The sequence below is a fragment of the Amblyomma americanum genome, chromosome 1 (assembly GCF_052857255.1).
Source record: "Amblyomma americanum isolate KBUSLIRL-KWMA chromosome 1, ASM5285725v1, whole genome shotgun sequence".
Lineage (NCBI taxonomy): Eukaryota > Metazoa > Arthropoda > Arachnida > Ixodida > Ixodidae > Amblyomma > Amblyomma americanum.
In genome coordinates, this window is record NC_135497.1 from 172,987,027 (window position 1) to 173,047,974 (window position 60,948).

At 47.3% G+C, this 60,948-nt stretch overlaps 2 protein-coding genes and 2 non-coding genes across 4 annotated transcripts; 2 read left to right on the forward strand and 2 right to left on the reverse strand.

The window, feature by feature from the left end:
• The first annotated feature begins 20,409 nt into the window (after positions 1–20,409).
• On the forward strand, positions 20,410–34,091 carry LOC144114856 (tubulin beta-4 chain-like). Its single transcript, XM_077648859.1, has 7 exons — positions 20,410–20,551; positions 21,300–21,408; positions 22,824–22,934; positions 31,183–31,427; positions 31,577–31,776; positions 33,276–33,712; positions 33,863–34,091. Exons 1-7 carry the CDS (start codon positions 20,495–20,497, stop codon positions 34,012–34,014), a joined length of 1,311 nt encoding a protein of 436 aa, XP_077504985.1. The 5' UTR covers positions 20,410–20,494; the 3' UTR covers positions 34,015–34,091.
• An 8,925-nt stretch (positions 34,092–43,016) lies between these two features.
• Positions 43,017–57,173, forward strand: LOC144093587 (tubulin beta-4 chain-like). The gene is made up of 7 exons (XM_077627136.1): positions 43,017–43,126; positions 43,875–43,983; positions 45,404–45,514; positions 54,340–54,584; positions 54,734–54,933; positions 56,436–56,872; positions 57,022–57,173. The coding sequence occupies exons 1-7, from the start codon at positions 43,070–43,072 to the stop codon at positions 57,171–57,173; spliced, it is 1,311 nt and encodes a 436-aa protein (XP_077483262.1). The 5' UTR covers positions 43,017–43,069.
• A 2,594-nt stretch (positions 57,174–59,767) lies between these two features.
• TRNAS-GGA (transfer RNA serine (anticodon GGA)) lies at positions 59,768–59,844 on the reverse strand. Its single transcript has one exon. It is a non-coding gene; the product is annotated as a tRNA-Ser (tRNA).
• A 408-nt stretch (positions 59,845–60,252) lies between these two features.
• TRNAL-CAA (transfer RNA leucine (anticodon CAA)) lies at positions 60,253–60,326 on the reverse strand. The gene has a single exon. It is a non-coding gene; the product is annotated as a tRNA-Leu (tRNA).
• Positions 60,327–60,948: the final 622 nt, after the last annotated feature.

Sequence of the window (60,948 nt, forward strand, 5' to 3'; positions counted from 1 at the left end):
CTCAGGTGTCCAACGATATATGAGACATATACTGCGCCATTTCCTTTCCCCATAAAAAAAACCAATTACTTAGCGCACACTAGCAAGAGGGGACTCTCTTTGACAGCTCGTGGCTATATTGTCGTTTTGTTGTTATTTTCGACATGCGTTCATTAATAAGATCAATTATTTAAAACCTATACGCAAGTTAAGTAAGCTCATGGTACCTGCGTGTAGTTGAGTCATTTTACGCGACTACACAGATGAATTTAGGGAAAGCTTAAGAACCGATCTAGCCTCTGAAAGGTTGTTCGAAATGAAGGCTTGAATTGCAAACAGTTTTAACAAACCGACTTTCGAACGGTATAAGGCTGCAATGGTAGCGTGTGGGCCAGATGGTCTTCCTGTGTTCTATTTACAATTCTGGCATATTGTAGCCCCATTTTCTCGCAAGTGTTAAAACTCTGTTTCACTCGGCATGTCTTTCACGATTCATTTAAAAGAGGCCTCATTGTCCTGGTTCCTAAAAAGTCCCTTTTCTCGACATGTCCAGTAGATTGGCGCTCTTTCACCTTACTAATTTCAGATTATAAAGTATTAGCAAAATTACTCGGCCGCCGTCTACGGTATCTTCTCCCGTCAATCATTTCCAGCCACCAGGTTTGCTCCATCCCGGGTCGTGAAATACATAGTAACGTATCACGACGCGTGCCAAACGACAGTAACGTATCACGACGCGTGCCAAACCTTTTATTGCCCACTTGTGTCAACCAGCCCAGAGTACGTTCCTATTTAATAACTTTATTCTTAATATAGTGTCGTCAGTCCAAACTTTATCATAAGTAACGCCTAGGAATTTAACCGACTCCACCTTCGGAATTGGAGTGGAGCGGTATACTAGCGAGATGTACAAAGGATTGTCGGGCAGAATACCACCACGCCACATTTGCTGATATTAAGTGATACATTAATTTGGTTCAACCAGACTTCAATAACATTCAGGTATGCCTGCAAACACTCGTATAGTGCATGAATATCCTTTGCTGATGCGAAAAAGCTACATCATCTGCGTATACATAAACTTTAATATTTGGATGAATGGGTATATCCCGAACCAATAGGTTGAAAAGCAGTGGAGACAAAACAGATCCTTGCGGCACACGTCTCGCTGCGTTTTTATGCTGCGTTTTTATGGAGGAAAAACGCTAAGGCGGCCGTGTGCTGTGCGATGTCAGTGCACGTTAAAGATCCCCAGGTGGTCGAAATTATTCCGGAGCCCTCCACTACGGCACCCCTCTCATAATTTCTTCTTTCACTCCCTCCTTTATCCCTCCCTTACGGCGCGGTTCAGGTGTCCAACGATATATGAGACAGATACTGCGCCATTTCCTCTCCCCCAAAACCAATTAATATTATTAATATGAATAGGTATATCCCTCCCCGCCGCGGTGGCTCAGTGGTTAGGGTGCTCGACTACTGATCCGGAGTTCCCGGGTTCGAACACGACCTCAGCGGCTGCGTTTTTATGGAGGAAAAACGCTAAGGCGCCCGTGTGCTGTGTGAGGTCAGTGCACGTTAAAGCTCCCCAGGTGGTCGAAATCATTCTGGAACCCTCAACTACGGCACCTCTTTCTTCCTTTCTTCTTTCACTCCCTCCTTTATCCCTTCCTTTACGGCGCGGTTCAGGTGTCCAACGATACATGAGACAGATACTGCGCCATTTCCTTTCCCCGAAAAACCAATTATGTATGGGTATATCCCGAACCAATATGTTGAAAAGCAGTGGAGCCAAAACAGATCCTTGCGGCACACGTCTTGATTGAACATTGGTATTAGAACAGAAAGATCCGTCTTTACAGAAGAAAAATCTATCTTTTAAAAATTCAAAAATCCAAGCAGAGATGTAGTGCGGTGGATGTAGCTGAGCAAGATTGTTAATAAGGACCGTGTATTCAACGCTGTCATAGGCTTTAGCAACATCAAGTTTCACCAAGGCCGCAACTTCTCTCTTGCGCATTGAGAGTCGTATTCGGCTCTCGAGATCCACATGCGCTGACCATATGGAACAACCGCGACGAAAGCCAATCTATGCGGAGCTGAGGCCGTTAACGTAATGAACATGCTCTGTGAGGCGACTGTGTACTACTCTTTCTATTAGCTTTACTAAATTTGTAGTTAAAGCAATCGGCCGAATATTGTCTAAACGAAATCCATTCTCTGAATTTTTCAAAAGTAAAATTATTTTCGCAATTTTCCAACTGTAAGGAATGCAGGAGTTTTCCAATGACGAATTTACAATATCCAGAAGGTGAGTTGGAAAGTCTTGTGCTAAAATCTTTAACATGCCCAAAGTAACCCCATCAGATCCCGGGGCAGCAGACTGCACCGAGGAAACAATTGGGAGGAGTTCCAACACGTCCACCTCGGGACTGTCCGAGCCTGGGGGGGACTGGCGTCGCTTCTGGGGCTCTCAGGAGCAGCTATGTTAGCGGCGTTTGCGGGGCTGGGCGGCGCGAACCGATCGCCAAACCGCTCTGCCAATTCTACAAAGCTGAGCCCGCTGGAGATTGCGAGGGCGGCCAGCGATTGACGGTTTGCCTGTGGTTCGGTGATGCGCCGCAGGGTGTCGAACAGTCTCCGCGAGCTGAAATCTTCCTCCATCCTTTGGCATAGTGAAGCCCACTGCCGGCGGTATAGCTTGTTGGCGTGGCGGCGCTGCTGCGTCCAAGCGGTTGTAGACAGTCCAGTCGGCGGCTCTGTCAGTCCGTCGCGCCCGTCGCTCTGCGCGATCTCTCTTCTTGCGCAGATTGAGCAGCTTCATATCAGGTGTGGGCTGCCCTGCCCTTACCTCTGCTTGTTGGGTGGCTGCGAGAGCGCTTCGGACTAGACTTGAAAAGAAATCTGCGCCAGTGGCCGCCGCCTCGTCGACCGCCCGCCTGAACGCACTCCAGTTGGTAATGGAGTAGGCACGTTTGGGGCGCGCCTCCATCGCAGTGGGTTCAATTAGGATGGAGTAATGATCCGAGCCCCAGAGAGATGGTGATCGGCGCCATGTCGCCTCGATGCCTCTGGATGCGAAGGCAACGTCGATGCAGGAGCCAGTTGTTCCGCGTCGTCGAAAGGTGGGCTCGCCGGTGTTCAAGGGGTTGAGTCCCAGCTGCGTTGCTGCGTCGTGCAGTTCGTCTCCCCGCGCGGAGTGGCGTGCACTGCCCCACGCACTATGGTGGGCGTTAAAATCACCACAGATGATTTGGCGCGGGGCACAGCACGAAGACACAGCACGAAAACACAGCGCGTTCCATGGGACAGCTGGACGCACATAAACACTGGCCACCGACGTGTCAACACCACCGACGCGCGCTGTCACCACCACGCACTCCTGGGCGTCAGATGTCGCCGCCGCCGAGCCGACGAGGGTGTGCTGGACGTCCTGCCGCACGTATATCGCGCACCTTGATTTCCCGGGGCGATGAGATGTGACACAACAGGGCACTGCAGCACAGGTGGGTTCCTCGCACGTGGTGGCTGAGTGGTAGCCAATGTAGCCAGGTAGCCGCATCTGGGGCTCCCCGTCATGTGAACGTACGTACGTCTCCTGCATCGCGATAACTTCCGGCGAATCCTGTGCGATGCGAACTCGCATTTCGGCGTACCGCGCCGCAAGTGAGCGCACGTTCCACTGCAGGATGGATGGTATGCGGGAGGGAGCCCGGCGGCTAGCCATCATGCTGGCTTATCTGTGCGGGAGCACCCGCTGCTTCTAAGCAAGCCCGGTGTCCATCGGTGCCCTCTGGGAAAAGTGCGCTGAGGGCGCGCAACGCCAGCTTTAGGCGCGCGATCTCCGCGTCCCGTGCGTCAGGGGGCTGGCCGTGAGAAGCGGCCGCAGGCTCGGGCCGCGCTGTACGGGACGCCGGGCAACCGGATCGCTGCTGCCGCTGCCAGCGCTGCCGTTGCTTCTGTGTCTGCTGCTGCTGCTGCTGGGGTGTTCCCCTGACGACCTGCGCATAAGAAAGAGCGCGCGGCGTCTGCTGATGTTGCTGGGCTGGGGCCGCTGTCTCAGCCTGGACGACGGCTCGGACAACCCGCCTGGACATCGGGGCCATAGATGTGGCCATTAAAGTGGCCACGTGACGCTCTCGCTGCCAGTGCGGGCACGCTGGGTCAATGGCTGCGTGCCGCCCCCTGCAGTTAATGCAGCGGGGCTTGCTCGCGCAGGTACCAGGCTCGTGTGGCCCGCCGCAGCGCGTGCATCGGGCAGGAGCACGACACACCTCAGTGGCATGCCCCGGGCTGGCGCACTTGGCACACTGGAGCGGCCGGTGACGGCAGGGGCGGACCGCGAGCCAGCGCTTGAATATGGTGATGAACGCCGGGGGTGTCGGCGCCGCAAAACGGAGAGCGAGTGTGCTGCCCGACAGAGACGCCGACACCATCGGTACCGTTGACTCCGCCGCCGCTAGCAGCTCCTCCGCCGTCCTGCGCCCGTCCACACCGAAGACCAGGCCGGAGCTTTGATTCCGAGGAGGAGGCTCCTTGGCGCAGACCGGCACGCCGCGGATGACGGCCGTGGCTAGCAGGGCCTGGAGAGCATCGCTGCTCCCCGCGTCCACTGCCACCACATTCCGCCGCATGTTTACCCGGACGGCGAGGACGCCCGGGCGGGATGCGATCTCCTCGGCCAACTCCCAGCCCTGTTCCCTGGTGAAGGCGGTGCCCCGGTTCGCCGGCTGAAACAGCACCGTCCCCACCAGGCTGGACGGGACCTCCACGGCAGCCGCGGCTCGCTCCACGGCAGCTCTCCGACGCCGCTGCGCCTTGGTAGTGATAATGCGCCACGGGACCAGGCTGGCCCCAGCATCAGCGTCGCCGCTGCCTGCGGGGCATTGCTGCGGCGCGCCGCGGAGTTGGGCGCGCTCGCTGCCAGCAGACGAAGCCCCAGCTGCAGCCTGGTCTCGTGCGGCGGGATTTGGTGAGGTCGCACCCGTTTTTCTTCCGGACGCCGTCGCCCCACCAGCAACATTATCAGCATCAGCAGCAGGCTGGAGGTGGGCTCCATGGGGCTCCTGCTGGGAAGGCCCTGCTCCTTCGAGTGTGGAGGGAGAGGGAACAGTGACGGTGGGGGCCTTCGAGCTTCCCGCTTGGCCACCGCGATGTCCCTTTTGGTTTCCGAGTCCCTCTCCTCCTCGGATCCCGTTGAGCGTCGCCGTTTCCGGAGAGCAGACTCCTCCATTGGGGTGCACATGCTCTCCTCGGCTGCAGGTGTCCGCGGTGAGCCCGCAGCAGCAGCATCAGGGGGAGAGGGCATCACAGCCGGCTCCCCAGGAGCAGCAATGGCGGCAGGAAGCGCAGGGGTGGCCAGAAATGGCGGGGAGGGAGCCGCCATGGAGTTCTGCGTCTGGTGAGCGAGCGCCATGGCGTCCCTCAAGGCTAGAACGCGTGGGTCCGCCGTCGACACGTCCAAGGTCCCGATAACGGACTCAAGGTTCTCCGAGGTGGTGATGAGCGCCGCCGTCAGGCACCTCACCGTGTCCCGCAGATCAGCGATCTCGGCCTGCATTCGCCGAATGGTGCTGGACGACCTTCCTCTGGACGGCGTTCGTCTCCGTGATCGTGAGCGTGAGCGGCCTGCCCTGCGTTGCTGATTGTCACCGCCGAACACAGGCCTTCGCTCGGTCACGGTGTCTGTGGCCTCCATGGGGAGACCCCGCAACGCCGCGAAGCCTTAGGCCCAGCGTCCGAAGGAGCAGAGAGCTAAAAAACACGTCCGCTCGCTTCGAACGCCCAGCGAAGAATCGGGAGAGTGTGCAAAGGTTCCGTTTTCTGCTCTTGGAAACGTAAAAACAGCCCCTGAGCGATTCGTTCAAGGTGTTGCTTAGCTTCCTGCGGAGACAATACCATTGACTTTATGCGGTTGGAGGCCGGAGAGTTGTTATTGTGTGCCATGAATCTATATAGAGCCTTCTTATTCTGAGGTTTATAGGGATACGTGTTTAAATTTTGTTATAATCCTCCTTTGCTTTTTTAACAGTTTTTTGAAAGATGCAGAGTAGAACTTATAATTTATCCAATTAGCTGTGCTCTGATAATAGGAAAGTCTTTTCCATGCTGCTTTTCTAAGGCGATAAGTTTTCTCACACTCCTCCGTCCACCAAGGAGACTGCTGTCTGGCAGGGACAGTAGCGCACACAGAGAATAGAGCTCTCAGTAGCATCTTGCAGAAAGGAAATTGCCCGCTGAACTCTTTCTGCTCGACCTGAGCTAACTATGAAGGGAAGCCAGGCAGATATCAATTTTTTATACGTAATGTGATTTACAAATTTCATGGTTGCACCACCTTTTCTAGTTAGGAGAGGACGTTATAGTAAATGTTATTGGAAAGTGGTCACTAGATGTACCTGAGTCTACTGTTGACCCTGAAGATACTTCAACGCCACGAGATGCTAATGTTAAATCTATAACTGAACGAGAAACTCCACGCATAAAGGTTACTGCTCCGAAATTGCAGCAGCGCACTGCATTTATAGACATCCATGGCAAGAGAAGCTGGCCGCAGGAGTCAGAGCTACTACCCCAGACACTGTGGTGCGAATTAAAATCCCCTGCGATGAATGTGTTGTTTGCTCCGCTCAGTAAGGTATCCAAACAGTCTGTCCTTTGAACACCTTCAGGAAAGTAGACGTTAGCAATAGTTACTTTGGCGCACTGTTGAAGGGAGAATTCAACCACCAACAACTCACCGTTAGGAGCATAACTTTCTGCGAGATTGATTCCCGGTGACATATTTTTGTAGAGATGATAGTTATTAACCGACCACCCCTGTCATTAATGCGATCTAGCCTGAAAACACGGAATTTTTTCATTGAAAATGATTTAACTGGATAGAGCCACGTTTCTTGCAAAATCACAATATCTGGATTATGTTTACGAAGAAGCATTTCAAGATCTGTGAGAGAAGAAAGTACGGAACGGCAATACCGTTGCAGAACTTTTAGACCCACCACGATTATTGACTGATGAGAGGTGGTGGTGGTGAAAAGCCTTTATTTAATGAAAGAAGTGAGGCTCTTTAAAGAGCCCCGAAATGGGTGGAGTCCTTATTCCGGGACCCCATTGGTCGAAGCCGCCAGCTTAGCCCTCTTGACCAAAGCCTTGTGGGACTGAAGGTCCGAACAGCCAAACAGGGCCGCCTCCCATTCCTCTCTGGTACGGTTGGGGTGGGGGGAGAGAGCTGAGTTGCGCTGGCAAGGCCAAACCATTTGGTAGGTGTCAGCCACCTCCCCACAGTGTTTGCACCTGCCTGTGAACGCGGGATCGAAGTGTTTTAGTACTGCCGGGCACAGCATTGTGCTGGTGAATAATCGGAGTAGAACGCGTTCGTTTGTTTTCCCTAGTCCCTTTGCAGGGGCCGGGTAGAGGCGATGCCTATCCTTATAATAGGATGTGATAGCTTTGAAGGAGAGTAAGTAGCTACCTTCAGGTTCCAGGTGCTCAGGAGCCAATGAGAACGCCCGGTGAATGAGGGCTCATGCCGCCGCGTCTGCAACTTCGTTTCCTGCTAGGCCCTGATGGCCCGGAGTCCAAACCAGGCAGCGAGGTGTAGGATCGGTATCCCGGCTGCAGTTCCTTAGTATTCGTTCAGCTAGTGGAGGTATCCAGCCAGCCTCATAATTGCAACATGCCGAACGCGAGTCTGTTATTATGTTTTGGATTTTGAATCAGAAGCAGCTAGGGCGATGGCAACCTCTTCAGCTTGTGTTGTGCCTGGGGCTCGAAAGGAAAGCCCATCCACCTGTATTTCTTGATGTATGACCGCGGCCGTGTACCACCCCCCGTGGGTAGGCCCAGCTACATCTACGTAAAAGACACCATGTTTGTTGCCATAGTGGTGCGCTAAGGCTTCCGCCCTAGCCTGACGACGACCGCTATGATCCTCCTTGTCCATCTTAGCGGGGAGGGGTTGAACTCTGACGGCGCGTCTCCAGAGTTCGGGCACTCGGACCCGCTCCTGAATTTGAAAATCATGTTGGATGTGAAGGCGGGCTAGCAAGCGCCGACCCGACTTCGTTTGGGCTAGCCTCGTGTATTGATTTGTGAGATGGGTTTCCTTGAGTTCCTGAAAAGTGTTCACCACTCCCAATGCAAGAAGTCTCGCATTGGAGGTGGACACAGGAAGGTCAAGTGCCCTCTTCATCATTTTGCGGAGTATTACCTCAACTTTGTCTTCGTCGTGTTTCCGCAAGTGTAGATAAGGGACCGAATAGAGGATTAGGCTGATTACGAAAGCATGGGCCAGCCGCACGGCATCCCTGCTTCGCAAACCCCATTTCTTGTTGGAGACGCGACGGACCATACGGCCTACTTGGTCTACAACTTTGCGGAGTTTGTGCAATGTTGTGTCTACTCTTCTTTGGTTATGGATGAAGAGCCCGGGTATTCGAATCTCTTTGGCCTCGTGTATGGGGCCACTTGTTAAGGAGAGATGTATTTGGGTAGTGTCCTTAGGGGATGCCCTAAGGTGCACAAATTCAGACTTGTTGGGTGCGCATTGGAGACCACAGTGCCCTGCGTAGCGATCCACTACGTGAGTGGCTGTTTGCAGGCATTCCTCCACGCGCCCTAAGTTTCCCTCTGTGGCCCATATTGTGATATCATCGGCATACAGCGCATGCCGTATGCCTTCGATACCATTCAACTTGTCTGGGAGATGCAGCATCGCCAAATTAAAGAGTAAGGGGATAGCACCGCGCCTTGTGGTGTTCCCCGCGTACCTATTTGATACGGACCAAATTCTTCCTCTTGGATTCAGATTAGTGCGGCTCGATCGGTCAGAAAGTCTTTGATATAGTTGAAAGTGTTGCGGCCACAGTTGGTTTCATTGAGGTGTCTCAGTATGACGCTGTGTTTGATGTTGTCGAAGGCTCCTTTCAAGTCCAAGGCCAGGACGACCTTGTCATTGTGTGGGTGTTCGACTGGTTGTATTATGTCTCTGTTGAGCTGGAGGAGTACGTCCTGTGCCGACTTATGTGGGCGAAAGCCGAACATGGTGTCTGGCAATGTGTTTCGTTGCTCCAAGTATTCGGAGAGCCTATCCCGCACCATGGTTTCCATCAGCTTACCCACACACGAGGTGAGCGAGATAGGCCTCAAGTTGTCTGTGTTGATTTCCTTTCCCGCCTTGGCGATGAAGGTTACTATGGCTGTTTTCCAATCAAGGGGGAGCGGGTTCTCGCACGTCCATAAAGTGTTGATGTATTTCAGAAGGGCCTCACACGCATGGTCAGAGAGATTGGCCAGCAGTTTAACTGCTGTGACCTTGTCCCATCCAGGCGCAGTGCCTGTCCTCATTTTGGTCAGGGCTGCCTTGAGGTCAAATAATTGGAACGGTTGGTCCAACTCAGGATTATCTTTGCCTGCGTAAAGATACTCCTGGCCGCGAGGGTCCTGTTTGCAGCAGAGATACTTGTCCCTGAGTGTCTCTGCAAGGGTTGTTTTGCTGCCCTTGAAATTTTGGAGTGCTCGTTGTAATTGGCGCTGTGTTTCGCCCCGGGTCTGCGCAGGGTCTATAATGCTGAGGAAAAGCCTCCAAGTGTTCTTGCCGGACATCTGTCTGGCAGCCGTATTTCAGCGATCTATCCAGTTGGCGTCAGCAAGCTGCGAGGCATACTGAGCTGCTTTGTGAGATCTAGGATGCGCTTCTTGAGTATTCTGTTATGTTTCTGCTTTTTCCAACGTTTGGTTAGGCTGCGGCGGGCTTCCCAGATATGTAATAGATGGTTGTCCACTGCCGGGCAGTCTTACGTGGTCTGTATCTGTGTTTCGTGTTGCTTGGGTGTTGTCATAAGTGTTTGGGCCCACTGATCGTATCCATCTTTAATCAGGTTGGCTGAGGGCAGGGACTTTCTGAAAGCCTTCCAGTCTGGGAGTCGAGCTTGTTTGAGGGGCTTTTGGAGGGGCCGCGTGTGAATAAGTGTGTTAATGATGCAGTGGTCACTGCCTAGTGACTCTTCCGTGTTTTTCCATTCCACGTGTTGGATGTGTTTGGAAAGTGTGAGATTAGGACACGTGTCCCGAGTCACAGAGTTTCCCATTCGTGTGGGATGCGCTGGGTTGGTCTGGAGGGTGATGCCTACCAGTTTTTGCGTTGTATTATTATATATTCTGCATATTTTCTTTTTTTTGCTTTCTGTTTACAGCTTTTCTGTTGTTGGCTTCACTTACTGCATTTTATGATTCAGTGCTGTAACAGTTTCCTTACCTCCTACTCCTACTGATAGTGTTTCTCATCTGAAAATAAAATACGACTTGTGAAAGTCCTCTGCGTTGTTCATTTTGAATAAAAAAAATATTACGAACGTATCTTCACACATGCGCGCTTTGATATAAAGTCAGTAAAAGTCTGCTAAAATGTAACTGCTAATACTTTCAAAGAAACAAGAACAAAAAAACATTCGGTTAGGGTGTGGGCAAGCAAAACACGATTTAAAAAAAGTAATTTTCTTTTCGAGAGACATAATCAGCACTTTGAAATGCGCGAAATGCGTGCGAGCGCGGGAGCCGAACCTACTGGGCCGTCGCAGTGCGGTGACGTCACGCAAACGTGGAGAGGCCTTAAAAAGCCTAGGTAGTGTTGGACTACCTCGCGTAAAAGGCATATGTCTTCATCTACGCGAAACCTTTTCCTAGGTTTGCGGTTGGATACGCCAATGCGTTCCGCGGAGGCCGAGGCACATTCGCTGTCAGCTGCAGAACAGGCGGCTGCCATGTTTACTCTGCGCCCGTGAGAGTGGGACCAGAAGGCCTAGCGTGAGCCGCGCTCGTCTCGCCGTTCCGCGCTCCGCTGGGACTCCGCGCGAACGGAACGGAAGGGCCGGTCCGCTCGCGCTCTCCCGTCTGACCGTTTGGCGCATACGCTCTGCTAAAACTGCCTAATAGTAAGAAACTCTATGCTCCGAGGGGAGATGCTCAAAACCGCTCAGGGAAATACGTTAGCCGTGAAGACATTCATGACCGGATCACGATTCCGGTCGGTAACGTTTTCTTCCCCCGTTTTAAAGCGAAAGCTTCACTGGCCTAGCAGGAGCGTGCAAACTCGGCTCCGATAAACGTGACGTCACACACGTGAAGTCACGTGACGTAGCGTCGCTGCCATAGCAACTCATCACGTGACTTCACCGCGCCGCCGAGCCATCGCCGTTTTACAACCGCGCAGCGGCTGGTGCCTGTCCACGTGATCTAGCTAAGCCTCAGTTGGACAAAAACAATTAGCTGCGGTTCAACTACTGCTGAACCTAAGCAGTGCAGTTGTACACTTTGAGGCATTGCTCCACTACTTTAGACGCTCCAAACGCCGGCCAAGAGACTCTACGAACTTGTGAAGCTTTCTCCACTTGCGTATAGCGCCTTCACATTCAAATCTGTCGTCGTCTTATTAGAGCCGTTACATGGCTACACAGCTTTTTGTCAGTAACCGTATACGTTTGTAAACGCGTCCAAGCACGGTCCAGCGACGGGTCAGCGGTACGTTCCCCGGTGTCATCACGCAGGCTAAGTAATCCAACGCACTCTGCCTTCTCGGTTTCAGCTGCGGTCATTTTTTCAGTCTTTTTGATCTGAAGCATTTGATTTAGGCGCTGCCCCTCCTGCTCTGGAACAACGAAAGAAAAGATCATAAAAGATGGAGCGTGTCTTCCGAGAAAACAACCACATATAAGGGTAAAAATGCAGACGCACAACCGAAAATGCGGAAGCGAAAGTTCTGTGCGTTTACCTTAAACGGAGTAATCGCTCAGCACTGCAGACAATGGTGTTCTATTGCAGACGGCAGATTTACTGCGCTGAGAAAAGTAGCGCGTTGGTCTGGTTTGCACTTACCTACAGATGTCTAATTGGATCTGGTGACTTTTGAAGGCAGGCGAACGCCATACCAAGTTGACACGCGAGCGTGGGTGCTAAGGTTAACTGGTGTTGCACTGGAAAGCTGATATTACACCGGGAGCTTCAAGTCTCCCCAACCCCCCCCCCCCCTTTATCTTTTCAACAAATGACCGTTGTAATTCACTTAAGCAGCATGTTGCGCTAGCTAGTTGGCGATTCGCGAATGGGGAAATATGGGTGAGCGATAGACACCGCAAATCATTCTGTCTTTTTTGTGTCCCGTCTATGACCCTGGTGAAAAGTTATGAAACAGACATTGCTCTGAAAATGAAGAAAAATATTTATCTCTCCCCTTAAATTCACACCCATAGTTTTAACTGTTCTAACTTTGTTTGTCGCCCGATGTAAACAGTTGATTCAGAATCCCTTAGCGTGGTGTCCACAGAAACGGAGGGTAGGTGCTTTGGAAGCCACGCGAGCTTTCGTGATCTGAAAGCCCTATGGTTGGAGGCGGGAGCGATATTTCCGGCGAGGGCCTGGGGTAAACAGCTCTTTATCTCTATAGCAGTTTAGCGTCAGCATCACCTGCTCTTAACGCGATAGCGGTAAAGGCCCCGTTCACCCGAAAATCTAGTGCCGATGTTCGTGTTTTCGGTGTTGTGAGTGAAAAATCGCAAGCTCTTGATTGTCCAGGTATTGAATGCCCAGGTATTTTTGGATGCAAAGTAGAGAACGACCGTATGCATATATGGTAATTAACCGATTGCGCTACCACGTTATAGCCTTAGGGTGGAGCTTAAGTGATCCTTCCAAGTTTTGCATGGCAGGTAGGAAAGCGCTTCCTGATGTCCCTGAGGGGCTCAAGTATGTCGCCGTAGTACGTTAGCATTACAGGATAGGTTCCCACTTCGTCGACTACCGCTTGGTTTTATGACCGCGAGCTGTGGCGTTCATGATTTGATTCCCGGTGTGTAGAGCCAATCTCATGGTAAGTGGTTCTCAGCTGGTACCCCCATGGCGGAATATCTGGGAAGCCTTCTGGGTGGGGCTACCGCTGGTGTAATTACGACTGACTGTCTGCGAGTCGAGGTTACTGTCAAGGATCTGTGCATCTGTTGCCGTCGGCGACTGCGAGGATTTTCGTGGTCAAATAGCATCCAGGTCGCGGCAGTGTAACGCGAAATTCGGCGACAACTCGTGCACTACAGGAGTGGAACTCGTTGCATTTTTATCGCCTTACCGTAATATCCGGCATACAGTCCGCACGCGGTGTATAGTCCGCAACGCACAATTTTGGCTGCATATGGATTGTAAAACTTTTATTTCCAACAGTTTGAGAGGCTTTAGGCCCCTCGCCTAAACGACAGCCAGAATGTCCTGGCTTGTGGCGGCGTCTTAGGCCAGTTGTACGACCTTTGTCTGAATCATCAGATCGGTGCTGAATAGGAGAGCCTCCCATTGGTCAAGAGAGAGAATTTTTTTCCCTCCAGGGGAAAAAGGGCATTTCCAATATATATGGTTCAGATCCGCGTTGAGCTTGCACACATTTGAATATTGTGACGGATAATAATGACTACACATAACTGTGTTCTGGAATGTATGAGTCTGGAGACGGCTGATAAGAAAAAAAATACTAGACTTTCCGCACTCGTTACATACACTATCAGAAGCAGGCGTGCGAACAGCACATAAAATAATATTTGGCGCAGTTCAAGTATCACAAAACGTGGCAATAGAGTAAGCTTCGCGAACTTTGTGCCACATTCAGCGATGCTGAAAAAGAAAAAAATGCTGTGCAGTGCATATATACAGATGGTCCGTAAAGCGCAAAATATAAATTTTTTAGCATGTATAACTCGCAGACTGTATACAAGAAACAATAGTATATGTTACAGAATTTCTGCCCCTCCCCCTAAAAAAGCCGCTTGCTATATATATGTATATATATATATATATATATATATATATATATATATATATATATATATATATATATATATATATATATATATATTAAAGAAGCCAACAGTCACCGAAACAAAGGTGCATACGGGAATTTTTCTATTTTTTTATTTTTTTAATATCTAGTACCAATCAATTAGTTTTAAAGAAAATATATATATATATATATATATATATATATATATATATATATATATATAAGATAAAGGAAATGAGGGGCCCGTTTGACAAATATATGAAGGGAGCCAACAGTCACCGAAACCAAGGTGCATAGGGGAACGTAAATTTTTTTTTAAATGTGTTATGTTTATCAGTGGGATAATAATACTTAGATAAATAAATCGCTTGAAGAAAATTACTTATAAAGCAGCAGAAAAAACAACCATGCCGCCGGTGGGATACGAACCCACGACCTCCGAATATCGCGTCCGGTGCTCTTACCAACTGAGCTACGGCGACGGCTGTCCAATCTGCTGCTCTCGTGGGTATTTATGTTTACTGGGTGTAAGCGAGCCTTGAGAGTGTTCACCAGCGCCACCCTCGACCATAGCGGCGGACGTAGCACGTCCGGTAATACCGCGAGCGTGACGTAGAACGTCATCTAACGGCGAGGGCGGAAACTGTGCGAGAGCCCTCTTATGCTACCTATGGCATCAAGACTGCCAGAACCGAGACCCTCGTTAAGCTATTCGCAGAAAAGGTAAAGGAAATGAGGGGCCCGTTTGACAAATATATGAAGGGAGCCAACAGTCACCGAAACCAAGGTGCATAGGGGAACGTTAATTTTTTTTTAAATGTGTTATGTTTATTAGTGGGATAATCATACTTAGATAAATAAATCGCTTGAAGAAAATTACTTATAAAGCAACAGAAAAAACAACCATGCCGCCGGTGGGATCCGAACCGACGACCTCCGAATATCGCGTCCGGTGCTCTTACCAACTGAGCTACGGCGACGGCTGTCCAATCTGCTGCTCTCGTGGGTATTTATGTTTACTGGGTGTAAGCGAGCCTTGAGAGTGTTCACCAGCGCCACCCTCGACCATAGCGGCGGACGTAGCACGTCCTGTAATATCGCGAGCGTGACGTAGAACGTCATCTAACGGCGAGGGCGGAAACTGTGCGAGAGCCCTCTTATGCTACCTATGGCATCAAGACTGCCAGAACCGAGACCCTCGTTAAGCTATTCGCAGACAAGTTAAAGGAAATGAGGGGCCCATTTGACAAATATATGAAGGGAGCCAACAGTCACCGAAACCAAGGTGCATAGGGGAACGTTAATTTTTTTAATAAATGTGTTATGTTTATCAGTGGGATAATAATACTTAGATAAATAAATCGCTTGAAGAAAATTGCTTATAAAGCAGCAGAAAAAACAACCATGCCGCCGGTGGGATCCGAACCCACGACCTCCGAATATCGCGTCCGGTGCTCTTACCAACTGAGCTACGGCGACGGCTGTCCAATCTGCTGCTCTCGTGGGTATTTATGTTTACTGGGTGTAAGCGAGCCTTGAGAGTTTTCACCAGTGCCACCCTCGACCATAGCGGCGGACGTAGCACGTCCTGTAATACCGCGAGCGTGACGTAGAACGTCATCTAACGGCGAGGGCGGAAACTGTGCGAGAGCCCTCTTATGCTACCTATGGCATCAAGACTGCCAGAACCGAGACCCTCGTTAAGCTATTCGCAGACAAGTTAAAGGAAATGAGGGGCCCGTTTGACAAATATATGAAGGGAGCCAACAGTCACCGAAACCAAGGTGCATAGGGGAACGTTAATTTTTTTTAAATGTGTTATGTTTATTAGTGGGATAATAATACTTAGATAAATAAATCGCTTGAAGAAAATTACTTATAAAGTAGCAGAAAAAACAACCATGCCGCCGGTGGGATCCGAACCGACGACCTCCGAATATCGCGTCCGGTGCTCTTAGCAACTGAGCTACGGCGACGGCTGTCCAATCTGCTGCTCTCGTGGGTATTTATGTTTACTGGGTGTAAGCGAGCCTTGAGAGTGTTCACCAGCGCCACCCTAGACCATAGCGGCGGACGTAGCACGTCCTGTAATATCGCGAGCGTGACGTAGAACGTCATCTAACGGCGAGGGCGGAAACTGTGCGAGAGCCCTCTTATGCTACCTATAGCATCAAGACTGCCAGAACCGAGACCCTCGTTAAGCTATTCGCAGACAAGTTAAAGGAAATGAGGGGCCCGTTTGACAAATATATGAAGGGAGCCAACAGTCACCGAAACCAAGGTGCATAGGGGAACGTTAATATTTTTTTTAAATGTGTTATGTTTATCAGTGGGATAATATTACTTAGATAAATAAATCGCTTGAAGAAAATTACTTATAAAGCAGCAGAAAAAACAACCATGCCGCCGGTGGGATCCGAACCCACGACCTCCGAATATCGCGTCCGGTGCTCTTACCAACTGAGTACGGCGACGGCTGTCCAATCTGCTGCTTTCGTGGGTATTTATGTTTTGCGTGTAAGCGAACCTTGAGAGTGTTCACCAGCGCCATCCTCGTTCATAGCGGTGGACGTAGCACGTCCTCTAATACCGCACGTGTGACGTAGAACGCCATCTAACGACGAGGGCGGAAACTGTGCGAGAGCCCTCTTATGCTACCTATGGCATCAAGACTGCCAGAACTGCGACCCCCGTTAAGCTATTAGCAGAGAAAGCATATGAAGTGATAGGCTCGTTTGACAAACATATTAAAGAAGCCAACAGTCACCGAAACGAAGGTGCATAGGAAAATTTTTCTATTTTTTTGTCTTTGTTTTTTTATATCTAGTGCCAATCGATGAGTTTTTAAAGGAAATTACTTATAAAGCAGCAGAAAAAACAACCACGCCGCCGGTGGGATCCGAACCCACGACCTCCGAATATCGCGTCCGGTGCTCTTACCAACTGAGCTACGGCGACGGCTGTCCAATCTGCTGCTTTCGTGGGTATTTATGTTTTGCGTGTAAGAGAACCTTGAGAGTGTTCACCGGCGCCATCCTCGTTCATAGCGGTGGACGTAGCACGTCCTGTAATACCGCAAGTGGGACGTAGAACGTCATCTAACGACGAGGGCGGAAACTGTGCGAGAGCTTGTTGGCTTCTTTAATATGTTTGTCAAACGAGCCTATCACTTCATTTGCCTTCCCTGCTAATATATATCTATATATATATATATATATATATATATATATCAAATTCTTTCTCAGTACACAGGAAATGCTAGGCATCTCATGGCAAGGAAATATGCTACAGATTAGAAATTACGACCTACACTGCGCTCATCATCCTCGTTCGTAGCGTTTTCCTCGTTCCATTCACTGACACGCGCAAGGCTCTCTGAGCGTATGGAAATTCTAAAGCTTTATTTGGGTAAGCACAACGAATGAATGAGTCAAATAACATTTATTTACTTACATTCAACCGCATAAACGAACAGTTCGATGAGTGTATATTTTTTAACGGCAGGCTCATGATTCACCCAAAGATGAGGAAGAACAGGTTTGCGACGTTCCGCGATGTGTTCATCTCTAAAAACTCAAATTTCCTTTAAATGATATAAGGTACACTTTTTACGCAATTCTTGGCCTTCGCCGGATTCTGAGCTGATCCCTCTTAATGGGAGTGAGTCATTAACCTTGCGAGACCAACGACAACCAAAGACGGTTGACCACAAATCACCTACTCCTTCAGTGCAGACGCCCGCCGCGGTGGCTCCGTGGTTAGGGCGCTCGACTACTGATCCGGAGTTCCCGGGTTCGAACCCGACTGCGGCGGCTGCGTTTTCATGGAGGAAAAACGCTAAGGCGCCCATGTGCTCTGCGATGTCAGTGCACGTTAAAGAAGCCCAGGTGGTCGAAATTATTCCGGAGCCCTCCACTACGGCACCTATTCATTTCTTCTTTCACTCCCTCCTTTATTCCTTCCCTTACGGCGCGGATCAGGTGTTCAACGATATATGAGACATACTGCGCCATTTCCTTTCCCCCAAAAACCAATTATTATTATTATTCAGCGCAGATCGGGTTTGGGGTAGATGTCGCATTTGTAAATATACCAGCGCAAAACGTAAGCCCATGTTACGGCAGAAGGGAAGACATTACGAAAAATCCATTGCTCTCCTCACTATAGTCGCGTCTCTTTTTGTGTACTCACTTCGTTTTTACAAAGCGTGAGTACCGTTACAACTGATCCTGGTTGGACGAGCGTAATGGAAACGCCTGCTCGATGCTGCGGGCATCTTGGAAGCCTTAACGCGGGAAGCAACGCGCAAGCTGTGCAACATACTCTGAATAGCTGTTAAAATTGTATGTACTGAATTTCGCGAGATAGGGGTCACAGTCATGTTCTCACAAAAAAATCCTCATCATATTTAATCCAGTTAATGAACAATTTCGAGCGTAAGGAGGCCCGTACCAAATCGTACTCAGCTTGCCACCGTTACAAATGCTGGTAAGGAATTGCCTGTTTTGCTGCTGGGGCCTGATGTTTAATTCACAGGAAGTTATTTTAAACACCTGTTTTGATGCACAGCACGGGGAAGGCGCAAATGCAACCATTTTTCGCTTAATTTTGTACACTAGGTATGCGGATATCCATGGCTATTGAGGAAGGCTCCAATTTTGTTCCTCTTACGTTATGTTAAGGTCTGTTTACACGATGAACCCCATATCGGAGACGCCGCAGTGCCTTTGGCGGTCGTCTGCTGATGCCAAGGTCCCCAGTTCAATTCCTGCCGCGGCGGCCATATTTCGATGGAGGCGTAATACAAAAATACCCGTGTTCTGCAGCGACAAGTGGCGCATGTTAAAGATCCCCATTTGTGCTAAATTATTCTGCAGCCCTTCACTACGGTGTTCCTCATACCCCATGTGTCGGTTCGAGACGTTAAACTCGACAATTACAAAAAAGAAAATCTGGAGACTAGTTTTTATGGAGGAAAAACGCTAAGGCGCCCGTGTGCTGTGCGATGTCAGTGCACGTTAAAGATCCCCAGGTGGTCGAAATTATTCCGGAGCCCTCCACTACGGCAACTATTTCTTCCTTTCTTCTTTCACTCCCTCCTTTATCCGTTCCCTTACGGCGCGGTTCAGGTGTCCAAAGATGCATGAGACAGATACTGCGCCATTTCCTTTCCCCCAAAACCAATTAAAAAAGATCAGTTTTTGTGTCGCGAAACAGGCTTCGCGTGACGTTCTACTTTCAGTTCGTTAAGTTCGCGCCTGGCCCGTATCTGGCCTGGCCCCGGTTGATGATGATGATGATGATGATTTTGGCCTCTGGTTGAATGGTACGTACCCACGGTGGGGGATTGGACAGGGTACATTGGCCCCGGTTATCTGCGCACCAGGGGTTCCAGCAGAAATTCCGATATCCTTTTTTCTGACGGCGGACCCCGGATCCTTGGCTGCCATGTTGGTGAACGTCGCACAGTGAAATGTGATGCGCATGTCTAATCCTGTTATCAGCACCTGTGATGCTGGAGGTCGGAGCAAGCGGCTGTAAGTGGATTAGGCATACGCACGGCCTGTCGCCGTGCTACGTTCACCAAACATCAGACAATATTCCGCGGGCAGTGTGCATACCTAACGCACCGAAAGCAGAACACCGCCCGGACCAAGGAACGGCAAGAGGCCCGTTTTGTGAATCCACATTTACTAAAGAATTCCATGATCCATCAAAAGTATCGATCATTATACCTAGTAAAATCACTGCAAGGATGAACAATTTCTGCGCAAATTGTCTGTGTTAATAGCTTGCTGTTCACCAGGAATATATTGGCACATAGCCACCCAATCTGAACCTGACAACGTTTGGCAGAAGGTTAGGCGGCCGGATGAGATTAAGAGGTTTGCAGGCATAAGGTGGGCGCAGCTGGCAAAGGACAGGAATAACTGGAGAGCCATGGGAGAAGCCTTTGCCCTGAAGTGAGCGTAGTCGGGCTGATGACGACGATGATGATAATGACCCACCCAAACCCCCAATCCAACCTCCCATACCCACACCCAACTTCTTCTTCCCAATGGGAAGCCACTGTTTCGAGAGCACAAACCAGGATGGCCAACGCAGACTGATCGAACAGGCAACCCCGATTGGAACAGATAATGAGGCCCTGGACTCAGGTCTCTAACCTCTTGGGGCTACAGTCAGGCTGCTGCTGCTGCAGATGATGATGAAATAAAGTTTTCCAATCGGTCGGTAACATTCAAACTTTAGAACCGACCGCACGCGCACAAATCGAAAGGTTAGAAAAGTGAAAAAATTATGCTGCAGAATGCACGTTAGTTCTTTCGAGCGAAACCAATTTCAAGCACCGAGAAAAGAAAGTAGAAGAGGCCGAGTTTGCCCCTGCAGCCAGTTGAGAGAACTCCGTTGTGCCGGAAGCTTTGCGAAACGAAAAATAGTTCGCGTTGTACGGCGCAAATCCTTTACACGGCATCCTGTACGTGAAATGAAGGCCTTATATATAAGCTCTGAAGCGCATTTACTATGGCAGGAACAGGCTGCGGCACTACTTTTTGCGCTATTGAGTCGACACACGTACACATAGGAACAAAGTTGAGGAAGAAGTGAGCGTTGATGCGGCGCAAGGCTACAAATACGTGGACCCTTGACCCGGGCAGGCAGTCGGCATCTTGACAGCTGAGTCTCGGAGTGGCATCGAACATGCGCGAGATAGTCCACATCCAGACAGGACAGTGTGGCAACCAGATTGGGGCGAAGGTAAGCCACCTCTACTACCTCGTGGGTTATTTCACGGCTCAGGGGATCGCGGTTTCCATTCGGTCCCAGTGCCGGTCCCGGCGCGTTTTACGTTGGTGATTACGTTGCGTCCTAAACGCCACGTACTAGAATCTCGTTTCAGGATACGGGCGAAAGCAATTGCCTGTGAAGCAGTCGCGGCTTTTACAAGACGTACTGCTTTCGTTCTAATTTGTGGCCTCTTTGCGTTGGACAATGTTGAGCCCTAGCTAATGCTCATCGAATCTCTTGTTCTTGACCACTCCTTTCGCTCTGACCTTTTATTTACTGCTCGCGATTTGAGAGCGTTGAGATATTGTTGTTGTTTTATGGCATATAGCTCAGATTTTATTCCCGGTTGAAAAAAATTATAGACAATCGGTCTTGGCGGAGAGGTGACATGGAACAGTTTTATGGCAAATGACTGCCGCAAAGCGATCGGCGAGGATTCTTTGCGGGAATATTTTTTCGCAGGACCTAGTTTTCGCGTATGATGCAATTCATAGGCCTCAAGTGATCTTAGGCCCTGCCGGGTTTCCGCCATCAGCAAGACACATGGCGGGTGAGAATCGATGGCAGTTGACGAGTTGACTACAAAAACCAGTTGACAAGGGGAACTGTAGCAGTTATGTTGCTTGCGCTGTGAATTACAGCCTCTAAATATGCTTTACCTGCCGCCACTGCGCGATGTGACGCCGCTCTGATTACTGAAATCTTTTCCCGTCTGCAGTTTTGGGAGGTGATTTCCGATGAGCATGGCATCGATCCAAGCGGGGCGTACCACGGCGATTCGGACCTCCAGTTGGAGCGCATCAATGTCTACTACAATGAGGCCTCCGGTACGCGTCTGGCTGTATTTCAGTTGATAATTTCACTTTGAAGCTTCCCCGTCGAGTTGATATTGCCTTGCGGCTTTTTCGCACTGCTAAGCATTACGGAAATTTGCCGGGCCGTTTGCCACATGACTTCAACAGAAACAGCAAGAGAAAGACAAAACCGAACGCTGTGTGTATGGTTGTCCCTTTTTCTCGGTCCTGCCTTAATAGAGCTGTTTGTGCTGTTAAGCTGATATCTGGCCTGTCAATGGAGCTTCTTCAACGGCAGGCCATTGCTCTTCAAGCTTCAAATTCTACAACCAATCGCGCAAATTTAGTTAGGTCAAAGTGCAACGTCTAGTGACCTCTTCTGCTTGCGGCATGTTATGTTAGGCCATTGCAGCTTTTCAGGTTGCGTTGCCACAAGTCCCGCAGGGATTAGCTTGAAGGTTCTTGACCAAAGGCTTTTTTTCTCATAGGCAATGAATGTTCACAACGCGAATGAGTTTTTAATAATAATAATTGGTTTTGGGGGAAGGAAATGGCGCAGTATCTGTCTCATTAATCGGCGGACACTTGAACCGCGCCGCAAGGGAAGGAATAAAGGTGGGAGTGAAAGAAGAAAGGAAGAGAGAGGTGCCGTAGTGGAGGGCTCCGGAATAATTTCGACCACCTGGGGATCTTTAACGTCCACTGACATCGCACAGCACACGGGCGCCTTAGCGTTTTTCCTCCATAAAAACGCAGCCGCCGCGGTCGGGTTCGAACCCGGTTTCTGAATTCCCTCGTCAGGGTTGACGAGGACATAGTACCTCTCCCCTCTACTACGTTTCCTCTTGCTGCAGTGAGTTTGTAAGGAGTTTTTAACTCTATGTTTGCTAATACCGCCGCTGTGCTTTCATTTGGAAGGGGCTCGATCATGACATCCATGATTCGGCGGACGCATTTCTATGGAGGCGAGATCATAAAGAGCCGTGTGTTCTGCGATCTTATTGCGCGTAAAGTAACCCGAGGTGGTGCAAATTTATCCAGAGGCCGGCACTACTGCGTTGATGACAGCCCATGTACAGTATTCGGAATGTTAATCCCATATAGGACACCGTAAGTTTAGTAATACGAAACAGAATCGAAACAGGAGTCGCAACAGGACGTTAATGTAGTGACACAATTTTGATCCATCTCAATTTATCTATAAACATTTCACCTTCTGTTTTTCTCTGAAAGATATTTAAATATTTTATTATTAAATATAACTGGATCTGCTGTTTAAAGGCCGGGAGGTGGCGCAAGGACCAAGTAGTGCCGCTTTTATTTGCTATGACACCTACAGTTGGCGCGCCCATTCTCATTTTTTTAACTGGCTTTGTTGTGACGCAGGTACTTGTATTAACTGCACGGTATCTTTGTTGCCGCTAAGTGATATTTGTTTTTTGTTTGAGGAGGTAAATACGTGCCTCGGGCCATCCTGGTTGACTTGGAGCCGGGAACCATGGACGCCGTCCGCTCGGGACGATTTGGACCACTCTTCCGGCCGGATAACTTTGTGTTCGGTAAGGGGCTTCTCGGCTTAAAACCTACTACATAAACACACCCACAAGAGCGCACAGTATAGACTAATCTTTAATGCGCACAACTGGCTAAATTTGTACCCACATCTCTGTACGCACAGCGAATCCTCGCTCAGTATGATCCAGTCCGAGTGGCATTCAGTTTAATACAGCCACGCAATCAAGAAATTCGAGTTTGATCTATGGACATTCTCATCAGTTCCTTGAGAAACCTAGGCCGCCAAGATTGAGACGCAAGCTTGGTGGTTCATCAAGAATGTAGTGCGCCGTGAAAAGAGCATATTACGAGAGAGGGAACACATGGGCCATTTCGAAAATAAAATGAATTGGAATCGAGGATATACAAGGCAAAAGCTGTCGGCGTTCAATGTGTTCATTGACGTGGACACCGTTCTAGACGCTTAAGGAAGTGCGTAAACTCGCTTACCGGGTCAGTGGACGCTTCACTCGCCCTTCGAGGTACGTGACGATGGTGAAGACATGTGGGCTGCATACATTAATAATAATTGGTTTTGGGGGAAAGGAAATGGCGCAGTATCTGTCTCATATATCTTTGGACACCTGAACCGCGCTGTAAGGGAAGGGATAAGGGTGGGAGTGAAGAAGAAAGGAAGAAAGAGGTGCCGTAGTGGAGGGCTCCGGAATAATTTCGACCACCTGGGGATCTTTAACGTGCACTGAAATCGCACAGCCTACGGGCGCCTTAGCGTTTTGCCTCAGTAAAAACGCAGCCGCCACGTTCGGGTTCGAACCCGGGAACTCCGGAGCAGTAGCTGAGCGCCCTAACCACTGAGTCATCGCGGCGGGTCTCTGCATACATTAGCACTGATAACTTCGTGGTAGACACGCGGAACTGCAGTAATAGGCCGCAGCGTTCATTGGGTGATCAACCTCTCGCGATCATCAACTGCAACCTGCCACAGAGGCAGGGTGAACGCGTTGCATATCCAAAGTGCGGAAGGCAATCAAATGGGGTTTTAAAGTGAAGGCTTTACTGGCCGCAAACTTGCGATTTCGCCGTGGCGGTGCTCCGAGGAAGCACGTAACGTCACAACGCGCGGCTCACCGCGCGTATTTCTCTCTTTCTCGCTCCCTAGTCACTACTGAGCATGCGCCACTAGTAGCATCGAGCCACAGGTGTCCGCCGCTGCGCAGCGCCACGCCTTTCCTCAAAATCCAACTTTCAATTTTCAGTTTTCTCTTTTTTTCTTCCCCTCCCTCCTTTATCGCTTCCTTTACGGCGCGGTTCGGGTGTCCATCGAGATATGTGAGACGGTTACTGTGTCATTTCCTTTCCTGCAAAACCAAACAAAACTAGTCAGCCGAGACTGTTCATAGTTCATTGGCGTTGACAACTTTGAAAGGGCCGTTCATTTTCACGAAAGGAAAGGCGTAATAATAAATGTAATAATTGGTTTTTGGGGAAAGGAAATTGCGCAGTATCTGTCCTGTATATCGTTGGACACCTGAACCGAGTCGTAAGGGAAGGGATAAACGAGGGAGTGAAAGAAGAAAGAGGTGCCGTAGTGGAGGGCTGCGGAATAATTTCGACCACTTGGGGATCTTTCACGTGCACTGACATGGCACAAGACGCGGGCGCCTTAGCGTTTTTCCACCACAAAAACGCAGCCGCCACGGTCGGGTTCGAACCCGGGAACTCCGGATCAGTAGCCGCGCGCGCTAACCACTGAGCCACCGCGGCGCACAACCGGCTCCGTGGGTCAGTGGAGACCTAAATCTCGCTTTCATGCACGTGGCGCTGGTTTCCAACTGCAAAAGACTGCTTTGATGGCGTTCCCCACACTGGATAGGCAGCGCGCCCTCCCTGCCACCCTGGGAGGTCGCACGCAGTTAACGGTTGATCGCGAGATCTTGATCAGCAAACGAACGCAGCAGCCTAGCTATTGCTGCAGTGCCGCATGTCAGCCACAACGCTGTCAGCGCTATTGCATTCAGGCCACTTCTCTCTCCCACCACTGCCACGTGCATCAAATCACGAATGAGGCGTCCGCATATCCAGGCAGCCAGTTATGCGCCCTTCCTTTGTACAACTTCATCGTCGTCTAGAACATTGTCAACGCAAAGAACACAGTGAACGCCGACATCTTTCGCTTTGTATACCCTAGATTAACTGAGCTAATCTACATTCATTTTTTGCAGTCGCATGCCAACGCCACGTTACAAGAAAGCGAAAGTGAGGTGTCCACTGACCCAGGGAGTCAGTTGTGCGCCTTTCCTTTCGTAAAAATGAACGGCCTCTACGTTGTCAACACCAATGCACCAAATGAGCGCCGGCGGCTCATTTTGTTTTGGTTTTGAGGAAAGTAAATGGAGCAGCAACTATCTCATATGTCTCGGTGGACACTAGATCGAATGGATAAAGGCGGGATGGAAACAAGAAAAAAAAACTTGAAAATCGAATTTAAGGAAAGGTGTGGCGCGACGCAGCGGCGGAACACCTATGGCTCGGTGCAACTAGTGGCTCATGCGCAGTAGTGACTAGACACGCTTACCCGAAATGGGCCGCTGGCTATAGCCTAGCGTAGCTCTCGCTACAAAAAATTCCATCCGCCTTTGACACAACACCACATCACTGGGCAAAACGCATAGGTGGCGCATTACACAAGGAAGGGAGGCGGCCGTCTGCGGGGACAATCCGGCATAAAACAAAATATTACAGACAGATATAACACAGGATATGAGCACAGCTGGCGGTTCTCCCTACCCTGTGTTCATGTCATTTGTCACCCGTTTTACATAGGGACTCGCTGGAGAGATTGTGTTCTGTAGCTGAGTACAATGCGAGCCATGACTTGTTGAACATATATTTTCAACTTCTTTCACTCGTCGCTTTATTGGGAACTTCCGCAAGCTGTTAACTTCAACTGTGTTGAGCGTTGTTTATCTCTCTTCTCGCTACCTCCACCACGCAGCATATGTATTGTTTTTTCCGCCCAGGGCATGGCTTTCTTTCATGCCCAGCTTTCTGGGACATCTACTACTTGTGCCATCTACCGGCAGTGGCGTCGACAGGGAGCGTAACTGAATGGGAAGGGGTACAAAAAAAATCGTAAAACGTGAACAAAATCACCTACAAAAATGCTTCGGGGATTTGTGTAATATACATTTAGCTGAGGAATGTGCCGAAGTTTCTGTCCTGTGCTATTAATACACGAGCTTCCCAGCGCGTTTGAATATTATACGATGCTGCCTACGGGAGGGGGCCAATGTTTTGGCATTTTTCCAGACTTTGAAACTGTATAGCACCTTAACACGAATAGATATCGAAAATGCTTGCCGGTTTTAGGTACCCAAATATATGGTGTTTAAAATGGTGTGCAACGATCTGGCATAGCTTTGATCAAGAAGCTTCCTGAGGCCTTTTAATTGGAACCTGATATTGCCTAAAATATGAAAGATGGCGCCCGGTAGCGAGCTACACTGCAGAACTGGTTCGGACTGCTGAAGTTGCGTCCATTTCGGCGCTTACCTTTTTATCGGGTGACTTTTGCGTTGCAGACAAGAACACATGTCAGAGCTCGAACCCAGTGTCTCGACCGGAGCTTTAAATAAAGAAGGTTGTTACGATGACCATGCATTAACGCAGCTACATAAAATATTCGCGGCTGTTCATATATGCTTGTCGTGGAGCAACTTTGCAAATTGTCAGCCCTTTGCTATTATCTAAAAAGTTTATTGGGGCGTGTGATCAGGATATATTAGGGTATGAGAGCTAGCTCGCCTGAATTTTAGCTATTCTTGTTACTTTTAAAGAGCGTAGCGGCATTCAAACGGCCGACATCAAAAAGTATTCGCGGATATAAATGTTGAAGTTTATTCTTTTAATACTTATTTAAAAAAATTTGATAAAGCTTTACTCAGAAACATTCTGAAGCTGTTCAGCTGTTGTTGGGCAGAACACAGAATTTGGAGTCTAGAAGCAAATAGCGTCTAGATAGACGTTCAGGTTGTTACTGTCACGTTCAGTGTAATGCTTTCAAATTAGTGACTCTAGCGTTGTCCGAATATGGTGACTCGAGTTTGCACTTAGAGTTCTAACCTGGGTTCAGAACCTTTTGTTTTGGTCAACTAATTTTAATAAATGTGCTCGTTTCTATAGAAAATATATTAGTATGAATGTATGAATGAAAAATTTCACGCATGATCACTATTCATACTTTTATTGCTGCAGCTATTGTCGACTTTTTTTGCTGTTCTTTCATTCTGACTTCTGTAATATGCATGCATGATGTATTGCCGGGATCCATCCTGTGTAACACAACTGAAAAAGTGAGGCTTCGCTTTTGAGGTACGAAACTTCGCTTTTAAAGACACCGCAAGATACCGCCAAATTTTTTCCATTTTTGCAAACAAATTGGTGAATTTATTTGTGTCCACTTCTGGGCTACGAAAAAGCGCTTTTACATGGACGTCATCAAGGAAGCATTTCATAACGGTATATATAAATGGCAAATATGGTAGCTGTCGCAATTCGCGACGCTGCCAGCCGCTACGCTGCTTCGTCGGCCGATTGTCATGATATCGCATTTAATTCTCCCGCACCTCTCAGAGTGACATCGCAAGGGGCCGCCAGGTGCAAGAGGGTTAACCACGGATTAACAGGGTTAGTCGCGATGTCATATCAATCGTCTGAAGCGACTGTCTTGACAGTCTCCTTTGAAGAACGTTTGCATCTGTCCTTTGAGGCTGGGCTGTAATCATTTTAAGCAATAAATTTTTCTTTTTCACCAGTATAATAGATGAGTTGCGTTATCGCAAGCAGCATGCTTTTAAGATTCGTCTTCTTTAAAATGCTATGAAAACGTGTAAAAAATTGACCGCCAATAGCAAGATGAAACGATGTCAAGGGGTATAAATTAGAGGGGGAAGAAAAATAAAAAACAACTAAGTGTCCTGCCCACGCCAGTACAAATACTACATGAAGACTGTTAAAAGAATGAAAACTAGAAGTGCCCCCCGTTAGAACGGCCAATAAAAAATCAAGAGAAACACCCCCACAAATACATTCAAAGAGAGAGAGAGGGGCGGGTGGGGGGTGGCAAAGTCTTGCACAGGGTGCCGGGTGATGTAAGGCCGGCTCAGGACCCAGCCGCTATGCCCACATTTCAGCGTACGCGAAATGCAACAACGCTCCGGCTGTTTACCCCCGGGGGGTCGAATTAGTTCGAAGCGCTCCAGTGCGCTGTCCCTTATAGCCTGTAATAGAACTAATTTGTATTATTTCATTGTATCTTTTCCCAGTTCCCAAGTTACTCTGCCTGCAGCAGCGTTGATTTCTGTGGTCAGGTGAAAAACTAATTGTACTGCACTGAACAATACTATGGCTTACTTTTGAAGCAGCAACCTTTGGTAAATCAAACCAAATACAATTGTAATAGAGAAGTAGAGCGCAACAAAAATAACCAGACGCTAAAAAGGAATGTATACCAATAAAAAAAGTCACGAATTGCATTCTATGTTACAAAGTTAATGAGAATATCAAATAGGCGGGGATGTCATTATAGCAGGCGGGGATGTGTTATAGCAGGCGGGAATGTCGTTATAGCACGTAGCGGAAAGCACAATGTCAGCAAATTACCATGAATGAAGGGGAAGCGTTCGTAACGATAACACTCATTGGAAGTGATCTGTTACGTTTACAGTAATATTCGAGGGACTGGAGGTTATATTTCTTTTCTCCTTTGCACCTTTGGGGAGGAAATCGAGCAAATGTAGTAGGTATATTTTAAAGGCGTCGCTGTCAATAAACTTGCACTTGTCACACTATCTGATAGCTGCTGCAAAAGGGGTTATAATTTTCCCGCAAAAAGGCAAGGACAAGGGCTATAGTGCCGACATAAAATATTTTATTATACACTTTTTATACAACATTTGGAAACAAAATGTGTACAGTCATAATCACATAGCGTCATTACCTTGTGTTCATGTTACATGTACAACCAGAACGTTGCACTCCAAACGTAACGAATATGAATATAACTAAACACACTTCACAGCAACATGACATACAAAAGAAGCAATACTTTGCGAAAAGAATAAAGAACAAGGCAAACTTTTAATCGGTTGCCAAACAAAATGAGTCAACAAAGAAGGACATACAAATGAACATAAACGATGGCATAGAATGTGCGTAGTACTGCTGTCGTCACTTTTCTCGAGCCTGTTTGTGCGCATTGTGCACTTGATGCCAGTATTATATGATCTACGCCCGATACGACCAATCAGTTTTCTTAAATTCGCTGCAAAATGTTTTCCTGCTGCCCCGCAGAACTTAAAGGCGTGTGTGCATGTTCATTTTCAAAGCACCCCCCCCCCCCAAGTACTTTTTCTAGCTGTACTGATTGCGCTATAAATCGGTTATCCATGGTTTGTTTACATAAAAGAATTTTCTTACGCAAAAGACAAGCCAAAAGATCATTTTAAAAGTGACAACGCCAATACTTACAAAACACACATATCACATTTATATTACACCAAAACATTGCTCAGGGCTTATATAGCAGGTAAACAGTCACATAATACAAATACACTATTTTAGTACACACCGAACACTCCTTTAGAAGCAGGTTACATAAGGCATCAGGAACAGTACTCTTCATCTTCAAGCAGTGATGCACTTTCTAAACTAGAGGTACAACACAGCACTATAAGTATAGGAGGAAACACGCAAAACTAAAAGGCACATCTCACCACATAAATGTTATCTCCTCCTATGTCTACAATCATTGCTTTTCTCTTTCTTTCCTTACAAGGTTGCGAAGTTTTTCTATTGATTTGACTTTCGTCGACATTGCCATAGCCCGAAGCTCCGTGCGCAATTCTCCTGCATCCATGTCGTCCACATTTTGCAGACAGTTTCTTTCACTCACTTTTTCATCTGCACAGAGTAGCCTCTTCGCCCGTGTCTCTTGAATAAGTCCATCAAACCAATACTCTTTGTCCCGCTTTTTATATGCACGGCTTAGTCTGATATTCTCACTCCAAGACTTTTCGCCAGCTTGAGAGCGTCAGCGGCTGCATTCCACATGTTAGACTTCATATGGTGTAGATGCTTCAGCACGTCGTTTTTTTTTCTAACCCTTGGCTTGAAATTCAACCAAGGCCCTTGAACCTTTCGTGCTTTGCGGAAGCGTGGTGCGCGAGAATATGAATGTACGGCGTAACTCTATCGCCACCATAGCCTTTGCAACCTTGGGCTCCTAATTCTAAGAACGTGTGAAAGAATTCTGAGGTTTCTCTTTCTATGCTGCGACCTTCAACATCATTTTCCAGGTGGTACAAAATTTTCCGCATAGGCTTCCAAAGGAGCAAAGTTTTTTTCCTCTGTTTGAGGGTGCAATTTCCCGGCCAGTTTTTCAGGCAAAGCCTTCAGCAGACGCTCACAATCGCCCCCCGATACCGACGTGAATGTTTTTCCCCTGTTTCCTTCATTGGTTTCCCGGACGTGAAATTTAATCCCACAGTCCTGAATCCCATGTCCTGAACGTGTATGGTCATACAACGTGCGTTGCGGACTTTTTCACAGTAATCTCTGTCTTCTGCTTCTGAAAGCAATCCATCTACAAGGCGGTTAACTATTCTTAACTTCATGTGCAATACATCGAATTATTAAATCAAAGTCGAAGTTGAACAATGGCACGTTATTCATCCCGTTCGCTTCTGCGCAGCAATCAGCTCTCATGTTCTCAAGAGTGCGGATCAAAGGAGGCTCATTAAAGCTCCTGTTGTCAGAACTGAGCACCTTGTCTGTGGGTTTGCTCGACAAAATGGACAAGGATAGTGTGATGCAGCAGACTGCAGACCCTGAACAACAAGCAAAAATTTCAAATCTGACCCTAGACAGATGTGAATCGGAATCTCATGGTCCCCTACAGATATGCTACCCCTTCGTGCGACAACATTAATTTCTTTCATCAAATCCCGAAAAGCATCTCTTATTTCAAAATAACCTTCCGAGATCTCCGCCACACCGAGAAGGCGATGAAGGTTATGGCTTTGTAGGTGCCGCGTTTTGCAAATGATGACGAATGATAATGTTGTCCAGATCGTGCGTCTACTCGCAACGCAGCCATCACCCTCTATTTTTACAAGGAGTGCCTCGGTGTAGATCTCTGTCTCTGAGTGGCTTTCCTTTATTGCATATTCCAGTACTGATTTTCTTCAGGATACAGTTTGTGCAAGTATACGCCTTTCACAACCCGCCCTTCAGGTCAGAGTGGCGCTGGCAACAATTGGGCCAAGGGCCACTACACCGAGGGTGCTGAACTGGTGGACTCGGTGCTCGACGTTGTGCGCAAGGAAGCGGAATCCTGTGACTGCCTGCAGGGATTCCAGCTGACCCACTCCCTGGGCGGTGGTACTGGATCTGGCATGGGCACACTGCTCATCTCGAAGATCCGTGAAGAGTACCCCGATCGCATCATGAACACCTACAGTGTAGTGCCCTCTCCAAAGGTGTGTGACATTATCTGCAGCACCCAATTTCAGCATCTTTGAAACAAATCAAACATGACATTTTGGCCTTGCTTTATAAGGCGTCTTCCTTGAATTTTGATTAGTCGTTATGCACAAAGTTCTCATTCTCTTCCTGCGGATACCTCTAGGTTTCGGACACTGTCGTCGAGCCCTACAATGCTACTTTGTCAGTGCATCAGCTTGTGGAGAACACCGACGAGACCTACTGCATCGACAACGAAGCACTCTACGACATCTGCTTCCGGACGCTTAAGCTCACGACTCCCACCTACGGAGACCTTAACCACTTGGTTTCTGCAACGATGTCGGGTGTGACCACATGCCTGAGGTAAGTATTTCGCAGCTTCGTTCAAGGGGTCACTTAAACGCCTCATGCATGTTCATAAAGAGCCCAAAGAGATCGACACCATCCGCCAAATTGCTAGTTCCGACAACAGTGATCGGTTCATTATGGAACAAGCACTGCAAAGACTGCGGTCGCCAAGGACTTTTACAAAATATTAAGAGTAATACACTACAGCTAATCTTCATGTATAAAGTGCATGTGGTGGCAATATTTTCAGAAAATACAATGACGAGCAAGAAAGCAAATAAAAGCGCCCACACCGTCCGCATAAAAACTAACAAACACCGCACCTGCTATAGCCAGGCAAGCAGCTGCTCAAGGAAGCTTTGAAAAGCACTTCAAGGAAAGTGAATTTGGCAACGGCAGCAATAACGAGAAGGCGGCTGTCGTCGGGAATAATGGAGCGGCGCCTAATCTACGGCATGCGATTGCGCACATTGGGCATAAAATGGCCGTGTTTAACTACTGTACCTCAGAAACTCATGAGGCGAAAAGGTAAATTAAGGCCTGGCGCTGTAAATGATGAAAAACTACTGTGTTCAAAAAGGAAACATCTCAAATCTCTTGGAAATAATTTAGGTGTGTGTCAGTGGAGAATGCTTTTTGAACTGTTTCTCCTTTATAAAGCGCACATTTATCTCGTTCAGCTCCTTAATCCTAGAGTACAGGACCTACATATAAAGCCTCACGTACAGCGAAATCAGTTATCCCCGTTTTCTCTTCGGGAAAAGGGAATACAAATTCCCACGTTTTGGTATGGAAGTTTTTCGATAAATAGTGGCACTTTCTCTGAGGAAGTTGGGAGCAGAGTACCACATTACATTGCTGAGCAGTCAGTATGGAATACTGGTTGCCATTGTTGGGGGATGGTATTTTAGGGCCTGGAGAACGATCACATAATTTTAAAGTGCCACGACAACCGGCAGACCGTTGAAGTTAATACTTGTCGATGTTCTCCTAATGTAGTAATTTGTATTAACTTTGAAGCTGGATACGAAGCAGTGACCATGTGAAGAATCCATTTTTATTTTTGTGATTTTGCCAATGAATCGAAACAGCAACAGAAGAAATCTTGTTATCTTACTAGAGCTGGTTTGTTTCTCCGCCGTTGTAATTTGGCTGAGGCAAATAACAGGCATGCAGTTTCAATGTTCTCTAGAACAGACTGGCAAAGTGTAAACTATGTCACTTCTGAAATTTCCACGAGTGCGTTCTTTCATTGCGCTTCGTTGTCTGCACTGGCGTGAAGAGAACTGAATTTCAAATTTGATGACCCGATATTCAAAAGCTTTGAATGAACAGCGGCAACAATCGCGACATTCTACAAGATGCCTCCACTGACCATTGTAGCTGCTCCATAATCTTACCACAATCTTGTTCTGACTGCTCCCAAACAAGAGCGCCCAACATACATCTGTAAATTCTCTCTCCCCTTGGGAATTAAGCGGGCTTCTAATCAAGCACCGTCTCATTCCTCACAGATTTCCTGGGCAGCTGAATGCTGATCTTCGCAAGCTGGCCGTTAATATGGTGCCCTTCCCTCGCCTCCACTTCTTCATGACTGGCTTTGCTCCACTCACGTCCCGCGACTGCCAGCAGTACCGGGCTCTGACTGTGCCGGAGCTGACGCAACAGATGTTTGATGCCAAAAACATGATGGCTGCTTGCGACCCCCGCCACGGTCGTTACCTGACAGTTGCTGCAGTCTTCAGAGGCCGAATGAGCATGCGGGAAGTCGATGACCAGATGCTCAACATCCAGAGCAAGGACTCGAGTTACTTCGTTGAATGGATCCCGAACAACGTAAAGACAGCTGTCTGTGACATACCGCCTCGAGGTCTGAAGATGTCTGCTACTTTCATTGGGAACAGCACAGCCATTCAAGAGCTTTTCAAGCGTATCTCCGAGCAGTTTACAGGTGACCATCGTGTTTGATTTGAAAGTGTTTCTTAAAAGCACATACTTTCATTGTAGGTGCCCATTACTGTCGATTTTCTGGAACAGCGCATTTTCGGGGGCAGTTCCAGGAGTGTGACCCCGCCTGTTTGATATATTATTTTTTTTGCAGCTATGTTCCGCCGCAAGGCCTTTCTGCACTGGTACACCGGAGAGGGCATGGACGAGTTGGAGTTCACCGAGGCAGAGTCCAGCTTGAACGAACTGGTGTCAGAATACCAACAGTACCAGGAGGCCACAGCTGAGGATGAAGGGGAATTCTAGGAGACCCAGGCAGAGGCCTAGTTTTTTGTGTGCAGTGCTTTTTTTCTTTCGCTTTACAATAAAGTGTTTGTCATGGATCCTTCTTTTTGAGCCAGGTGCTTGTGCACTTCAGTATGTCGTAGGCCCGGACTGCGTCACAAGGATGGTCACGCAAAGCAGCTAAACTTTACTGTATGGCAATGTGCGCACATCTGTAAATAGCCGTGTGACCGGCGTTTTCGGCATTTTGACGAAACTCTAAAATCTGTCAAAATCTTCTCATCGAACCACTTTTAGAGCGAACGCAAGGTGATCTTAAGGAAAATAAGTTTTGATGAGCTATTATTGGTATCGGATACTTCCTGTCTGATGATGTGGCAAATTCTCTGTGCTGTCGAAACTGATACGAGACGAGCCGGTTTTTAGAACATCGCTACGGAGAATACATTTTGCTTATTATTCTCAGTGTTACTTGACTGAGTTTTTTTGGCGTATTATCTAGCCATCATCTTTTGTCTCATTTTTACGATTTTTAACAAACATTTCAGTGACGGGATCTTCGTCAATACTAGGACGATCGAATCACTTTCCTTGAGAGGGTCTTCTACTTGAGGGAAGGAAAACAAGTTGAGAAGACGCCGACAGGACATCAAGTAGCATTTGAGGCTGCTTGACCAATTCATTGTTCAGCGATAGGCGAGCTCCTCGGGGCTGCTGAACCTCTAGCGATCGAACCACAAGGCGCATATATCGTCCTTCTGTGAGCGGCATAGCCCTAACCCGGGACGCAGCGCAGAAAGGTTCGTCGCCAAAGGCTTTGGCGAGTCGCCACTGTGAGGAGCCCTCAACCCTTAATACTCAACAAACATTGCCCGTGTTGCGCTATTGATTCAGAATCCCTTACCGTGGTGTCCACAGAAACGGAGGGTAGGTGCTTTGGAAGCCACGCGAGCTTTCGTGATCTGAAAGCCCTATGGTTGGAGCCGGGAGCGATATTACCGGCGAGGGCCTGGGGTAAACAGCTCTTTGTCTCTATAGCAGTTTAGCGTCAGCATCACCAGCTCTTTACGCGATAGCGGTAAAGGCCCCGTTCACCCGAAAATCCAGTGCCGATGTTCGTGTTTTCGGTGTTGTGAGTGAAAAATCGCAAGCTCTTGATTGCCCAGGTATTGAATGCCCAGGTATTTTTGGATGCAAAGTAGAGAACGACCGTTTGCATATATGGTAATTAACCGATTGCGCTACCGCGTTATACCCTTAGGGCGGAGCTTAAGTGATCCTTCCAAGTTTTGCATGACAGGTAGGAAAGCGCTTCCTGATGTCCCTGAGGGGCTCAAGTATGTCTCCGTAGTACGTTTGCATTACAAGATAAGTTCCCACTTCGTCGACTATCGCTTGGTTTTATGACCGCGAGCTGTGGCGTTCGTGATTTGATTTCCGGTGTGTAGAGCCCATGTCATGGTAAGTGGTTCTCAGCTGGTACCCCATGGCGGAATATTTGGGAAGCCTTCTCGATGGGGCTACCGCTGGTATAATTACGACTGATTGTCTGCGAGTCGAGGTTACTGTCAAGGATCTGTGCCATCTGTTGCCGTCGGCGACTGCGAGGATTTTCGTGGTCAAATAGCATCCAAGTCGCGGCAGTGTAACGCGAAATTCGGCGACAACTCGTGCACTACTGGATTGGAACTCGTTGCATTTTTATCGCCTTACCGTAATATCCGGTATACAGTCCGCACGCAGTGTGTAGTCCGCAATGCACAATTTTGGCTGCATATGGATTGTAAAACTTTTATTTCCAACAGTTTGAGAGGCTTTACGCCCTTCGCCTAAACGACAGCCAGAATGCCCTGGCTTGTGGCGGCGTCTTCGGCCAGTTGTACGACCTTTGTCTGAATCATCAGATCGGTGCTGAATAGGAGAGCCTCCCATTGGTCAAGCGAGAGAATTTTTTTCCCTCCAGGGGGGAAAAAGGGCATTTCTAATATATATGGTTGAGATCCGCGTTGAGCTTGTACAGATTTGAATATTGTGACGGATAATAATGACTACACATAACTGGGTTCTGGAATGTATGAGTCTGGAGACGGCTGATAAGAAAAAAAATACTAGACTTTCCGCACTCGTTACATACACTGTCAGAATCAGGCGTGCGAACAGCACATAAAATTATATTTGGCGCAGTTCAAGTATCACAAAACGTGGCAATAGAGTAAGCTTCGCGAACTTTGTGCCACATTCAGCGATGCTGAAAAAGAAAAAAATGCTGTGCAGTGCATATATACAGATGGTCCGTAAAGCGCAAAATATAAATTTTTTAGCATGTATAACTCGCAGACTGTATACAAGAAACAATAGTATATGTTACAGAATTTCTGCCCCTCCCCCTAAAAAAGCCGCTTGCTATATATATATATATATATATATATATATATATATATATATATATATATATATATATATATATATTAAAGAAGCCAACAGTCACCGAAACAAAGGTGCATACGAGAATTTTTCTATTTTTTTATTTTTTTAATATCTAGTACCAATCAAATAGTTTTAAAGAAAATATATATATATATATAAGATAAAGGAAATGAGGGGCCCGTTTGACAAATATATGAAGGGAGCCAACAGTCACCGAAACCAAGGTGCATAGGGGAACGTTAATTTTTTTTTAAATGTGTTATGTTTATCAGTGGGATAATAATACTTAGATAAATAAACCGCTTGAAGAAAATTACTTATAAAGCAGCAGAAAAAACAACCATGCCGCCGGTGGGATACGAACCCACGACCTCCGAATATCGCGTCCGGTGCTCTTACCAACTGAGCTACGGCGACGGCTGTCCAATCTGCTGCTCTCGTGGGTATTTATGTTTACTGGGTGTAAGCGAGCCTTGAGAGTGTTCACCAGCGCCACCCTCGACCATAGCGGCGGACGTAGCACGTCCGGTAATACCGCGAGCGTGACGTAGAACGTCATCTAACGGCGAGGGCGGAAACTGTGCGAGAGCCCTCTTATGCTACCTATGGCATCAAGACTGCCAGAACCGAGACCCTCGTTAAGCTATTCGCAGAAAAGGTAAAGGAAATGAGGGGCCCGTTTGACAAATATATGAAGGGAGCCAACAGTCACGGAAACCAAGGTGCATAGGGGAACGTTAATTTTTTTTTAAATGTGTTATGTTTATTAGTGGGATAATCATACTTAGATAAATAAATCGCTTGAAGAAAATTACTTAGAAAGCAACAGAAAAAACAACCATGCCGCCGGTGGGATCCGAACCGACGACCTCCGAATATCGCGTCCGGTGCTCTTACCAACTGAGCTACGGCGACGGCTGTCCAATCTGCTGCTCTCGTGGGTATTTATGTTTACTGGGTGTAAGCGAGCCTTGAGAGTGTTCACCAGCGCCACCCTCGACCATAGCGGTGGACGTAGCACGTCCTGTAATATCGCGAGCGTGACGTAGAACGTCATCTAACGGCGAGGGCGGAAACTGTGCGAGAGCCCTCTTATGCTACCTATGGCATCAAGACTGCCAGAACCGAGACCCTCGTTAAGCTATTCGCAGACAAGTTAAAGGAAATGAGGGGGCCATTTGACAAATATATGAAGGGAGCCAACAGTCACCGAAACCAAGGTGCATAGGGGAACGTTAATTTTTTTATTAAATGTGTTATGTTTATCAGTGGGATAATAATACTTAGATAAATAAATCGCTTGAAGAAAATTGCTTATAAAGCAGCAGAAAAAACAACCATGCCGCCGGTGGGATCCGAACCCACGACCTCCGAATATCGCGTCCGGTGCTCTTACCAACTGAGCTACGGCGACGGCTGTCCAATCTGCTGCTCTCGTGGGTATTTATGTTTACTGGGTGTAAGCGAGCCTTGAGAGTTTTCACCAGTGCCACCCTCGACCATAGCGGCGGACGTAGCACGTCCTGTAATACCGCGAGCGTGACGTAGAACGTCATCTAACGGCGAGGGCGGAAACTGTGCGAGAGCCCTCTTATGCTACCTATGGCATCAAGACTGCCAGAACCGAGACCCTCGTTAAGCTATTCGCAGACAAGTTAAAGGAAATGAGGGGCCCGTTTGACAAATATATGAAGGGAGCCAACAGTCACCGAAACCATGGTGCATAGGGGAACGTTAATTTTTTTTAAATGTGTTATGTTTATTAGTGGGATAATAATACTTAGATAAATAAATCGCTTGAAGAAAATTACTTATAAAGTAGCAGAAAAAACAACCATGCCGCCGGTGGGATCCGAACCGACGACCTCCGAATATCGCGTCCGGTGCTCTTAGCAACTGAGCTACGGCGACGGCTGTCCAATCTGCTGCTCTCGTGGGTATTTATGTTTACTGGGTGTAAGCGAGCCTTGAGAGTGTTCACCAGCGCCACCCTAGACCATAGCGGCGGACGTAGCACGTCCTGTAATATCGCGAGCGTGACGTAGAACGTCATCTAACGGCGAGGGCGGAAACTGTGCGAGAGCCCTCTTATGCTACCTATAGCATCAAGACTGCCAGAACCGAGACCCTCGTTAAGCTATTCGCAGACAAGTTAAAGGAAATGAGGGGCCCGTTTGACAAATATATGAAGGGAGCCAACAGTCACCGAAACCAAGGTGCATAGTGGAACGTTAATATTTTTTTTAAATGTGTTATGTTTATCAGTGGGATAATATTACTTAGATAAATAAATCGCTTGAAGAAAATTACTTATAAAGCAGCAGAAAAAACAACCATGCCGCCGGTGGGATCCGAACCCACGACCTCCGAATATCGCGTCCAGTGCTCTTACCAACTGAGTACGGCGACGGCTGTCCAATCTGCTGCTTTCGTGGGTATTTATGTTTTGCGTGTAAGCGAACCTTGAGAGTGTTCACCAGCGCCATCCTCGTTCATAGCGGTGGACGTAGCACGTCCTCTAATACCGCACGTGTGACGTAGAACGCCATCTAACGACGAGGGCGGAAACTGTGCGAGAGCCCTCTTATGCTACCTATGGCATCAAGACTGCCAGAACTGCGACCCCCGTTAAGCTATTAGCAGAGAAAGCATATGAAGTGATAGGCTCGTTTGACAAACATATTAAAGAAGCCAACAGTCACCGAAACGAAGATGCATAGGAAAATTTTTCTATTTTTTTGTCTTTGTTTTTTTATATCTAGTGCCAATCGATGAGTTTTTAAAGGAAATTACTTATAAAGCAGCAGAAAAAACAACCACGCCGCCGGTGGGATCCGAACCCACGACCTCCGAATATCGCGTCCGGTGCTATTACCAACTGAGCTACGGCGACGGCTGTCCAATCTGCTGCTTTCGTGGGTATTTATGTTTTGCGTGTAAGAGAACCTTGAGAGTGTTCACCGGCGCCATCCTCGTTCATAGCAGTGGACGTAGCACGTCCTGTAATACCGCAAGTGGGACGTAGAACGTCATCTAACGACGAGGGCGGAAACTGTGCGAGAGCTTGTTGGCTTCTTTAATATGTTTGTCAAACGAGCCTATCACTTCATTTGCCTTCCCTGCTAATATATATCTATATATATATATATATATATATATATATATATATATATATATATATATATCAAATTCTTTCTCAGTACACAGGAAATGCTAGGCATCTCATGGCAAGGAAATATGCTACAGATTAGAAATTACGACCTACACTGCGCTCATCATCCTCGTTCGTAGCGTTTTCCTCGTTCCATTCACTGACACGCGCAAGGCTCTACGAGCGTATGGAAATTCTAAAGCTTTATTTGGGTAAGCACAACGAATGAATGAGTCAAATAACATTTATTTACTTACATTCAACCGCATAAACGAACAGTTCGATGAGTGTTTATATTTTTTAACGGCAGGCTCATGATTCACCCAAAGATGAGGAAGACAAGGTTTGCGACGTTCCGCGATGTGTTCATCTCTAAAAACTCAAATTTCCTTTAAATAATATATAGTACACTTTTTACGCACTTTTTGGCCTTCGCCGGATTCTGAGCTGATCCCTCTTAATGGGAGTGAGTCATTAACCTTGCGAGACCAACGACAACCAAAGACGGTTGACCACAAATCACCTACTCCTTCAGTGCAGACGCCCGCCGCGGTGGATCCGTGGTTAGGGCGCTCGACTACTGATCCGGAGTTCCCGGGTTCGAACACGACTGCGGCGGCTGCGTTTTCATGGAGGAAAAACGCTAAGGCGCCCATGTGCTCTGCGATGTCAGTGCACGTTAAAGAACCCCAGGTGGTCGAAATTATTCCGGAGCCCTCCACTACGGCACCTATTCATTTCTTCTTTCACTCCCTCCTTTATTCCTTCCCTTACGGCGCGGATCAGGTGTTCAACGATATATGAGACATACTGCGCCATTTCTTTCCCCCAAAAAACCATTTATTATTATTATTCAGCGCAGATCGGGTTTGGGGTAGATGTCGCATTTGTAAATATACCAGCGCAAAACGTAAGCCCATGTTACGGCAGAAGGGAAGACATCCATTGCTCTCCTCACTGTAGTCGCGTCTCTTTTTGTGTACTCACTTCGTTTTTACAATGCGTGAGTACCGTTACAACTGATCCTGGTTGGACGAGCGTAATGGAAACGCCTGCTCGATGCTGCGGGCATCTTGGAAGCCTTAACGCGGGAAGCAACGCGCAAGCTGTGCAACATACTCTGAATAGCTGTTAAAATTGTATGTACTGAATTTCGCGAGATAGGGGTCACAGTCATGTTCTCACAAAAAAATCCTCAGCATATTTAATCCAGTTAATGAACAATTTCGAGCGTAAGGAGGCCCGTACCAAATCGTACTCAGCTTGCCACCGTTACAAATGCTGGTAAGGAATTGTATGTTTTGCTGCTGGGGCCTGATGTTTAATTCACAGGAAGAGTTTTTAAACACCTGTTTTGATGCACAGCACGGGGAAGGCGCAAATGCAACCATTTTTCGCTTAATTTTGTACACTAGGTATGCGGATATCCATGGCTATTGAGGAAGGCTCCAATTTTGTTCCTCTTACGTTATGTTAAGGTATGTTTACACGATGAACCCCATATCGGAGACGCCGCAGTGCCTTTGGCGGTCGTCTGCTGATGCCAAGGTCCCCAGTTTAATTCCTGCCGCGGCGGCCATATTTCGATGGAGGCGTAATACAAAAATACCCGTGTTCTGCAGCGACAAGTGGCGCATGTTAAAGATCCCCATTTGTGCTAAATTATTCTGCAGCCCTTCACTACGGTGTTCCTCATACCCCATGTGTCGGTTCGAGACGTTAAACTCGACAATTACAAAAAAGAAAATCTGGAGACTAGTTTTTATGGAGGAAAAACGCTAAGGCGCCCGTGTGCTGTGCGATGTCAGTGCATGTTAAAGATCCCCAGGTGGTCAAAATTATTCCGGAGCCCTCCACTACGGCAACTCTTTCTTCCTTTCTTCTTTCACTCCCTCCTTTATTCGTTCCCTTACGGCGCGGTTCAGGTGTCCAACGATGTATGAGACAGATACTGCTCCATTTCCTTTCCCCCAAAACCAATTAAAAAGGATCAGTTTTTGTGTCGCGAAACAGGCTTCGCGTGACGTTCTACTTTCAGTTCGTTAAGTTCGCGCCTGGCCCGTATCTGGCCTGGCCCCGGTTGATGATGATGATGATGATGATTTTGGCCTCTGGTTGAATGGTACGTACCCACGGTGGGGGATTGGACAGGGTACATTGGCCCCGGTTTTCTGCGCACCAGGGGTTCCAGCAGAAATTCCGATATCCTTTTTTCTGACGGCGGACCCCGGATCCTTGGCTGCCATGTTGGTGAACGTCGCACAGTGAAATGTGATGCGCATGTCTAATCCTGTTATCAGCATCTGTGATGCTGGAGGTCGGAGCAAGCGGCTGTAAGTGGATTAGGCATACGCACGGCCTGTCGCCGTGCTACGTTCACCAAACATCAGACAATTGTCGGCGGGCAGTGTGCATACCTAACGCACCGAAAGCAGAACACCGCCCGGACCAAGGAACGGCAAGAGGCCCGTTTTGTGAATCACATTTACTAAAGAATTCCATGATCCATCAAAAGTATCGATCATTATACCTAGTAAAATCACTGCAAGGATGAACAATTTCTGCGCAAATTGTCTGTGTTAATAGCTTGCTGTTCACCAGGAATATATTGGCACAGCCACCCAATCTGAACCTGAAAACGTTTGGCAGAAGGTTAGGCGGGCGGATGAGATTAAGAGGTTTGCAGGCATAAGGTGGGCGCAGCTGGCAAAGGACAGGAATAACTGGAGAGCCATGGGAGAAGCCTTTGCCCTGAAGTGAGCGTAGTCGGGCTGATGACGACGATGATGATAATGACCCACCCAAACCCTCAATCCAACCTCCCATACCCACACCCAACCCCTTCCTCCCAATGGGAAGCCACTGTTTCGAGAGCACAAACCAGGATGACCAACGCAGACTGATCGAACAGGCAACCCCGATTGGAACAGATAATGAGGCCCTGGACTCAGGTCTCTAACCTCTTGGGGCTACAGTCAGGCTGCTGCTGCTGCTGCAGATGAGGATGAAATAAAGTTTTCCAATCGGTCGGTAACATTCAAACTTTAGGACCGACCGCACGCGCACAAATCGAAACTGTAGAAAAGTGAAAAAATTATGCTGCAGAATGCACGTTAGTTCTTTCGAGCGAAACCAATTTCGAACACCGAGAAAAGAAAGTAGAAGAGGCCGAGTTTGCCCCTGCAGCCAGTTGAGAGAACCCCGTTGTGCCGGAAGCTTTGCGAAACGAAAAATAGTTCGCGTTGTACGGCGCAAATCCTTTACACGGCATCCTTTACGGGAAATCAAGGCCTTATATATAAGCTCTGAAGCGCATTTACTATGGCAGGAACAGGCTGCGGCACTACTTTTTGCGCTATTGAGTCGACACACGTACACATAGGAACAGAGTTGAGGAAGAAGTGAGCGTTGATGCGGCGCAAGGCTACAAATACGCGGACCCTTGACCCGGGCAGGCAGTCGGCATCTTGACAGCTGAGTCTCGGAGTGGCATCGAACATGCGCGAGATAGTCCACATCCAGACAGGCCAGTGTGGCAACCAGATCGGGGCGAAGGTAAGCCACCTCTGCTACCTCGTGGGTTATTTCACGGCTCAGGGGATCGCGGTTGCCATTCGGTCCCAGTGCCGGTCCCGGCGCGTTTTACGTTGGTGATTACGTTGCGTCCTAAACGCCACGTACTAGAATCTCGTTTCAGGATACGGGCGAAAGCAACTGCCTGTGAAGCAGTCGCGGCTTTTACCGGACGTACTGCTTTCGTTCTAAGTTGTGGCCTCTTTGCGTTGGACAATGTTGAGCCCTAGCTAATGCTCATCGAATCTCTTGTTCTTGACCACTCCTTTCGCTCTGACCTTTTAATTACTGCTCGCGATTTGAGAGCGTTGAGATATTATTGTTATTTTATGGCATATAGCTCAGATTTTATTCCCGGTTTTAAAAAATTATAGACAATCGGTCTTGGCGGAGAGGTGACATGGAACAGTTTTATGGCAAATGACTGCCGAAATGCGATCGGCGAGGATTCTTTGCCGGAATTTTTTTTCGCAGCACCTAGTTTTCGCGTATGATGTAATTCAAAGGCCTCAAGTGATCTTAGGCTCTGCCGGGTTTCCGCCATCAGCAAGACACATGGCGGGTGAGAATCGATGGCAGTTGACGAGTTGACTACAAAAACCAGTTGACAAGGGGAACTGTAGCAGTTATGTTGCTTTCGCTGTGAATTACAGCCTCTAAATATGCTTTGACTGTCGCCACTGCGCGATGTGACGCCGCTCTGATTACTGAAATCTTTTCCCGTCTGCAGTTTTGGGAGGTGATTTCCGATGAGCATGGCATCGATCCAAGCGGGGCGTACCATGGCGATTCGGACCTCCAGTTGGAGCGCATCAATGTCTACTACAATGAGGCCTCCGGTACGCGTCTGGCTGTATTTCGGTTGATAATTTCACTTTGAAGCTTCCCCGTCGAGTTGATCTTGCCTTGCGGCTTTTTCGCACTGCTAAGCATTACTGAAATTTGCCGGGCCGTTTGCCACATGACTTCTACAGAAACAGCAAGAGGAAGACAAAACCGAACGCTGTGTGTATGGTTGTCCCTTTTTCTCGGTCTTGCCTTAATAGAGCTGTTTGTGCTGTTAAGCTGATATCTGGCCTGTCAATGGAGCTTCTTCAACGGCAGGCCATTGCTCTTCAAGCTGCAAATTCTACAACCGATCGCGCAAATCTAGTTAGGTCAAAGTGCAACGTCTAGTGACCTCTTCTGCTTGCGGCATGTTATGTTAGGCCATTGCAGCTTTTCAAGTTGCATTGCCACAAGTACCGCAGGGATTAGCTTGAAGGTTCTTGACCAAAGGCTTTTTTCTCATAGGCAATGAATGTTCACAACGCGAATGAGTTTTTAATAATAATAATAATAATTGGTTTTGGGGGAAGGAAATGGCGCAGTATCTGTCTCATATATCGGCGGACACTTGAACCGCGCCGCAAGGGAAGGAATAATGGTGGGAGTGAAAGAAGAAAGGAAGAGAGAGGTGCCGTAGTGGAGGGCTCCGGAATAATTTCGACCACCTGGGGATCTTTAACGTGCACTGACATCGCACAGCACACGGGCGCCTTAGCGTTTTTCCTCCATAAAAACGCAGCCGCCGCGGTCGGGTTCGAACCCGGTTTCTGAATTCCCTCGTCAGGGTTGACGAGGACATAGTACGTCTCCCCTCTACTACGTTTCCTCTTGCTGCAGTGAGTTTGTAAGGAGTTTTTAACTCTATGTTTGCTAATACCGCCGCTGTGCTTCATTTGGAAGGGGCTCGATCATGACATCCATGATTCGGCGGACGCATTTCTATGGAGGCGAGATCATAAAGAGCCGTGTGTTCTGCGATCTTATTGCGCGTAAAGTAACCCGAGGTGGTGCAAATTTATCCAGAGGCCGGCACTACTGCGTTGATGACAGCCCATGTACAGTATTCGGAATTTTAATCCCATATAGGACACCGTAAGTTTAGTAATACGAAACAGAATCGAAACAGGAGTCGCAACAGGACGTTAATGTAGTGACATCATTTTGATCCATCTCAATTTATCTATCAACATTTCACCTTCTGTTTTTCTCTGAAAGATATTTAAATATTTTATTATTAAATATAACTGGATCTGCTGTTTAAAGGCCGGGAGGTGGCGCAAGGACCAAGTAGTGCCGCTTTTATTTGCTATGACACCTACAGTTGGCGCGCTCCATTCTCATTTCTTTAACTGGCTTTGTTGTGACGCAGGTACTTGTAATAACTGCACGGTATCTTTGTTACCGCTAAGTGATATTTGTTTTTTGTTTGAGGAGGTAAATACGTGCCTCGGGCCATCCTGGTTGACTTGGAGCCGGGAACCATGGACGCCGTCCGCTCGGGACGGTTTGGACCACTCTTCCGGCCGGATAACTTTGTGTTCGGTAAGGGGCTTCTCGGCTTAAAACCTACTACATAAACACACCCACAAGAGCGCACAGTATAGACTAATCTTTAAAGCGCACAACTGGCTGAATTTGTACCCACATCTCTGTACGCACAGCGAATCCTCGCTCAGTATGATCCAGTCCGAGTGGCATTCAGTTTAATACAGCCACGCAATCAAGAAATTCGAGTTTGATCTATGGACATTCTCATCAGTTCCTTGCGAAACCTAGGCCGCCAAGATTGAGACGCAAGCTTGGTGGTTCATCAAGAATGTAGTGCGCCGTGAAAAGAGCATATTACGAGAGAGGGAACACATGGGCCATTTCGAAAATAAAATGAATTGGAATCGAGGATATACAAGGCAAAAGCTGTCGGCGTTCAATGTGTTCATTGACGTGGACACCGTTCTAGACGCTTAAGGAAGTGCGTAAACTCGCTCCCCGGGTCAGTGGACGCTTCACTCGCCCTTCGAGGTACGTGACGATGGTGAAGACATGTGGGCTGCATACATTAATAATAATTGGTTTTTAGGGAAAGGAAATGGCGCAGTATCTGTCTCATATATCGTTGGACACCTGAACCGCGCTGTAAGGGAAGGGATAAGGGTGGGAGTGAAGAAGAAAGGAAGAAAGAGGTGCCGTAGTGGAGGGCTCCGGAATAATTTCGACCACCTGCGGATCTTTAACGTGCACTGATATCGCACAGCCTACGGGCGCCTTAGCGTTTTGCCTCAGTAAAAACGCAGCCGCCACGTTCGGGTTCGAACCCGGGAACTCCGGAGCAGTAGCTGAGCGCCCTAACCACTGAGTCATCGCGGCGGGTCTCTGCATACATTAGCACTGATAACTTCGTGGTAGACACGCGGAACTGCAGTAATAGGCCGCAGCGTTCATTGGGTGATCAACCTCTCGCGATCATCAACTGCAACCTGCCACAGAGGCAGGGTGAACGCGCTGCATATCCAAAGTGCGGAAGGCAATCAAATGGGGTTTTAAAGTGAAGGCTTTACTGGCCGCAAACTTGCGATTTCGCCGTGGCGGTGCTCCGAGGAAGCACGTAACGTCACAACGCGCGGCTCACCGCGCGTATTTCTCTCTTTCTCGCTCCCTAGTCACTACTGAGCATGCGCCACTAGTAGCATCGAGCCACAGGTGTCCGCCGCTGCGCAGCGCCACGCCTTTCCTCAAAATCCAACTTTCAATTTCCAGTTTTCTCTTTTTTTCTTTCCCTCCCTCCTTTATCGCTTCCTTTACGGCGCGGTTCGGGTGTTCACCGAGATATGTGAGACGGTTACTGTGTCATTTCCTTTCCTCCAAAACCAAACAAAACTAGTCAGCCGAGGCTGTTCATAGTTCATTGGCGTTGACAACTTTGAAAGGGCCGTTCATTTTCACGAAAGGAAAGGCGTAATAATAAATGTAATAATTGGTTTTTGCGGAAAGGAAATTGCGCAGTATCTGTCCTGTATATCGTTGGACACCTGAACCGAGTCGTAAGGGAAGGGATAAACGAGGGAGTGAAAGAAGAAAGAGGTGCCGTAGTGGAGGGCTCCGGAATAATTTCGACCACTTGGGGATCTTTCACGTGCACTGACATGGCACAAGACGCGGGCGCCTTAGCGTTTTTCCACCATAAAAACGCAGCCGCCACGGTCGGGTTCGATCCCGGGAACTCCGGATCAGTAGCCGCGCGCGCTAACCACTGAGCCACCGCGGCGCACAACCGGCTCCGTGGGTCAGTGGAGACCTAAATCTCGCTTTCATGCACGTGGCGCTGGTTTCCAACTGCAAAAGACTGCTTTGATGGCGTTCCCCACACTGGATAGGCAGCGCGCCCTCCCTGCCACCCTGGGAGGTGGCACGCAGTTAATTGTTGATCGCGAGATCTTGATCAGCAAACGAACCCAGCAGCCTAGCTATTGCTGCAGTGCCGCATGTCAGCCACAACGAAGTCAGCGCTATTGCATTCAGGCCACATCTCTCTCCCATCACTGCCACGTGCATCAAATCACGAATGAGGCGCCCACATATCCAGGCAGTCAGTTATGCGCCCTTCCTTTGTACAACTCCATCGTCGTCTAGAACATTGTCAACGCAAAGAACACAGTGAACGCCGACACCTTTCGCTTTGTATACCCTAGATTAACTGAGCTAATAATAATTGGTTTTTGGGGAAAGGAAATGGCGCAGTATCTGTCTCATATATCGTTGGACACCTGAACCGCGCAGTAAGGGAAGGGACAAGGGAGGGAGTGAAAGAAGAAGGGAAGAAGGAGGTGCCGTAGTGGAGGGCTCCGGAATAATTTCGACCACCTGGGGATCTTTAGCGTGCACTGACATCGCACAGCACACGGGCGCCTTAGCGTTTTTCCTCCATAAAAACGCAGCCGCCGCGGTCGGGTTCGAACCCGGGAACTCCGGATCAGTAGTCGAGCGCCCTAACCACTGAGCCACCGCGGCGGGGCTAATCCACATTCATTTTTTGCAGTCGCATGCCAACGCCACGTTACATGAAAGCGAAAGTGAGGTGTCCACTGACCCAGGGAGCCAGTTTTGCGCCTTCCTTTCGTAAAAATGAACGGCCTCTACGTTGTCAACACCAATGCACCAAATGAGTGCCGGCGGCTCATTTTGTTTTGGTTTTGAGGAAAGTAAATGGAGCAGCAACTGTCTCATATGTCTCGGTGGACACTAGATCGAATGGATAAAGGCGGGATGAAAACAAGAAAAAAAAACTTGAAAATCGAATTTAAGGAAAGGTGAGGCGCGACGCAGCGGCGGAACACCTATGGCTCGGTGGAACTAGTGGCTCATGCGCAGTAGTGACTAGACACGCTTACCCGAAATGGGCCGCTGGCTATAGCCTAGCGTAGCTCTCGCTACAAAAAATTCCATCCGCCTTTGACACAACACCACATCACTCGGCAAAACGCATAGGTGGCGCATTACACAAGGAAGGGAGGCGGCCGTCTGCGGGGACAATCCGGCATAAAACAAAATATTACAGACAGGTATAACACAGGATATGAGCACAGCTGGCGGTTCTCCCTCCCCTGTGTTCATGTCATTTGTCACCCGTTTTACATAGGGACTCGCTGGAGAGATTGTGTTCTGTAGCTGAGTACAATGCGAGCCATGACTTGTTGAACATATATTTTCAACTTCTTTCACTCGTCGCTTTATTGGGAACTTCCGCAAGCTGTTAACTTCAACTGTGTTGAGCGTTGTTCATCTCTCTTCTCGCTACCTCCACCACGCAGCATATGTATTGTTTTTTCCGCCCAGGGCATGGCTTTCTTTCATGCCCAGCTTTCTGGGACATCTACTACTTGTGCCATCTACCGGCAGTGGCGTCGACAGGGAGCGTAACTGAATGGGAAGGGGTACAAAAAAAAATCGTAAAACGTGAACAAAATCACCTACAAAAATGCCTCGGGTGTTTGTGTAACCCGGGTTCGAACCCGACCGCGGCGGCTACGTTTTTATGGAGGAAAAACGCTAAGGCGCCCGTGTGCTGTGCGATGTCAGTGCACGTTAAAGATCCCCAGGTGGTCGAAATTATTCCGGAGCCCTCCACTACGGACCTATTTGTTCCTCTCTTCTTTCACTCCCTCCTTTATCCCTTCCCTTACGGCGCGGTTCAGGTGTCCAACGATATATGAGACAGATACTGCGCCATTTCCTTTCCACCAAAAACCAATTATAATTATAATAATTTGTGTAATATACACTTAGCTGAGGAATGTGCCGAAGTTTCTGTCCTGTGCTAATAATACACGAGCTTCCCAGCGCGTTTGAATATTATACGATGCTGCCTGCGGGAGGGGGCCAAAGTTTTGGCATTTTTACAGACTTTGAAACTGTATAGCACCTTAACACGAATAGATATCGAAAATGCTTCCCGGTTTTAGGTACCCAAATATATGGTGTTTAAAATGGTGTGCAACGATCTGGCATAGCTTTGATCAAGAAGCTTCCTGAGGCCTTTTAATTGGAACCTGATATTGCCTAAAATATGAAAGATGGCGCCCGGTAGCGAGCTACACTGCAGAACTGGTTCGGACTGCTGAAGTTGCGTCCATTTCGACGCTTACCTTTTTATCGGGTGACTTTTGCCTTGCAGACAAGAACACATGTCAGAGCTCGAACCCAGTGTCTCGACCGGAGCTTTAAATAAAGAAGGTTGTTACGATGACCTTGCATTAACGCAGCTACATAAAATATTCGCGGCTGTTCATATATGCTTGTCGTGGAGCAACTTTGCAAATTGTCAGCCCTTTGCTATTATCTAAAAAGTTTATTGGGGCGTGTGATCATGATATATTAGGGTATGAGCTAGCTCGCCTGAATTTTAGCTATTCTTGTTACAATTAAAGAGCGTAGCGGCATTCAAACGGCCGACATCAAAAAGTATTCGCGGATATAAATGTTTAAGTTTATTCTTTTAATACTTATTTAGGAAAATTTGATATAGCTTTACTCAGAAACATTCTGAAGCTGTTCAGCTGTTGTCGGGCAGAACACAGAATTTGGAGTCTAGAAGCAAATAGCGTCTAGATAGACGTTCAGGTTGTTACTGTCACGTTCACCTGTAATGCTTTCAAATTAGTGACTCTAGCGTTGTCCGAATATGGTGACTCGAGTTTGCACTTAGAGTTTTAACCTGGGTTCAGAACCTTTTGTTTTGGTCAACTAATTTTAATAAATGTGCTCGTTTCTATAGAAAATATATTAGTATGAATGTATGAATGAAAAATTTCACGCATGATCACTATTCATACTTTTATTGCTGCAGCTATTGTCGACTTTTTTTGCTGTTCTTTCATTCTGACTTCTGTAATATGCATGCATGATGTATTGCCGGGATCCATCCTGTGTAACACAACTGAAAAAATGAGGCTTCGCTTTTGAGGTACGAAACTTCGCTTTTAATGACACCGCAAGATACCGCCAACATTTTCCATTTTTGCAAACAAATTGGTGAATTTAATTGTGTCCACTTCTGAGCTACGAAAAAGCGCTTTTACATGGACGTCATCAAGGAAGCATTTCATAACGGTATATATAAATGGCAAATATGGTGGCTGTCGTAATTTGCGACGCTGCCAGCCGCTACGCTGCTTCGTCGGTCGATTGTCATGATATCGCATTTAATTCTCCCGCACCTCTCAGAGTGACTTCGCAAGGGGCCGCCAGGTGCAAGAGGGTTAACCACGGATTAACAGGGTTAGTCGCGATGTCATATCAATCGTCTGAAGCGACTGTCTTGACAGTCTCCTTTGAAGAACGTTTGCATCTGTCCTTTGAGGCTGGGCTGTAATCATTTTAAGCAATAAATTTTTCTTTTTCACCAGTATAATAGATGAGTTGCGTTATCGCAAGCAGCATGCTTTTAAGATTCATCTTCTTTAAAATGCTATGAAAACGTGTAAAAAATTGACCGCCAATAGCAAGATCAAAGGATGTCAAGGGGTATAAATTAGAGGGGGAAGAAAAATAAAAAACAACTAAGTGTCCTGCCCACGCCAGTACAAATACTACATGAAGACTGTTAAAAGAATGAAAACTAGAAGTGCCCCCCGTTAGAACGGCCAATAAAAATCAAGAGAAACACCCCCACCAATACATTCAAAGAGAGAGAGAGGGGCGGGTGGGGGGTGGCAAAGTCTTGCACAGGGTGCGGGTGATGTAAGGCCGGCTCAGGACCCAGCCGCTATGCCCACATTTCAGTGTACGCGAAATGCAACAACGCTCCGGCTGTTTACCCCCGGGGGGTCGAATTAGTTCGAAGCGCTCCAGTGCGCTGTCCCTTATAGCCTGTAATAGAACTAATTTCTATTATTTCATTGTATCTTTTCCCAGTTCCCAAGTTACTCTGCCTGCAGCAGCTTTGATTTCTGTGGTCAGGTGAAAAACTAATTATACTGCACTGAACAATACTATCGCTTACTTTTGAAGCAGCAACCTTTGGTAAATCAAACCAAATACAATTGTAATAGAGAAGTAGAGCGCAACAAAAATAACCAGACGCTAAAAAGGAATGTATACCAATAAAAAAGTCACGAATTGCATTCTATGTTACAAAGTTAATGAGAATATCAAATAGGCGGGGATGTCATTATAGCAGGCGGGGATGTCATTATAGCACGTAGCGGAAAGCACAATGTCAGCAAATTACCATGAATGAAGGGGAAGCCTTCGTAACGATAACACTCATGGGAAGTGATCTGTTACGTTTACAGTAATATTCGAAGGACTGGAGGTTATATTTCTTTTCTCCTTTGCACCTTTGGGGAGGAAATCGAGCAAATGTAGTAGGTATAATTTCATGGCGTCGCTGTCAATAAACTTGCACTTGTCACACTATCTGATAGCTGGTGCGGAAGGGGTTATAACTTCCCCGCAAAAAGGCAAGGACAAGGGCTATAGTGCCGACATAAAATATTTTATTATACACTTTTTATACAACATTTGGAAACAAAATGTGTACAATCAGAATCACATAGCGTCATTACCTTGTGTTCATGTTACATGTACAACCAGAACGATGCACTCCAAACGTAACGAATATGAATATAACTAAACACACTTCACAGCAACATGGCATACAAAAGAAGCAATACTTTGCGAAAAGAATAAAGAACAAGGCAAACTTTTAATCGGTTGCCAAACAAAATGAGTCAGCAAAGAAGGACATACAAATGAACATAAACGATGGCATAGAATGTGCGCAGTACTGCTGTCGTCACTTTTCTCGAGCCTGTTTGTGCGCATTGTGCACTTGATGCCAGTATTATATGATCTACGCCCGATACGACCAATCAGTTTTCTTAAATTCGCTGCAAAATTTTTTCCTGCAGCCCCGCAGAACTTAAAGGCGTGTGTGCATGTTCATTTTCAAAGCACCCCCCCCCCAATTACTTTTTCTAGCTGTACTGATTGCGCTATAAATCGGTTTTCCATGGTTTGTTTACATAAAAGAATTTTCTTACGCAAAAGACAAGCCAAAAGATCATTTTAAAAGTGACAACGCCAATACTTACAAAACACACATATCACATTTATATTACACCAAAAAATTGCTCAGGGCTTATATGGCAGGTAAACAGTCACATAATACAAATACACTATTTTAGTACACACCGAACACTCCTTTAGAAGCAGGTTACATAAGGCATCAGGAAGAGTACTCTTCATCTTCAAGCAGTGATGCACTTTCTAAACTAGAGGTACAACACAGCACTATAAATATAGGAGGAAACACGCAAAACTAAAAGGCACATCTCACCACATAACTGTTATCTCCTCCTATGGCTACAATCATTGCTTTTCTCTTTCTTTCCTTACAAGGTTGCGAAGTTTTTCTATTGATTTGACTTTCGTCGACATTCCCATAGCCCGAAGCTCCGTGCGCAATTCTCCTGCATCCATGTCGTCCACATTTTGCAGACAGTTTCTTTCACTCACTTTTTCATCTGCACAGAGTAGCCTCTTCACCCGTGTCTCTTGAATAAGTCCCTCAAACCAATATTCTTGGTCCCGCTTTTTATATGCACGGCTTAGTCTGATATTCTCACTCCAAGCCTTTTCGCCAGCTTGAGAGCGTCAGCGGCTGCATTCCACATGTTAGACTTCCCATGGTGTAGATGCTTTAGCACGTCGTTTTTTTTTCTCTAACCCTTGGCTTGAAAGTCAACCAAGGCCCTTGAACCTTTCGTGCTTTGCGGAAGCGTGGTGCGCGAGAATATGAATGTACGGCGTAACTCTATCGCCACCATAGCCTTTGCAACCTTGGGCTCATAATTCTAAGAACGTGTGAAAGAATTCTGAGGTTTCTCTTTCTATGCTGCGACCTTCAACATCATTTTCCAGGTGGTACAAAATTTTCCGCATAGGCTTCCAAAGGAGCAAAGTTTTTTTCCTCTGTTTGAAGGTGCAATTTCCCGGCCAGTTTTTCAGGCAAAGCCTTCAGCAGACGCTCACAATCGCCCCCCGATACCGACGTGAATGTTTTTCCCTTGTTTCCTTCATTGGTTTCCCAGACGTGAAATTTAATCCCACAGTTATTTATGGCGTCAACGATGTCCTGAACGTGTATGGTCATACCACGTGGGTTGCGGACTTTTTCACAGTAATCTCTGTCTTCTGCTTCTGAAAGCAATCCATCTACAAGGCGGTTAACTATTCTTAACTTCATGTGCAATACATCAGGAATTATTAAATCAAAGTCGAAGTTGAACAATGGCACGTTATTCATCCCGTTCGCTTCTGCGCAGCAATCAGCTCTCATGTTCTCAAGAGTGCGGATCAAAGGAGGCTCATTAAAGCTCCTGTTACTTGTGAGGACTGAGCACCTTGTCTGTGGGTTTGCTCGACAAAATGGACAAGGATAGTGTGATGCAGCAGACTGCAGACCCTGAACAACAAGCAAACATTTCAAATCTGACCCTAGACAGATGTGAATCGGAATCTCATGGTCCCCTACAGATATGCTACCCCTTCGTGCGACAACATTAATTTCTTTCATCAAATCCCGAAAAGCATCTCTTATTTCAAAATAACCTACCGAGATCTCCGCCACACCGAGAAGGCGATGAAGGTTATGGCTTTGTAGGTGCCGCGTTTTGCAAATGATGACGAATGATAATGTTGTCCAGGTCGTGCGTCTACTCGCAACGCAGCCATCACCCTCTATTTTTACAAGGAGTGCCTCGGTGGAGATCTCTGTCTCTGACTGGCTTTCCTTTATTGCATATTCCAGTACTGATTTTCTTCAGGATACAGTTTGTGCAAGTATACGCCTTTCACAACCCGCCCTTCAGGTCAGAGTGGCGCTGGCAACAATTGGGCCAAGGGCCACTACACCGAGGGTGCTGAACTGGTGGACTCGGTGCTCGACGTTGTGCGCAAGGAAGCGGAATCCTGTGACTGCCTGCAGGGATTCCAGCTGACCCACTCCCTGGGCGGTGGTACTGGATCTGGCATGGGCACACTGCTCATCTCGAAGATCCGTGAAGAGTACCCCGATCGCATCATGAACACCTACAGTGTAGTGCCCTCTCCAAAGGTGTGTGGCATTATCTGCAGGACCCAATTTCAGCATCTTTGAAACAAATCAAACATGACATTTTGGCCTTGCTTTATAAGGCGTCTTCCTTGAATTTTGATTAGTCGTTATGCACAAAGTTCTCATTCTCTTCCTGCGGCTACCTCTAGGTTTCGGACACTGTCGTCGAGCCCTACAATGCTACTTTGTCAGTGCATCAGCTTGTGGAGAACACCGACGAGACCTACTGCATCGACAACGAAGCACTCTACGACATCTGCTTCCGGACGCTTAAGCTCACGACTCCCACCTACGGAGACCTTAACCACTTGGTTTCTGCAACGATGTCGGGTGTGACCACATGCCTGAGGTAAGTATTTCGCAGCTTCGTTCAAGGGGTCAATTAAGCGCCTCATGCATGTTCATAAAGAGCCCAAAGAGATCGACACTATCCGCCGAATTGCTAGGTCCGACAACAGTGATCGGTTCAGTATGGAACAAGCACTGCAAAGACTGCGGTCGCCAAGGAGTTTTACAAAATATTAAGAGTAATACACTACAGCTAATCTTCATGTATAAAGTGCATGTGGTGGCAATATTTTCAGAAAATACAATGACGAACAAGAAAGCAAATAAAAGCGCCCACACGGTCCGCATAAAAACTAACAAACACCGCACCTGCTATAGCCAGGCAAGCAGCTGCTCAAGGAAGCTTTGAAAAGCACTTCAAGGAAAGTGAATTTGGCAACGGCAGCAATAACGAGAAGGCGGCTGTCGTCGGGAATAATGGAGCGGCGCCTAATCTACGGCATGCGATTGCGCACATTGGGAATAAAATGGCCGTGTTTAACTACTGTACCTCAGAAACTCATGAGTCGAAAAGGTAAATTAAGGCCTGGCGCTGTAAATGATGAAAAACTACTGTGTTCAAAAAGGAAACATCTCAAATCTCTTGGAAATAATTTAGGTGTGTGTCAGTGGAGAATGCTTTTTGAACTGTTTCTCCTTTATAAAGCGCACATTTATCTCGTTCAGCTCGTTAATCCTAGCGTACAGGACCTACATATAAAGCCTCACGTACAGCGAAATCAGTTATCCCCGTTTTCTCTTCGGGAAAAGAGAATACAAATTCTCACGTTTTGGTATGGAAGTTTTTCGATAAATAGTGGCACTTTCTCTGAGGAAGTTGGGAGCAGAGTACCACATTAGATTGCTGAGCAGTCAGTATGGAATACTAGTTGCCATTGTTGGGGGATGGTGTTTTAGGGCCTGGAGAACGATCACATAATTTTAAAGTGCCACGACAACCGGCAGACCGTTGAAGTTAATACTTGTCGATGTTCTCCTAATGTAGTAATTTGTATTAACTTTGAAGCTGGATACACAGCAGTGACCATGTGAAGAATCCATTTTTATTTTTGTGATTTTGCCAATGAATCGAAACAGCAACAGAAGAAATCTTGTTATCTTACTAGAGCTGGTTTGTTTCTCCGCCGCCGTTGTAATTTGGCTGAGGCAAATAACAGGCATGCAGTTTCAATGTTCTCTTGAACAGACTGGCAAAGTGTAAACTATGTCACTTCTGAAATTTCCACGAGTGCGTTCTTTCATTGGGCTTCGTTGTCTGCACTGGCGTGAAGAGAACTGAATTTCAAATTTGATGACCCGATATTCAAAAGCTTTGAATGAACAGCGGCAACAATCGCGACATTCTACAAGATGCCTCCACTGACCATTGTAGCTGCTCCATAATCTTACCACAATCTTGTTCTGACTGCTCCCAAACAAGAGCGCCCAACATACCTCTGTAAATTCTCTCTCCCCTTGTGAATTAGGCGGGCTTCTAATCAAGCACCGTCTCATTCCTCACAGATTTCCTGGGCAGCTGAATGCTGATCTTCGCAAGCTGGCCGTTAATATGGTGCCCTTCCCTCGCCTCCACTTCTTCATGACTGGCTTTGCTCCACTCACGTCCCGCGACTGCCAGCAGTACCGGGCTCTGACTGTGCCGGAGCTGACGCAACAGATGTTCGATGCCAAAAACATGATGGCTGCTTGCGACCCCCGCCACGGTCGTTACCTGACAGTTGCTGCAGTCTTCAGAGGCCGAATGAGCATGCGGGAAGTCGATGACCAGATGCTCAACATCCAGAGCAAGGACTCGAGTTACTTCGTTGAATGGATCCCGAACAACGTAAAGACAGCTGTCTGTGACATACCGCCTCGAGGTCTGAAGATGTCTGCTACTTTCATTGGGAACAGCACAGCCATTCAAGAGCTTTTCAAGCGGATCTCCGAGCAGTTTACAGGTGACCATCGTGTTTGATTTGAAAGTGTTTCTTAAAAGCACATACTTTCATTGTAGGTGCCCATTACTGTCGATTTTCTGGAACAGCGCATTTTCGGGGACAGTTCCAGGAGTGTGACCCCGCCTGTTTGATATATTATTTTTTTGCAGCTATGTTCCGCCGCAAGGCCTTTCTGCACTGGTACACCGGAGAGGGCATGGACGAGTTGGAGTTCACCGAGGCAGAGTCCAGCTTGAACGAACTGGTGTCAGAATACCAACAGTACCAGGAGGCCACAGCCGAGGATGAAGGGGAATTCTAGGAGACCCAGGCAGAGGCCTAGTTTTTTGTGTGCAGTGCTTTTTTTCTTTCGCTTTACAATAAAGAGTTTGTCATGGATCCTTCTTTTTGAGCCAGGTGCTTGTGCACTTCAGTATGTCGTAGGCCCGGACTGCGTCACAAGGATGGTCACGCAAAGCAGCTAAACTTTACTGTATTGCAATGTGCGCACATCTGTAAATAGCCGTGTGACCGGCGTTTTCGGCATTTTGACGAAACTCTAAAATCTGTTAAAACCTTGTCATCGAACCACTTTTAGAGCGAACGCAAGGTGATCTTAAGGAAAATAAGTTTTGATGAGCTATTATTGGTATCGGATACTTCCTGTCTGATGATGTGGCAAATTCTCTGTGCTGTCGAAACTGATACGAGACGAGCCGGTTTTTAGAACATCGCTACGGAGAATACATTTTGCTTATTATTCTCAGTGTTACTTGACTGAGTTTTTTTGGCGTATTATCTAGCCATCATCTTTTGTCTCATTTTTACGATTTTTAACAAAAATTTCAGTGACGGGATCTTCGTCAATACTAGGACGATCGAATCACTTTCCTTGAGAGGGTCATCTACTTGAGGGAAGGAAAACAAGTTGAGAAGACGACGACAGGACATCAAGTAGCATTTGAGGCTGCTTGACCAATTCATTGTTCAGCGATAGGCGAGCTCCTCGGGGCTGCTGAACCTGTAGCGATCGAACCACAAGGCCCATATATCGTCCTTCTGTGAGCGGCATAGCCCTAACCCGGGACGCAGCGCAGAAAGGTTCGTCGCCAAAGGCTTTGGCGAGTCGCCACTGTGAGGAGCCCTCAACCCTTAATACTCAACGAACATTGCCCGTGTTGCGCTATTGATTCAGAATCCCTTACCGTGGTGTCCACAGAAACGGAGGGTAGGTGCTTTGGAAGCCACGCGAGCTTTCGTGATCTGAAAGCCCTATGGTTGGAGGCGGGAGCGATATTTCCGGCGAGGGCCTGGGGTAAACAGCTCTTTGTCTCTATAGCAGTTTAGCGTCAGCATCACCAGCTCTTTACGCGATAGCGGTAAAGGCCCCGTTCACCCGAAAATCCAGTGCCGATGTTCGTGTTTTCGGTGTTGTGAGTGAAAAATCGCAAGCTCTTGATTGCCCAGGTATTGAATGCCCAGGTATTTTTGGATGCAAAGTAGAGAACGACCGTTTGCATATATGGCAATTAACCGATTGCGCTACCGCGTTATACCCTTAGGGCGGAGCTCATGTGATCCTTCCAAGTTTTGCATGACAGGTAGGAAAGCGCTTCCTGATGTCCCTGAGGGGCTCAAGTATGTCTCCGTAGTACGTTTGCATTACAAGATAAGTTCCCACTTCGTCGACTATCGCTTGGTTTTATGACCGCGAGCTGTGGCGTTCGTGATTTGATTCCCGGTGTGTAGAGCCCATGTCATGGTAAGTGGTTCTCAGCTGGTACCCCCATGGCGGAATATTTGGGAAGCCTTCTCGATGGGGCTACAGCTGGTATAATTACGACTGATTGTCTGCGAGTCGAGGTTACTGTCAAGGATCTGTGCCATCTGTTGCCGTCGGCGACTGCGAGGATTTTCGTGGTCAAATAGCATCCAAGTCGCGGCAGTGTAACGCGAAATTCGGCGACAACTCGTGCACTACTGGATTGGAACTCGTTGCATTTTTATCGCCTTACCGTAATATCCGGTATACAGTCCGCACGCAGTGTGTAGTCCGCAACGCACAATTTTGGCTGCATATGGATTGTAAAACTTTTATTTCCAACAGTTTGAGAGGCTTAACGCCCTTCGCCTAAACGACAGCCAGAATGCCCTGGCTTGTGGCGGCGTCTTCGGCCAGTTGTACGACCTTTGTCTGAATCATCAGATCGGTGCTGAATAGGAGAGCCTCCCATTGGTCAAGCGAGAGAATATTTTTCCTCCAGGGGGGAAAAAGGGCATTTCCAATATATATGGTTGAGATCCGCGTTGAGCTTGCACAGATTTGAATATTGTGACGGATAATAATGACTACACATAACTGGGTTCTGGAATGTATGAGTCTGGAGACGGCTGATAAGAAAAAAAATACTAGACTTTCCGCACTCGTTACATACACTATCAGAATCAGGCGTGCGAACAGCACATCAAATTATATTTGGCGCAGTTCAAGTATCACAAAACGTGGCAATAGAGTAAGCTTCGCGAACTTTGTGCCACATTCAGCGATGCTGAAAAAGAAAAAATGCTGTGCAGTGCGTATATACAGATGGTCCGCAAAGCGCAAAATATAAATTTTTTAGCATGTATAACTCGCAGACTGTATACGAGAAACATTAGTATATGTTACACAGTTTCTGCCCTCCCAATAAAAAAGCCGCTTGCTATATATATATATATATATATATATATATATATATATATATATATATATATATATATATATATATATATATATATATATATTAAAGAAGCCAACAGTCACCGAAACGAAGGTGCATAAGGGAATTTTTCTATTTTTTTTATTTTTTTATTATCTGGTGCCAATCAATTAGTTTTTAAAGAAAATTATTTATAAAGCAGAAGAAAAAAAAACCATGCCGCCGGTGGGATCCGAACCCACGACCTCCGAATATCCCGTCCGGTGCTCTTACCAACTGAGCTACGGTGACGGCTGTCCAATCTGCTGCTTTCGTGGGTATTTATGTTTTGCGTGTAAGCGAACCTTGAGAGTGTTCACCAGCGCCATCCTCGTTCATAGCGGTGGACGTAGCACGTCCTCTAATACCGCACGTGTGACGTAGAACGCCATCTAACGACGAGGGCGGAAACTGTGCGAGAGCCTATTATGCTACCTATGGCATCAAGACTGCCAGAACCGCGACCCCCGTTAAGCTATTAGCAGAGAAGGCAAATGAAGTGATAGGCTCGTTTGACAAACATATTAAAGAAGCCAACAGTCACCGAAACGAAGGGGCATAGGAAAATTTTTCTATTTTTTTTTGTTTTTATTTTTTTATATGTAGTGCCAATCGATTAGTTTTTAAAGAAAATTACTTATAAAGCAGCAGAAAAAACAACCACGCCGCCGGTGGGATCCGAACCCACGACCTCCGAATATTGCGTCCGGGGCTCTTACCAACTGAGCTACGGCGACGGCTGTCCAATCTGCTGCTTTCGTGGGTATATTATGTTTTGCGTGTAAGAGAACCTTGAGAGTGTTCACCGGCGCCGTCCTCGTTCATAGCGGTGGACGTAGCACGTCCTGTAATACCGCAAGTGTGACGTAGAACGTCATCTAACGACGAGGGCGGAAACTGTGCGAGAGCTTGTTGGCTTCTTTAATATGTTTGTCAAACGAGCCTATCACTTCATTTGCCTTCTCTGCTAATATATATATATATATATATATATATATATATATATATATATATATATATATATATATAAATATATATATATATATATATATATATATATATATATATATATATATATATATATATATATATATATCAAATTCTTTCTCAGTACACAGGAAATGCTAGGCATCTCATGGCAAGGAAACATGCAACAGATTAGAAATTACGACCTACACTGCGCTCATCATCCTCGTTCGTAGCGTTTTCCTCGTTCCATTCACTGACACGCACAAGGCTCTCCGAGCGTATGGAAATTCTAAAGCTTTATTTGGGTAAGCACAACGAATGAATGAGTCAAATAACATTTATTTACTTACATTCAACCGCATAAACGAACAGTTCGATGAGTGTTTATAT

What these genes read in the sequence shown, in the direction of transcription:
- LOC144114856 (XM_077648859.1), top strand. Translation starts at nt 20,495, where the DNA reads ATGCGCGAGATAGTCCACATCCAGACAGGACAGTGTGGCAACCAGATT. An exon ending in CTACTACAATGAGGCCTCCG is followed by an intron (nt 21,409 to 22,823) that starts GTACGCGTCTGG and finishes TTTTTGTTTGAG; the next exon opens with GAGGTAAATACGTGCCTCGG. An exon ending in GTGTAGTGCCCTCTCCAAAG is followed by an intron (nt 31,428 to 31,576) that starts GTGTGTGACATT and finishes GGATACCTCTAG; the next exon opens with GTTTCGGACACTGTCGTCGA.
- LOC144093587 (XM_077627136.1), top strand. Translation starts at nt 43,070, where the DNA reads ATGCGCGAGATAGTCCACATCCAGACAGGCCAGTGTGGCAACCAGATC. An exon ending in CTACTACAATGAGGCCTCCG is followed by an intron (nt 43,984 to 45,403) that starts GTACGCGTCTGG and finishes TTTTTGTTTGAG; the next exon opens with GAGGTAAATACGTGCCTCGG. An exon ending in GATCTCCGAGCAGTTTACAG is followed by an intron (nt 56,873 to 57,021) that starts GTGACCATCGTG and finishes ATTTTTTTGCAG; the next exon opens with CTATGTTCCGCCGCAAGGCC.